Raw genomic sequence first — 72,089 nt, 5'->3', positions numbered from 1 at the left:
ACTCGAACTTGAGATTTAGCTTAAGCGATTTGAGGCTATTAACCACTCAAGTCCATCTTAATTGATAAATATTTATTTTGTTACTAACACAGTTCTAAATTAATCATAAAAAATTGCTTAAAATATTAATCACCTTATTTTGTACAAAATGCATTTCACTTTCGGTGCTTAATCTAATCTCAAGTAGGATATTACTGAGCCACGTTAGTTCACATAATGGCATGAGCCCTTTACCCTTTACTATCACCCTATACCTGTTCCTCAGACTGTAACTAGGGGTGCACATAAAAATCCGAAAAACCGAAAAATTAAGAAACCAAACCGAAAATACAGTTAATCGAAATCAATGGATTAACGTACGGTTTTTAATTTTAAAAATAGTGATTAATGGTTATGGTTACGGTTTTCCTTTTGTAAAAACTGCGGTTAACCAAAACCGACCGAAATCAATTAAATATATAAAAATATATTTATTTATATTTATATTTATATTTATACATATAACTGTTAAGCCCAAAATATACCTAAAATATCATTAATATTTACATCGGTTTTGTTATGAAATTGTGCTGTTTATAACTTTTACGTCCGAATATGTTTCTTTCATGCAAGGTACCTAAATATTTGGTAAAATCCAAATAGGAACGAAAAGAGGTCAAAAACGAAGGAAAAACACTAAGTTACGAACAAAAGACGAAGAAAATCAACACACTGATACGAGGAAGACGGGAACGGAGTCAGAACCGAGAAGAATATCCAGAATCTCGGCAGAGATTCTGGAATCTCGGTAGAGATTCCAGAATCTCGGTAGAGATTATGGGTCGCGACCGAGATTCCCAAATCTCGGTCGCGACACGCTGAAATCCAGCAACTTTTCCCTTCGTTTCGAAGATAAAATTTTACTCCCCTCATCTCGGCAGGGATTCCATGATCTCGGTAACATCAGAAATCTTTCCAGCATCAATTACACATGTTTTGAATCCAAGAAACGCGTCCGTTCGGATGGATAGAAATGTCTCTTCGCAGCGGACACGACCTTTCAACACAACTCTTGAACATGTATAAATGGAGAGTTGATTTTAGAGTTATGAAAGAGAGTTAGATTAATTAAGATTAGTGCAGAAGTTATACAGAAACTCTGACTCAGAAATGAGTCAGAGATTAGATTTCATTTCTATAAAAGCAATCTTGCCGTACACAAGTTGTTCTTAAATTAATTACAAACACAATAGCAATTAGATTTAGATTAAGATCTGTTCGAAGACTAGTTTACATTTTGGTAGTAGAAATACCATCTCTATTCAGCAAGAAGATTAAGTAGCGGATTCGACCCCGGAGCCTGACAAACTCTAACAAGGTTTGAGGAAAGGATTGACGACCCGGAACTCCAATGTCGTTTTGAATGCTTCCATGCTTTTTATTCTCTATAAACTTGTATCAAATTCACACTTCATCTAATAAAGTTCATGCAATTCAATATAATTTTATGTAACACTTTGGTAAAGGATCCGAAGTGAGTTCTGGTGTTTTCATTAAAACGTAGTTAAATTCAATATCTTTACAAGAGAACTTTGTTGAACACTTAGGCAAATTCATTCTTAAGGACGATATGATTGTTAAGTCGGCTTATCGAAAATAAGTATTAATTTGGTTAAGGTAGCAATCTTGCCCGACCGTAGGAGGATTGTCTGCAGTCCAAAGCCTTTTAATTGAACCAGTTACGTTATTACACATTTATAATTTTTATAAAGTTTAAAGTTGTTTTCTTTGCTTAATGCAAACGAATACAATTATTATCTTATTTTAAACACTAATCCTTTCTGTTTTGTAATTCATACTCAAAACAGAATTGATTTCTAACATTTTTCATACATTCTAATCTAATTCTTATTTAATCAATCTCAAACCCAAAATTCAATAAACGATTATCTATTAAATAAACCTTAAGACATATTTAAACCGCATTAATATAAGTTTTCGTTAAAAAGCGTTCCCTGTAGGTTCGATATCTTTTTATTACTATAAGCGAAACCGTGCACTTACGAAAATCGCTCAATAATAACTATATAGGGTTAATACACATATTTGCCTCTGTATTGTCACGGATAAACAGATATGCCCTTACATCAAATAAACCCACAAAACTATCCCTAAAATTTTCACAAACCTGCAATTATACCCTAATCTAACAGACCTGCTTATTTAGTATAAACCGCATTTGGTCTATTTTTAGATCTTTTCATCATCTGCTCTTTAGCTTCTTCAACCTCCTTATCACTTCCTTTATTAGCAACCTATCTATCTCTCAAAAATCATTTTTTTAGGCCTAATACACAAATAACCCCTTGAACTTGTCCAAATGTTGCAACTGCCCCCCTCAACTTTCAATTGTAACAACTTACCCCTCGAACTTATCTAATTGTAAAACATAACCCCAAATTGGAAATTTTTTTACCCCGTACTTGAAGCAATAGTAAAAGTCACATTTCACTCTCTTCTTTTTCTCCCCAAATCTCATAAGCAATCATAAACCGCGTTGGACATCATTCCGGTTAACTCTTCTCATGACGGGAAGCTCTCATTTTCCACCGCCCCTTTCTCCCTCTTCCCCCACTTACGCGATCGGTGATCTTTTTATCCTAATTTACATGAAATTGATTAATCAGTTAATTAGCTTTTGTACATTCTAGTAGCAACTTCATCTACTTTTTCGACCTCCTTCTTTGGATACAAACCACCTCTATAGTATGTGGTTGGTTAGTTATTAATGTAATTAATTAAGAAAAAATGAGGTATCTGATGGAAAAATTGAAGAAGCAACATGCAGAAGAGTTGTTGAAATTTTAATTAATTAAAGAATTACTCTTGTTTATAGATGTGTCGAAGTTGCTGAGGGAAGCTTTGAGTTTGAGTTTATGAGCAATTTCTAACAAAGGATTGTGAGCAATTTTGTTTTCATCAGCTTCCCACCAATTGCAGGAGTTGCTTCAAGTATTAATGTATTTTATTCCTGCTTCTTGGAGTGTTTTTGCTGATGCCATGATGATGACAGAGGAAGACGGTGATGGGACGACGAGGCTACGGTGGCTGCCAATATGAAATGCAGAAAAAGATGAGGAGCATTAGCAGAGACGAAATCTCGTTCATTTCTGTAATAGGAATCATACAAGGAATTAAGTATTACTTGTTTAGGTTCAAAAGAGGACATAAAAATGGAAATGATATTTAACACTGTTTATGCGAAATAAGCATGTCTGTTAGATTAGGGTATAATTGGAGGTTTGTGGAAAATTCACGGATAGTTTTGTGAGTTTATTTGATATAAGGGCATATATGTTTATCCGTGATAATACATGAGCAATAACGTGTATTAAGGGCATATGTAACGAGTCTTTCATTTGGCCCAGTTTTATAATTTTCCTTTGAAAGTTTATAGAAAATATAATGTAAGAAAATATAACACATAAAGACAAAACCTATGTTAAGCAAAAGGTTACGTGCCTTTCTCTTCGCAAAAATATAATTCATATTAAGAATTTTTATTTATTACAACAAGAAGTAAAAACACTCGACATTAGTCTCTATCATTTGCCATATTATTCATAATTTCTAGAAAAAGGTGAGGCGCCTTCATCTTCAGATATATTATGTATGATTTTAACTAAGGATGTCTCATTCCTTCCTAACTTCACCTTCTTAGCCTCTTCCTTGTTAATTTCAAATGCATTTGTAAGAACCTCCAACAGCAAGCAATTAATGATTGAGTTTCGACCAGTAAGCTCAGAGGTAATTGGGTTACCGTTGGTCTTGAAGGTAATGTATTCGACTATCTCACTCTTTGCTTGTTCTGCCATCAAAAAGCTATGCGGCACTAGGAGCAGTTGTCCTTCCTTTACAATGCCGTCGAACACATTCTTTCCATTGTCATCCACTACTTGAATATGACATTTACCCTTCACCACGTAAATTGCGCTATAGCCATTTTGCCAATGGGGTAATCTCATAACATCCTGCAAATTATCATATATAATTTTATAGTCAATTCAACTCTAATAATTAAAGGAAAAGACATCATGAATCCCTAGTATTTTAATTTTTTTTATAAGCTCTTTATTAACATAGTTAGAACTTCTTAGACCAAATGGTCGGAGGTTCAAATCCTTAAAACTCCATTTGTTAAAAGTATGACAAAATTTACTTCTTGGTAGAAGTATGTGACTCATTTTATCCACGCCTGAAATTTCATATTTTTTGAAATAAAATTGTACAGTTTTGCTAAAGTTGCATCATAAATATGAAATATTATTTTTAAACTGTTAAAATGTAATTTCAAATATACTAAATTTTGATGTTTACCGTTAACGTTTTTAATAAATAGAGACTTAATTTATGTAATTATATTTTATTGATAGTTAATCGTACTAAAATAAAAGAATAATAATTTTAAAACGTGAATCCTTAGATTTTGTTTTTTTCACCGGTTCCTCCTAAACTATGTCCTCAAATACATCAAAAATAGTCCATGAACAGTTAGGTCCAAAACCATAATAGAAATTTTCTCACCTTTAGAAGAAGGGTGTAGGTAACACTGAGTTGGCTCGACTCAAGAACAGGGAGTTGGTGGACGTCGATGGTTGTCAATTGCCCAACTCTTGGGATGAAAAGATCTGCCCTTGAAGGATCAGAGATTTTTGCTATCCTCGTATTAATGTTGCATAAAGACTCATCATTGACATTGTAGGAACCTTTTCGCTCTTGTTTTGGACATGGTGGAGTAGTTGGTGAACTGGATAAATGAAATCCACCACCAGTCATATATTCGGTGCTACCCCTAAGGTCAATCTGCCTTTGAAGTTTCGTAGCCAACTCATGAGTAACGTTGAAAGCTTTAGTGATAAACTTTGAAGAAAATCCGGCTAAGATATTTGTGAGACCTCCTAGGGAGAATATCTATAACACATGGAAAAAAAAAGTAAGTCAACCTTTTCTACTTTTAAGGAATATCATATAATAATTTTTGCTCGTAACTTATAAGATTCTTTAAATATATATCAGATTTTATATGTATTTTTTTTCTTCAGTATTTCACAATGTATAAACTAACTCTGTAACCAATTTTTTTTTATAAAAGTTGTGCACAATGCACTTACATTAAACAAAGGAAAATTACATCAAAGATAAAGAAAAACCCTTAACTCACCCCACCCGAATGTGATTCGAACCCATGACCTCTAGAGTCATAGGTAAGCTCCCAACCAACAAGCTAAGAGCTTCACCACAACTCTGTGACCAATTAAAATAAACATTTTTTAATAGATAAAATAATTCAAAAACAAAATATAAACTTATTATAAAACGATGAGAATCTTTATTTATATATGTGTTCTTTAAATTATTTATCTTAGTGATAATTTGTAAATTTTATATATTATCGTTTCTTACTCGGAAAGGGTCAGTGTTGGAGATGCGAGAGATACCAACGACAATCAAACTCTCATTTCCATCATTATTGATAAAAAAGGTTTCTCCAGCACGAGAAAAAAACACGTCACCACTGTGAACACGAAGAATCTGGTGACACTCATTTTTCTCACCATCTAATTCTTGAGAGCATTCGGAAATTATCAGACCAAATATCACATTGCCTGTATATCCAAAAATACAATATTGATGACAAGTAAGAGAAATTTATTAAATACTAAATTTTGTATTTAAATTTGACTCGTCAAAGTATATTGGATTTTACACATTAATATAGTTTACTCATAACGAGTAAATCACAAATTTGTAATTTAAATAATGGAGGGTCTACAATATTGAATAAAATAAAATTTAATAAGAACTTTATAATGTAGTATTTCAAATATTGAAACTAAATAATGTTTTTGAACCCAATGTACAAAATAACCCTATTGTCTTCAATGTTTATAAAATGGTACCAATTTAGTTTTGAATAACCGAACTTGGCGACTCAACGTTTGTTCAGGCTAAACTCAGACTTTTCCAAAAACGTTAAAACTAGTTTGATATATTAATTTAATAACCTTGAACGATGTAATCCAGTCGATCAACACTAGTGTGAATTGGGAATATTTGGCGTTTGGGTTGAAGGGTGTACCGAACAACCCGTACACCAGCACATTGAAAGTAGTCGGTGTTTGGATCCCAGATTTCGATAGAACCAGCTACTGTAGGATTATTCGTACTAGGTTCCCTCGCAAAGAGACGAGAGATCACTTCGCAATTAGTATTAGAACTAATAGCTACGCGGCTAAGGATGAGGAGAAGAAGAAGACTGAGAGAAGAAACATAATTAGCCATGAATGATTTTGGAACCTAGAACTGATAATTAAACGAGTATACTCATAATTAAGTATTTATACAACATCTCATAAAGCTATAATTAAATCATAATTAAGTATGTGGGACATTATAATTAAATTAGACTTTCTAAATTATTATTTGTTTGCAATAGGATGGAAGAGTTTCATGATAATTACTAAACCACAATGTTTAAAACAATTCGTATAAATAGCAACTTATTTATACACATCAAGACAATACTATACTCTCAGGGTCGTTTGTTCCTGTATGAATCTTACTCGGTAATTATTGTATTTGTGTCGTGTCATTTTTGGGTTAAAAAATATTAAACTCAAACCCAATCTAAAAACTTTACATCATAATCTTGTTAATTCGTTCGGATTAGTGTTAATCACACGTGTCCTGTTTTTGGGTTACATATAATTTTATTATGATACGTTACTATTTTTAAATATTTTTTAGGGTAAATAATTTTTTAGTCCCCACCTTTTTACATAACACACTGTTTAGTCTCCTTATTTTGAAAAACATATTATAAGGTCCCTATCTTTTATCAATATTAACCATTTGATTCATTTGTCTGTTTTTTTTAAAGATTTTTAACCGTTATATTTTGCATAAATATATAGACAGAAAATAACAGAGTAACATGGTCATTTTGTATCGTACTATGGATATTCTCAAACTAAGATATGTTCGATTAAAAATCTAAAAAAATAGACAAATAGACCAAAAGGGTTAATAATTACAAAAGATAGAGACCTTATAATATGTTTTTCAAAATAAGGGAACGAAACAGTGCGTTACGTAAAAATGTGGGGACTAATAAATTATTTAATTTTTTTTTTATCATTTTTAGATGGCTTAATACATCATTTCCCTCCATGAACTTGTCCAAAAAACATAAGTGGCCCCTGAATTTTCAAAGTGTCCTCGTAGCTCATTCAACTTGCATAAAATGTTTAGTTAGCCCACTTAACTTGCATAAAATGTAATCACTCGGTTGTAAAAAAATGCAAGTTGCATTCGGAAGATGGGTTACACAGGCCTTAGAATTTTATTACATGATTTACAAAATAGATTAAAACATATTAAAAATGAAGTTCTTACTTGTTCAACCTATAAAACTTGTCTTCTCTAATATTAGAATCACATACCTTGACCTTGGTCATTTTAATTTTTTTAAATGTGTGCAACACACCTTCCTGGGTTTACTTACTTTTTAACTGAGTGATTAATTGATTACATTTTATGCAAGTTAGGGGGCTAACTGAATATTCATGCAAGTTCAAGGGGCTATCATGATACTTTGAAAGTTCAGAGGGGCAATCAAGCTTTTTGGACAGTTCGGGAGGCAAATAATGTATTTAAACATTTTTAGATTAGCATGTTAACTCTAACCATCGAAAAATCTGTTAATATCATGTTAGAATGTCGTGTAATGTGTTTATAACAATTTAGAAGTTTCAAATCATATTTGCGTCATAATGATTTCATTATTTTTTATTAATAAAGTAACATATAAAAACACGAAAGAATATAATAATAATTTTAAATATTCGTGTCATCTCGTGTCATTTTTGGGTTTGTATATCAACTCTAACCCAACACAAAAATTTGCATGTCAATTTCATATTAACCCAAAAATGACATATACTAAGCTAACCTCAAACATTAAAATTGTGTTTCTTGTCATGTAATCGAGTCATGTATACTTTTACCACCTCTGTTTTGGATAAGGGAATGCAATCAAGAAAGGGTAACAATGAGAAATGAATAGAATGACATTGAATTCCATTATCCGTTTGTTTCAATTCTAGAAAGGGAATAATAAACATCGGATTCCCTTTGCGATTGTTTTGGTTCAAATGAGTTAATCAACCAGAGTTATGAATTGTTTTTAATACCGATTTTATACATATATGCGTCAGTATCAGGGCCAGTTTGGTTCAGCTGTTAGCTAATAGTCATTGTTATTGCAGTTAGTTGTTTTTTTTTTTTGGTAAGAAGGGAAGAAAAAAACAAACAAACAAAAACCTAACCCGGGATCAGTCTAGGAAGACTGACCCCAATCCTATCCTCAAGAAGAGAAGGTAACAGAAAAGAAGGAGGAACGGAAAGGGTAGAAACACCTAACATCCCCCCATGCCCAGCAGCTGCCAAGCGATCCGCCACGCGGTTTTGCTCCCTATAAATATGGGAGAATGTAAGAGAATCGAAGGCAGGACGAAGCCTCAAGATGACTTTAATGAGATTCTGACTCTTAAGACAAACAGCCTGTCTCTGAAATCCTGTTGATAGCCTCCAAATTATCAGACTCCACCGAAAGTCTTTTAACACCTATGCGAATGGCGAGTTTAATGCCAGACAAGATCCCCCAGAGCTCCGCAGTAAAGGAGGAGCCCGTACCTAAGTTATGGGTAAACCCAGCCAGCCAGGCGCCACCAGCATCCCGAAGAACTCCACCAGCAGCAATTCTGCCATTACTAAGGCAGGAGCCATCCGTATTCAACTTGACAACCCCTTCCCTAGGCTTCCTCCAAACAACTAACTGGACCTCTTTAACCGGGGAGGGGTGAACCAGTGGCTCTCCTTCAAAACTCTTTGTAATAACAAAGAGTTTTTTCGAGAAGTAAAACCGGAGGTCAGGAATAAAGACAGTCTTCTCAGCAAATAACTTTTCATTCCTCCATTTCCACATTTGGTGACAAATAATAGCGAAGAGAATAGCCCCGTGCTCCATACTGGCCAACAAATTCCCATTAACGCCTTCAGAGAACCAGTCAATATCAGAGAACCCCATAAAGGAAGGAAGGATGTGGTGAGGAAGGACCCCTTCCCAAACCTTTCTACTATTCGGGCAATCCCTCAAAGCATGGCACAAGGTTTCCACATGGCCGATGCATCTGCTACAGGCACCAGATACAGCCAAGTGCCTTCTGTGTCTATCTGCATTCGTGAGGAGCCTGTCTTTAACTCCCAACCATAGGAAACTCCTAATGCGGTAGGGGACTTTGAGGGCCCAAATGGACTTCCAAATTGCAGTTAGTTGTTTGATGTTGCAGTAAGCTGTTTACAGTTGCTGTTAGCTGTTTATTATTAGCTAATTGATTATTAGTTTTTGGTAAAATTGTGATTAGCTATTGCTGATAGTATGTACAAATATATAGGACAAATAATTTATTAGTCCATATATTTTATCTAACACATTGTTTAGTCCTCGTATATTAATAATACACTGTTTAGTTTTTAAGTTTTGTGCTATTCAATAGTTTAGTCTCTTAAAGATGAATTAAACTATTTAATAATTCAAATATATGAAGGATTAATTGTTGAATAGAACAAAAATTAAGAACTAAACAATGTATTATTAAAAATACGATGACTAAATAGCGTGTTAGGTAAATATGTCGGGACTAATAAATTATTTACCTAAATATTTAATATTTACATGTTTTAAATTAATAAAAAATTATAAAATAAAATTTATAATACATAAATTAATAAAAATAATCAAAATAACTAAATAAAAATTAAAAACAATTATTTATTGAATGAAATAAAAGCTTATTGTTTCGACAATAATATTATAGAAATAGAAATAAACATTAAAGAAGAAATGTGTTTTGTGGAAATAATTTTTTTTCGTCAATATCAAATAAATACAAATAGTTGTTCACGAAAAGCTCATTTTAAACCTTTTCGTGAAAAGCTCCAAAAAGCCGTTGTTTCCATAAAAAATGCTAAATATTGCTGTTGTATAAACCTAACCAAACGATATACTTTAATGTGGTTTGGAGTGAAACGCTAAACGCTTCTCTCGAAAAGTTAAAACAAGCATCCCTTAGAGCCCGTTTGGTTTAACTGTTGTTTGCTGTTGGAAAAATAAAGATTCATACTTTTGTAAAACGTCGGGCATGAAAATGCAAACATCAGATCTTAGTCAAACACAAAAATACTCCTTTTCAATATGAAAAGGCAAAATGGAAATGGAGGAAACAAATACCTTGTAATAGAGCTAGGTGGAACATTGTAATTGAATGAGACTTCTAAATTATTATGTGTTCTCAATACGAAGGCAAAGTTTCATTATCATTGGTAAACCATAATGTTTAAAAGAATTCTTATAAATAGCAACTTAATAAATTCTTTATCATAGTGTTTATAAATTCTTTCCATAATGTTTCATTATCAAGACAATACTACACTTCAGTGTTTATAAATTCTTTCCAAATTTAGATTTATTTATTTTGTTATAAGGTAGAAAAATACCCCTAATATTTCTAACCAGGAGCAATTTTATCTTTAACGTCTAAAATGTTGCAATGTTACCTCTAATGTTCGCAGCCAAGAGCAATTTTACCCATAACATTGACAAGTTGGATCAAGTTCAGACATTATTATAAAACACATATATTATGTTCTTTATTCTATATCAATTGCATATCAGTTGGTTTTTTTAAAAAAAATCCATATTTTTTTAAAGATTCAATAATAAAATTTTAAATCAATATTTATAAATTCGGCGAAATATTTTAAATTTTTTTGTCCAACTCGTACAATAGACAGTGTATTTTGTAATATTTTGTAATTTAAAAAAAATCACGTCTAATCATATGTTAATAATCTGTTACTAATGAGTGATAAAAATTATCCACATGTGAAGTGTAGATTACAAGATTCATTACCAAGTAGGCAATTTGATGAATTATTTCTCAAATTGACCCAACTTGACAACGTTACGGATAAAATTGCTATTGGTTTCCAACGTTGGGGATAAAATTACACAATTTTAAACGCTAGGAATAAAATTACTCATAGCTGTAAAAACTAGGAGTATTTTTACACCTCGTCTTTTTTTTAATAACTTGGGTATAGTAGGACTCCATCAGTTCTAATAATTAAATTGGTCTGACCAAACAATTAAGATTGGCCAGTTAAAAAAGTTTCAAAATCTTCTAAATTAAGAATTTTGAATTCGAGTGCAAGTGCTAATGTATATACTAAATTTTAAAGGGAATTTATTTAAACACTACTATTATAGATTTGACTAGTCAAAACCTTTAAAAGTAGTCCAAATCTCTAATTTTACTTTAAACCTCTGTTTCGTAAAGAAGCGTTTGGGGGATAGATATAGAGGTTTTGACTAGCAAATATTTAATAGTGGTATTTGGTGAATAGAAGTTTAAAAAAGCTTTTTAGGCTCAAATCTCTAATTTTGAAAATGTTAGTTTAGGAGAGTTTTTTGGGCTCAATATTTAAACATACTAATTTACTTATTTGATTCGTTATTTAGTTGTCACATTAGATCTTATAAATTGCAATTATTTCTATTATTTCTCAGTTCGACGCTTGTCAGGCACCCTTTAGGTGGATGCTCTCCCAATTAAAGCTTTCTGCTTATGCTAGTACTCGAACTTGAGATTTAGCTTAAGCGATTTGAGGCTATTAACCACTCAAGTCCATCTTAATTGATAAATATTTATTTTGTTACTAACACAGTTCTAAATTAATCATAAAAAATTGCTTAAGATATTAATCACCTTATTTTGTACAAAATGCATTTCACTTTCGGTGCTTAATCTAATCTCAAGTAGGATATTACTGAGCCACGTTAGTTCACATAATGGCATGAGCCCTTTACCCTTTACTATCACCCTATACCTGTTCCTCAGACTGTAACTAGGGGTGCACATAAAAATCCGAAAAACCGAAAAATTAAGAAACCAAACCGAAAATACAGTTAATCGAAATCAATGGATTAACGTACGGTTTTTAATTTTAAAAATAGTGATTAATGGTTATGGTTACGGTTTTCCTTTTGTAAAAACTGCGGTTAACCAAAACCGACCGAAATCAATTAAATATATAAAAATATATTTATTTATATTTATATTTATATTTATACATATAACTGTTAAGCCCAAAATATACCTAAAATATCATTAATATTTACATCGGTTTTGTTATGAAATTGTGCTGTTTATAACTTTTACGTCCGAATATGTTTCTTTCATGCAAGGTACCTAAATATTTGGTAAAATCCAAATAGGAACGAAAAGAGGTCAAAAACGAAGGAAAAACACTAAGTTACGAACAAAAGACGAAGAAAATCAACACACTGATACAAGGAAGACGGGAACGGAGTCAGAACCGAGAAGAATATCCAGAATCTCGGCAGAGATTCTGGAATCTCGGTAGAGATTCCAGAATCTCGGTAGAGATTATGGGTCGCGACCGAGATTCCCAAATCTCGGTCGCGACACGCTGAAATCCAGCAACTTTTCCCTTCGTTTCGAAGATAAAATTTTACTCCCCTCATCTCGGCAGGGATTCCATGATCTCGGTAACATCAGAAATCTTTCCAGCATCAATTACACATGTTTTAAATCCAAGAAACGCGTCCGTTCGGATGGATAGAAATGTCTCTTCGCAGCGGACACGACCTTTCAACACAACTCTTGAACATGTATAAATGGAGAGTTGATTTTAGAGTTATGAAAGAGAGTTAGATTAATTAAGATTAGTGCAGAAGTTATACAGAAACTCTGACTCAGAAATGAGTCAGAGATTAGATTTCATTTCTATAAAAGCAATCTTGCCGTACACAAGTTGTTCTTAAATTAATTACAAACACAATAGCAATTAGATTTAGATTAAGATCTGTTCGAAGACTAGTTTACATTTTGGTAGTAGAAATACCATCTCTATTCAGCAAGAAGATTAAGTAGCGGATTCGACCCCGGAGCCTGACAAACTCTAACAAGGTTTGAGGAAAGGATTGACGACCCGGAACTCCAATGTCGTTTTGAATGCTTCCATGCTTTTTATTCTCTATAAACTTGTATCAAATTCACACTTCATCTAATAAAGTTCATGCAATTCAATATAATTTTATGTAACACTTTGGTAAAGGATCCGAAGTGAGTTCTGGTGTTTTCATTAAAACGTAGTTAAATTCAATATCTTTACAAGGGAACTTTGTTGAACACTTAGGCAAATTCATTCTTAAGGACGATATGATTGTTAAGTCGGCTTATCGAAAATAAGTATTAATTTGGTTAAGGTAGCAATCTTGCCCGACCGTAGGAGGATTGTCTGCAGTCCAAAGCCTTTTAATTGAACCAGTTACGTTATTACACATTTATAATTTTTATAAAGTTTAAAGTTGTTTTCTTTGCTTAATGCAAACGAATACAATTATTATCTTATTTTAAACACTAATCCTTTCTGTTTTGTAATTCATACTCAAAACAGAATTGATTTCTAACATTTTTCATACATTCTAATCTAATTCTTATTTAATCAATCTCAAACCCAAAATTCAATAAACGATTATCTATTAAATAAACCTTAAGACATATTTAAACCGCATTAATATAAGTTTTCGTTAAAAAGCGTTCCCTGTAGGTTCGATATCTTTTTATTACTATAAGCGAAACCGTGCACTTACGAAAATCGCTCAATAATAACTATATAGGGTTAATACACATATTTGCCTCTGTATTGTCACAGATAAACAGATATGCCCTTACATCAAATAAACCCACAAAACTATCCCTAAATTTTTCACAAACCTGCAATTATACCCTAATCTAACAGACCTGCTTATTTAGTATAAACCGCATTTGGTCTATTTTTAGATCTTTTCATCATCTGCTCTTTAGCTTCTTCAACCTCCTTATCACTTCCTTTATTAGCAACCTATCTATCTCTCAAAAATCATTTTTTTAGGCCTAATACACAAATAACCCCTTGAACTTGTCCAAATGTTGCAACTGCCCCCCTCAACTTTCAATTGTAACAACTTACCCCTCGAACTTATCTAATTGTAAAACATAACCCCAAATTGGAAATTTTTTTACCCCGTATTTGAAGCAATAGTAAAAGTCACATTTCACTCTCTTCTTTTTCTCCCCAAATCTCATAAGCAATCATAAACCGCGTTGGACATCATTCCGGTTAACTCTTCTCATGACGGGAAGCTCTCATTTTCCACCGCCCCTTTCTCCCTCTTCCCCCACTTACGCGATCGGTGATCTTTTTATCCTAATTTACATGAAATTGATTAATCAGTTAATTAGCTTTTGTACATTCTAGTAGCAACTTCATCTACTTTTTCGACCTCCTTCTTTGGATACAAACCACCTCTATAGTATGTGGTTGGTTAGTTATTAATGTAATTAATTAAGAAAAAATGAGGTATCTGATGGAAAAATTGAAGAAGCAACATGCAGAAGAGTTGTTGAAATTTTAATTAATTAAAGAATTACTCTTGTTTATAGATGTGTCGAAGTTGCTGAGGGAAGCTTTGAGTTTGAGTTTATGAGCAATTTCTAACAAAGGATTGTGAGCAATTTTGTTTTCATCAGCTTCCCACCAATTGCAGGAGTTGCTTCAAGTATTAATGTCTTTTATTCCTGCTTCTTGGAGTGTTTTTGCTGATGCCATGATGATGACGGAGGAAGACGGCGATGGGACGACGAGGCTACGGTGGCTGCCAATATGAAATGCAGAAGAAGATGAGGAGCATTAGCAGAGGCGAAATCTCGTTCATTTCTTTAATAGGAATCATACAAGGAATTAAGTATTACTTGTTTAGGTTCAAAAGAGGACATAAAAATGGAAATGATATTTAACACTGTTTATGCGAAATAAGCATGTCTGTTAGATTAGGGTATAATTGGAGGTTTGTGGAAAATTCACGGATAGTTTTATGAGTTTATTTGATATAAGGGCATATCTGTTTATCCGTGATAATACATGAGCAATAACGTGTATTAAGGGCATATGTAACGAGTCTTTCATTTGGCCCAATTTTATAATTTTCCTTTGAAAGTTTATAGAAAATATAATGTAAGAAAATATAACACAGAAAGACAAAACCTATGTTAAGCAAAAGGTTACGTGCCTTTCTCTTTGCAAAAATATAATTCATATTAAGAATTTTTATTTATTACAACAAGAAGTAAAAACACTCGACATTAGTCTCTATCATTTGCCATATTATTCATAATTTCTAGAAAAAGGTGAGGCGCCTTCATCTTCAGATATATTATGGTATGATTTTAACTAAGGATGTCTCATTCCTTCCTAACTTCACCTTCTTAGCCTCTTCCTTGTTAATTTCAAATGCATTTGTAAGAACCTCCAATGGCAAGCAATTAATGACTGAGTTTCGACCAGTAAGCTCAGAGGTAATTGGGTTACCGTTGGTCTTGAAGGTAATGTATTCGACTATCTTACTCTTTGCTTGTTCCGCCATCAAAAAGCTATGCGGCACTAGGAGCAGTTGTCCTTCCTTTACAATGCCATCGAACACATTCTTTCCATTGTCATCCACTACTTGAATATGACCTTTACCCTTCACCACGTAAATTGCGCTATAGCCATTTTCCCAATGGGGTAATCTCATAACATCCTCCAAATTATCATATATAATTTTATAGTCAATTCAACTCTAATAATTAAAGGAAAAGACATCATGAATCCCTGGTATTTTAATTTTTTTTATAAGCTCTTTATTAACATAGTTAGAACCTCTTAGACCAAGTGGTCGAAGGTTCAAATCCTTGAAACTCCATTTGTTAAAAGTATGACAAAATTTACTTCTTGGTAGAAGTATGTGACTCAGTTTATCCACGCTTGAAATTTCATATTTTTTGAAATAAAATTGTACAGTTTTGCTAAAGTTGCATCATAAATATGAAATATTATTTTTAAACTGTTAAAAATGTAATTTCAAACATACTAAATTTTGATGTTTACCGTTAACGTTTTTAATAAATAGAGACTTAATTTATGTAATTATATTTTATTGATAGTTAATCGTACTAAAATAAAAGAATAATAATTTTAAAACGTGAATCCTTAGATTTTGTTTTTTTCACTTCCTCCTACACTATGTCCTCAAATACGCCAAAAATAGTCCATGAATAGTTAGGTCCAAAACCATAATAGAATTTTTCTCACCTTTAGAAGAAGGGTGTAGGTAACACTGAGTTGGCTTGACTCAAGAATAGGGAGTTGGTGGACATCGATGGTTGTCAATTGCCCAACTCCTGGGATGAAAAGATCTGCCCTTGAAGGATCAGAGATTTTTGCTATCCTCGTGTTAATGTCACATAAAGACTCATCATTGACATTGTAGGGACCTTTTCGCTCTTGTTTTGGAGATGATGGGGTAGTTGTTGAACTGGATAAATGAAATCCACCACTAGTCATATATTCGGTGCTACCCCTAAGGTCAATCTGCCTTTGAAGTTTCCTAGCCAACTCATGAGTAACGTTGAAAGCTTTAGTGATAAACTTTGAAGAAAATCCGGCTAAGATATTTGTGAGACCTCCTAGAGGGAACCTCTGTAACACATTAAATAGACAAAAAGGTAAATGTATTGAACTCGAAAGAAAAAAAAAATTAAGTCAACCTTTTCTACTTTTAAGGAATATCATATATTTAGATGTAATAATTTTTGTTCGTAACTTATAAGATTTTTTAAATATATATCAGATTTTATATGTATTTTTTTCCAGTATTTCACAATGTATAAACTAACCCTATGACCAATTAAAATAAACATTTTTAATAGATAAAATAATTCAAAAACAAAATATAAAAATATAAAGTTATTCTAAAACGATGAGAATCTTTGTTTATATATGTGTTCTTTAGAATATTTATCTTATAATTTGTAAATTATTATTGTTTCTTACTCGGAAGGGGTCAGTGTTGGAGATGCGAGAGATACCAATGACAATAAAACTCTCATTTCCATCATTATTGAACCAAAAGGTTTCTTCAGCGCGAAAAAAAGCACGTCACCACTATGAACACGAAGAATCTGGTGACACTCATTTTTCTCACGATCTAATTCTTCAGAGCATTCGGAAATTATCAGACCAAATGTCGTATTGCCTGTATATCCAAAAATACAATATTTATGACAAGTAAGGGACATTTATTAAATACTAAATTTGGTATTTAAATTTGACTTGTCCAAGTATATTGGATTTTACACATTAATATAGTTTACTCACAATGAGTAAATCACAAATTTGTAATTTAAATAACGGAGGGTCTACACTATTGAATAAAATAAAATTTAATAAAACCTTTATAATGTAGTATTTCAAATATTGAAACTAAACAATGTTTTTAAACCCAATTTATAAAATAACACTATTTTAGCTTAAATGTTTGTAAAATAATACGAATTTAGTCTTGAATAATCGAACTTGGCGACTCAATGTTTGTTCAGCCTAAACTCAGATTTTTCCAAAAATGTTAAACCTAATTTGATATATTAATTTAATAACCTTGAATGATGTAATACAGTAGATCAGTATTGAGGTAAAATGGGAACGATCGGCGATTGGGTTGAAGGGTGTACCGAATAACCTGTACACCAACACATTGAAAGTAGTCGGTGTTTGGATCCCAGATTTCGATAGAACCAGCTGCTGTAGGAGTATTCGTACTAGGTTCCCTCGCAAAAAGACGAGGGATCACTTGGCAATTAGTATTAGAACTAATAGCTACGCGGCTAAGGAGGAGGAGGAGGAGAAGAAGACCGAGAGAAGAAACATAATTTGCCATCGTTTTGGATCTTAGAACTGATAATTAAACAAGTATACTCATAATTAAGTATTTATACAACATTTCATAGAGCTATAATTAAATCATAATTAAGTATGTGGGATATTGTAATTAAATGAGACTTTCTAAATTATTATTTGTTTTCAATAGGATGGAAGAGTTTCATGATTATTAGTAAACCATAATGTTTAAAACAATTCGTATAAATAGCAACATATTTATACACATCACAATACTATATACTTTTAGGGGTCATTTGGTACCCGTATGAATCTTAAACCTGGTAATTATCGTATTCGTATTGTGTAGTGTAGTTTCCTTTTTGGGTCCGTGTTAACAAAATATTAAACCCAAACCCAATCTAAAAATTAAAAATAATTATTTATTGAACGAATTAAAACTTTATTGTTTCGACAATAATATTATAGAAATAGAAAAAAGCATTAAAGAAGAAATGTGTTTTGTGAAACTATTTTTTTTTCGATATTTTTGTTTTGTCAATATCAAATAATTTTTTTTTTCACGAAAAGCTCATTTTTATTATTTTTTTGTGAAAAGCTCTAAAAAGTTTCTGTTTCCAAAAAAAATACTAAATGTTGTTGTTGTATAACTCTAACCAAAAGCTATATTTTAATGTGGTTTGGAGTAAAACGCTAAACGCTCATCTCGAAAAGTTAAAACAAACACCCTTAGGAGCCTATTGGTTTAACTGCCGTTTGCTGTTGGAAAAACACGGATTCATGCTTTTGTAAAATGCTACTTTTTAGGTATGAAAAGGCAACAGGAGGCGGAAACAAATACCCTGTAATAAAGCTAGGTGGGACATTGTAATTGAATGAGACTTCTAAATTATTATGTGTTTTGAATATGAAGGAAAAGTTTCATTATCATTAGTAAACCATAAGATTTAAAAGAATTCTTATAAATAGCAACTTAATAAATTCTTTATCATAATGTTTATAAATTCAGTGTTTATAAATTCTTTCCATAATATTTCATTATCAAGACAATACTATACTTCAGTGTTTATAAATTCTTTCCATAAGAATATTTACGTTTTTTATAAGGTATAAAACTCTAACATTTACAGTTAGGAGTAATTTTACTTCTAACAATTTTACCCATAACGTTGGTAGTCAAAAGCAATTTTATTCCTAATATTGACAAGTTGGGTCAATTTCAAACATTATTATAAAACACAGATATTTTGTTCCTTATTCTACACTAATTGCATATCAGTTCGTTTTTTAAAAAAATCATATTTTTTGTGATTCAATAATAAAATTGGAGATCAATATTTATAAATTCAGTAAAATATTTTAATTTTTTTGTCCAACTCGTACAATAGACAATATATTTTTTATTTTTTTTAAATTCACGTCTAATCATATATTAATGATCTGTTACTAATGATTGATAAAAATAATTCACATGTGAAGTGTAGATAACAATATTTATGACTGAGGAGACAGTTCGATGAATTATTTCTCAAATCCACCCAACTTTATAACATTAGAGATAAAATTTCACTATTTTATATGTTAGGGGTAAAATTGCTCCTGACCATAAAAATTATGAGCATTTTTGTACCTTATTTTTTTTTAATAACTAGATACGCATTTGGATATAGATGATATAGGACTCTATCAGTTTTGATAATTAAACAATTAAGATTGGCCAGTTAAAAAAGTCTCAAATAGCTTAAATTAAGAATTTTGAATTCAAGTGTAAGTGCTAATATATATATATATATATATATATAGGGAAGGGATCAAGTGAGAACCCTCCCCTAAGTGAGAACTCACCTTAGGTGAGAACCACCCAAAACTACGTAGTTTTGAGTAGGAAAATTAAGAAAAAATGCTGCTACTTACTAAGGGTTTCGAACCTAAGACCTGTTCATCTACACTCCATGTTGTTTACCACTAAGCCAATTACTCTTTTTTTATATTATTTCGCGCGCTGATTAATATACCATCTCCCTTTTAGCTTCTATTGTTTTTTTTTTGTTTAATATTTGACGCATGCACTTATTAATATCGATTAAATATGCATAATAATGAATTATTAATAGAAAAAAGGAAATGTGCATAATAATGAATTATTAATAGAAAAAAAGAGAAATGTGCATAATAATGAATTATTAATAAAAAAAAATCCAAGAACATGCTCTAATTTCTTATTTATTTAATTCCTTTATATTTTTGTAATTTATGTTACATAGGAAAATATATTTTTTTAAACATACGTTAGGACATATATTTTAACTTTTAAAAAACGAACTATGAAGTTTAGAACGTACGACATATTTTTTAGAACATACGTTATGTTTTTTAGAACATGTGTTATGTTTTTTCGAACATGAGTTATAAATTATATTATAGAACAAATGAAAAAACGATCCAGATATCTACTGATTTTTTAGAACATTATACTATTAATTTTTAAAACACAAACTATATATTTTTTAAAACATACGTTATAACATATATTTTAACTTTTAAAACACGAACTATAAAGTTAGAACGTACGACATATTTTTTAGAACATACGTTATGTTTTTTAGAACATGTGTTATGTTTTTTCGAACATGAGTTATAAATTATATTATAGAACAAGTGAAAAAACGATCGAAATATCTACTGATTTTTTTAGAACATTATACTTAATTTTTGGAACACAAACTATATATTTTTTAAAACAAACGTTAGAACATATATTTTAACTTTTAAAACACGAACTATGAAGTTTAGAACGTACGACATATTTTTTAGAACATACGTTATGTTTTTTAGAACACGTGTTATGTTTTTTCGAACATGAGTTATAAATTATATTATAGAACAAATGAAAAACCGATCGAGATATCTACTGATTTTTTTAGAACATTATACTTAATTTTTGGAACACAAAATATAAACTTTAGAACATGCGTTATGTTTTTTAGAACATACATTATGTTATTTAGAATATGAGTGTTATAAATTATATTATAGAACAAATGTAAAAATGGTCCATATATTTACTATTTTTTTAAACATTATACTTAATTTTTAGAACACAAATTATAAAGTTTAGAATATATGTAACAATATTTAGAACATCGTCCTTAACATTTTAAAATATAAATTACAAAAATATAGAGGAATTAAATAAATAAGAAATTAGAGCATGTTTTTGCATTTTTTTCTATTAATAATTCATTATTATGCATATTTATTTTTTTATTAATAATTTATTATTATGCACATTTAATTGATATTAATAAGTGCATGCATCAAATATTAAACAATGGAAGCTAAAAGGGTCATAATATATTAAGCAGCACGACATATGATACACAAGAAAGATAATTGGCTTAGTGGTAAACAACATGGGGTATAGATGAACAGGTCCTAGGTTTGAACCTCCTAGTAAGCAATAGCATTTTTTTAAAATTTTCTTACCCAAAACTACGTAGTTTTGGGTGGTCTCACCTAGGAAAGGGTTATCACAAGAGCCCTCCCTCCTTTAGATGATGATACTTTGTTAGGTGAGAACAAGATGAAACGACGTAGTTTTGGTACCTGTAATTAAAGATTAAATAATAAAATGAGGATGGAGGGGTTCGAACTTAGGACTGGAGCATAGAATAAGTGATGCGCACGCCCTTTACCGCTAGGAAACTTGCTTTACTTTGTTTATTATACATTTCTTTCATTTATATATTACTAAGTGTCTTTGATGCTAAAAAAATCTAACATTATATTTTTTAAATAAAAATACACTTGCTTTAGTTTGTTTATTATACAATTCTTTTATTTTATATATTATTAAGGGCATTTGATGCTAAAAAAAATCCAACACTATATTTTTTTAAATAAAAATACACTTGCTTTAGTTTGTTCATTATACAATTTTTTTTATTATATATATTATTAAGTGTATATGATGCTAGAAAAAATCCAATACTATATTTTTTAAATAAAAATATATTACATATTTTAATAAAATTTCATATTAATATTTTGGGTAATTAATTTATTAGTCTCTATATTTTGACAAAACATACTGTTTAGTCCCTGTATTTTCAAAAACACATGGTAAGGTCCCTAATCTTTTTCTCAGTGAACTGTTTAGTCCCTAACGTTTTTCTCGATGAACTATTTAGTCCCTGCCATTAGACTCTCACGAAGATTTTGTTAGTCAATTTGGGTTTGCGTTCTTCTTTTCCTTTATTTTCCTTTTCTTTAAACTCTAATGCATCTGAAATCAACTTTGAGTGTTCTTCTTCTTGATTTTCTTCTTAATCGTTCGAATTCGTAAGCATTGGGTATGTTCTTTTTCTTGTTCTCCATACAAATAGCTTCTTCTTCTAAATTGGATTTCCTCTTCTAAAGTTTGAAGGTAAATAATAAAGGGTAATTTAGTCATTTCCGAAGTCATAAACGGTAAAAAATCTAACAAACAGACGGAAGGACTAAACAGTTCACTGAGAAAAAGGTTAGGGACCTTACCATGTTTTTTTGAAAATACAGGGACTAAACAGTGTGTTTTGTCAAAATATAGGGACTAATAAATTAATTACCCTAATATTTTATTTCTATAAGAAAATATATTTTTTAAAGCACACGTTAGAATATATATTTTAACTTTTAAAACACGATCTATGAAGTTTAGAACGTACAACATATTTTTTAGAACATACGTTGTTTTTTTAGAACATGCGTTATATTTTTTCGAACATGAGTTATTAATTATATTATAGAACAAATGCAAAAATGATCCAGATATCTACTTATTTTTTTAGAACATTATACTTAATTTTTAGAACACAAACTATAAACTTTAGAATATACGTTATGCTTTTCTTGTGCATTATGTCTCGCATTGCTTAATATATCACTGTCCTTGTAGCTTTTATTGTTTACTATTTGATACATGCACTTATTAATATCGATTAAATGTGCATAATAATGAATTATTAATAGAAAAAAAATCCAAAAACATGCTCCAATTTCTTATTTATTTAATTTCTCTATATTTTTTGTAATTTATGTTTTAAAATGTTAAGGACAATGTTCTAAATAATGTTACATATGTTCTAAACTTTATAATTTGTGTTCTAAAAATTAAGTATAATGTTTAAAAAAATCAGTAAATATCTCGATCATCTTTGCATTTGTTCTATAGTATAATTTATAACTCATGTTCGAAAAAACGTAACGCATGTTCTAAAAAACATAATGTATGTTCTAAACTTTTTAGTTTGTGTTCCAAAAATTAAAATATATAATTTAACGTATGTTCTAAAAAATATATCGTACGTTCTAAACTTCATAGTTCGTGTTCTAAAAGTTCAAATATATGTTCTAACGTATGTTTTAAAAAATATATCGTATGTTCTAAACTTTTTAGTTTGTGTTCTAAAAATTAAAACATATGTTCTAAATTTCATGTCATAAATTCTAAATATATCGTATGTTCTAAAAATATTTATATAATTTTATTAAAATATATAATATATTTTAATTTAAAAAATATAGTATTGAATTTTTTTTAGCATCAGATGCACTTAATAATATATAAATAAAAGAATTGTATAATAAACAAACTAAAGAAAGTGGATTTTTATTTAAAAAATATAGTATTGAATTTTTTTTAGTATCAGATGCACTTAAATAAAAGAAATTAAATGAATGGTATAATAAACAAATTAAAGCAAGTGTCCCAAATAAAAATATAGAAGAACTAAATAAATAAGAAATTGGAGCAAGTTCTTGGATTTATTTTTCTATTAATATTTGATTATTATGCACATTTCTTTTTTTTTTTCTATTAATAATTTATTATTATGCACATTTAATCGATATTAATAAGTGTATGCGTCAAATATTAAACAATAGAAGATACAAGGACAATAGTTTATTAAGCAGCACGCGACATAATGTACATGAAAAGTAATTGGCTTGGTGGTAAGTAGTGTAGGGTGGAGATGAAAGTGCTTGGGTTCAAATCCCACCAATAGCATTCCTTGTTTTATTTAATTTTTATACTCAAAACGGCGTAGTTTTGAGTGTTCTCACATAACAAAGTGTCCTTTCCTAAAAAAGCAGTGTTTTGAAAACCGGACCGGACCGGCCGGTCGAACCGCGAACCAGTCAAGTTTCCGGTCCGGTTTTAGCTATACAGGTTCAACTATATTAAACCGCATCAAATCGGGGTTGAACCGCGAACCGGTGTTGAACCGGATTGACCCTGGTTTTTTGCCATTTTTTGAAAAACATATTGAATTAAGGAAAAAATTTAAAAATTAGGTAGAGAACAACCTCTTTAATAATTGGTGTTAATTAATTTAATTTTAATTTTAATATTGTGTTAAACTATGGGTTTGATTTTAGATGTGTGAATTTTCAATTAATGTGTTAAATTAAGGATTGGTTACCGATGTGTGAATTTTTATATTATTTGTATGAATTTTTAATTTTTAATTAATATGTTAACTTAAGAATTGTTTATTATATGTATGAAATTTTTAATTTTATGTTCAATGAAACATCATTTTATTTTTTATATATATATTTACTTTTTTATCCGGTTGAACCTATTGAACCTTGAACCAGTTGTCTCACCGGTTATATATATATATATATATATATATATATATATATATAAAATTTTAAAGGGAAATTACTTAAACACTCTATTCACTACAAGAAATCAAATTGTTTATGACAACAAGTATTATCACAAACTCTAAAAAAGTTGTCACATAACAGTATATGTGACAATAAGCAGGTGTCACGGGAGTTGTCACGTAAAACTCCGTTGCTAATACTTTTTGATAAATGTGACATTCAAATATTGTCACAAAAATCATTATTTTTTGTGATAATTCGTTTGTTGTGACACTACTTTTAACAGTTACAATTTTTATTGTAACTAGAAAGTAAAAATATTGTCACAAACACAATCCGTTGTCACAAATTATATTTCAATTAAAACTAAAATCGTGTGACAACTTTATTTAGTTGTCACAAAAAATCATATTTATGACAACTAAAATTGTCACATATATAAATCTGTAACACTATTTTTTATTGTAACAATAACATATCAGTTATAACTTTTATTTGTTATCACAAAATATTAAAATGTAGTGACAAGTAATATATATGAGTGTCAATTTTATTGTCACATATTAGAATTTTATTTATATATTATTTTTTTATATTAGCTAGTTTAATTGTAAATGTGGTAAATATATACGTGTATAAAATAAGTAAATATTTTATTGATTAAAATTGAAATAATACAATAATTTTTTGTTACAAATTTGTAATTAAAACAAAAACATATTACTACAAAATGAAAACAAATTAAAACGTTGATGACATATTTGGTACCAAAACAACCTTTCCGCATCAGGCACAAGAATATCAATCTGTAGACCAAGCTTCTACTATGCACTCTTCTTTTGCTATACACTCTTCTTAGCTTTAACTCTTAGAAGTCCAGGAGGATAACACTCTTGAATGAGGCGACCATGTTCAAGATCAAATCTAATGACAGAAAGAAACCACCAATTTCTTCCAGGACTCCTAATCTATTTCTATATCAAGCTTTGACTTAACAAAAAAATGAAGGTGATTCAACACCCCTTCACATCGATAGAAAACAACAGATTCTTCTTAAAATACTCTTCTTGAAAGTACTCTTAGATCACAATCTTCTATATTATTTCCATGCCTGTCAATAATATATTGAATAACTCTTGCCCATTCGGCTACTTTATAGACAATTTTTGCTTGAAATATCCTTCTTAAGCAAATGTAAGGAAAAAACACCAATCCAGAAACAAAAGTTACAAGTGCTTTCTTCAACAGCAGTAACCCATTTTAAAAGTGCTAAAAAAGCACATAAAAAGCAAAAAATACATGGTTCAACATTGACTATCATAGTTAATCATGGAATGAAATTGAAAGAAATGAATAGTAGCAGACAACTCAACTCAGGATTCTCAAATTTTTATCAGTACAAACGAGAATTCAGAAGTGATGAACAATTAACCTATATGAAGGTTTCATATCAATCCTGGCTGAAACGGATAACAATGAGGCACTCTTCGTGGGTGAGGATGGTTTGATCGATGACCAATTCTGAGTACAACTGAGGAAGCAGGTAAGACATCTCCAAATCTTAAAATAGAATCTCTAATCTTCAAGTCTTTAGCGGCTAAAGTGCTCTCCTCTAGCAAGAACGACTGGTGATCCCGAATCGGGAAAGGAAATCGCCACGAAAGACGAGGGAATGTGCTGCTTGGGTCCTGATATGTTCGAAAATTATAACTAATTCGAGAAAATGGGGAGGTAGATGAGAGAGAGGGTGTTCTAATGGAGAAAAATAAGGGATGGTTGGTGTGTGGCAAAATGGATGTGCACTATATAAAAATATGCTTAAGATAATAAAAAGATAAAAGTTAACTCAAAAAGATAAAAATTAAATAAAAACTCTAGGCTGATTAAAAATTTATTTGATAATTTTTTTTACGTATACTCATTATTGGAATTAAAATATTAAATAGAGTAAAATATTTTTAAATATTTTAAATTTTTAGTTATAATTATTAAACATAATAAACATATTTTAATGTTCCACAAATTTAAAGTAACAAAATTTTGCAAAATTTAATTTTTTGATAGTTATAACTACACTGTGACAACAACTATTAATTATAATAAAAAAAAATATTTCGTTTACAAATAGAAATATTGTCATGAAATTAATAAATCATTTGTGACAATTATTTTATATTGTCGTACAAATAGATTTTATGACAACTATAAATATATTGTTACATATTCTAAATTTTTAATTACAACTATTAACTGTTACAAAAATATTTTAGTTATAAATAAAATTTATTGTCACAAAATTAATAAATAATTTGCGACAATTTATTTAAATTTGTCATAAGATAATATTTGTGACAATTATAAATATGTTGTAACATATTTTATATTTATTGTTAGAATTTAAATTGTCATGTAAAATTTTAGTTACAAGTAAACAACTGTTGTTACAAAATCATGAATCTATTTGTGATGATTAAACTTTTTTTGGGTTATAAATGTATTTTTGTGATAATAAAAAAATTATTGTAACAAATAATAAGTATTTTGTTACAATAATTTATATGACAATTATATTATTGTCACATATATTAGGATTTTTTGTAGTGATTATAGATTTGACTAGTCAAAACCTTTAAAAAGTAATGTAAATCTCTAATTTTACTTCAAACCTCTCTCTTGTAAGCAAATGTAATTAGCTATGATTGATTGATTAAACTCAGTATACTCATAATTAATTATTTATACAACAAACTTGTTAGTTGTCTCGTAAAGTTATGTGGGACATTGTAATTGAATTAGATTTCTAAATTATTATGTGTTTTCTATAGGAAGGAGGAGTTTCATCATCACTAGTAAACATAAATATTTTAAAGAATTCTTATAAATACCAACTTATTTATATGCATCAAGACAATACTATATTTTAGGTCTAGTTTGTTACATTGTATTACAATCGAACCTCATAACCATGTACATTGTAAAATCAATGGTTTAAAAAGTGATCACGAGTACTAAAAAATAGTCACTAATATTAAAAAGTGTAAAGTTCAGTGGTTATGCTGTTAAGAATTGAAGTTCAGTAAACACAATATTAAAATGGATAAATTCAGTGGTTATAAGTGTAATTTATCTAAAAGTAAACAACTTCAAAATGTAAAATCCAATAATTAAAGTTTTTTAGAAACACATTTTCGATAAACTACATTTTTAAAATTTCAAATTATACTATTTCTCCCTCTAAATAATAACCAAAACCCGCATAACTTAAAAACTAGCGATAATTACATAAAACTCACAATAGCTTTAAATAAATATACACTACTTAGATTAATTCTTATTATGTCAACACTCTTAAATTTACATTCAAAATGTCAAGTAAACGACACAAAAAAACTGCAACACTCAATGTTCTCATTCATATTCTTTCTTCCTTTAAATGAAGATTCTGGTTTGATTTCATCAAACTCCTTGCTAATAGCCCTAATAAATTTCAAATTCATAATTACAATTCCCAGATTTTCGTATATGTTGCTTTGGATTGCATGGAATCCCCAATACAATCATTTGTACTCAGTTTCTTAACCTTATCGAGAGAGTAATACTTACGACCAATGAAAATCGTTTTGAATACGACTGCATTGATATGATTGGTGGAAAAAAAACACATACATATATCGTGAATTGATTGGTGGAGAGTATAAATATTACCAGAGAATTATTCGAGCATAGCCTCTCTTTCTCCTATGGTCGATATGTTGGAACTTTATAAATATCAATTTTTTTTTAGAAATTTCTTAGACTTCCTTCATTATCCCTTCGTTTCTGACACACCCCTACACGCAAATGTCTTTTGTTGTATCCTCGCGGTACCCATATCGGTGCTTCGTAGGTGCTAACTGTCATGGAATAACCAACATGGTCCAATCATATATCTTGTATTAATCTCTGACACACCCCTACACGCAAATGTCCCTTGGGCTTGCAGGGTGCACAACACAGACTCATCCCGCCATGTGTTTTAATTCCACAAATTAATGAGGTTGCTAGGACTCGAACCCTCGACCGTTTGGTTCTAGAGGCTCTGATACCATGTCATGGAACCAATTTAACCAACAACTCAAGCTGATAGTCAATCATATATCTTGTATTAATCTCTGACACTAACCAAACAACACATAAATGATTTCAAAACGAAAAAGACAAAAACTGATAGAATATAATCAATCATTGAAAATTTCTATGTTAAAGTTATCAACGATCAAATTGGCAGTGTAAATCTAAAAATCATTAGCTTTGCAAATGGGTGTGGATCTTAATCCTCTTTTCGCAATAAAAAAACAAATGCGTTAATTTGCAAATCAACAAAAACACAAATATTATTTTTAGAATTATTCCTAAAATTAAAACTTAATCATGGATTTAATTTTAGAAATTTAGTTTGAAGCCATTAGTTGTTTTTTGGTTAGGACAGAAAAAGTTGTTGTTTACATAGAAAAATATGAAAATGGTACTTTTTAAATAAAAAATGTGGTTCTATGAGAAATTTTGTTCTAAACAACTTTAATCCTTAGACGTTTTCATTAGAGATCATCAACGATATTTTCTCATTGTTTACTTTCATAAAGGATTTTTATATTAGTAAAGGAAAAAGTTTATAGACTTTCATATCCATTTTTGAAGTTTAAGAATCACAAAAAATAAATCCAAAGTTTCGGATCATGGGCATACTTTGCCCGATCCTTAGTGTATTTTTAATGTCATGTTTTTTATTTGTACTATTCTAATTTTTTTTTTGGTAAAATTTGTACTATTTGTACTATTCTAATTGGCGCATTTTTATTGTGTTGGGGTCCAACTAATTAAATGAAGATTTAACATCATCTACTAAAGTAGAATTAGAACTTAACAAAGTGGCAACCATGTAGATTGAAGAGGGAGTTAGGAGAAAATACAAATATTTAACAATATATTCTCTCCGTTCCATAATACATGTCTTTCTAGAGATTTTTTTTATTTTATAATACATATCATTTTGATTCAATCCATGCACATTAATTGGTTTTTTTACCAAATATATCATCATTTAAGTTTCCTTTTTACTTTGAGAATAGATAAAAATAATAACTAACGGATGCAATTAATACAAAAGTAACAAAGTCTTTTAGTTAAAATTAATTATTTTTCATAATTCTTGTGCCTTAACATTAAAAGACATGTATTGTAAAACAGAATGAGTAATTGCTAAACTTGATGAATTATTTATCTCTGAGGAGGACTAAGTTTTAATTATATTGAAAGTTTATAGAATAAATATAGAATTATTTACAATCATGTGTTTGAAGTTTGGGAAAATATAATTTAAGAACATCTGACATAAGAAAAACAAAACTTACGTTAAGTAAAAGGTCACGTGCCTTTCTTTTCACAAAAATACATATTAAGAATTTTTATTTATTACAACATGAAGTAAACACTCGACATTAATCTATATCATTTGCAAAATTATTCATAATTTCAAGAAAAAGGTTACATGCCTTCCTCTTTGGGGTATATTATGGTATGATTTTAACTAAGGATGTCTCATTCCTTCCTAACTTCACCTTCTTAGCCTTTTCCTTGTTAATTTCGAATGCATTTACAAGAACCTCCAATGGCAAGCAATTAATGACTGAATTTCTGCCAGTAAGCTCAGACGTAATTGGGTTGCCGTTGGTCTTGAAGGTAGCGTATTCGAATCTCTCACTCTTTGCTTGTTCCGCCATCAAAAAGCTATGCGGCACTAGGAGCAGTTGTCCTTCCTTTGCAATGTCGTCGAACACATTCTTTCCATTGTCATCCACTACTTGAATATGACCTTTACCCTTCACCACGTAAATTGCGCTATAACCATTTTCCCAATGGGGTAATCTCATAACATCCTGCAAATTATCATATACAATTTTAGAGTCAATTCAACTCTAATAATTAAAGGAAAAGACATCATGAATCCCTGATATTTTAATTTTTTTTATAAGCTCTTTATTAACATAGTTAGAACCTCTTAGACCAAGTGGTCGAAGGTTCAAATCCTGGAAACTCCATTTGTTAAAAGTATGACAAATTTACTTATTGGTAGAAGTATGTGACTCATTTTATCCACGCCTGAAATTTCATTTTTTTGAAATGAAATTATACAGTTTTGCTAAAGTTGCATCATAAATATGAAATATTATTTTTAAACGGTTAAAAATGTAATTTCAAATATACTAAATTTTGATGTTTACCGTTAACGTTTTTAATAAATAGTGACTTAATTTATGCAATTATATTTTATTGATAGTTAATCGTACTAAAATAAAAGAATAAAAATTTTGATAAAAAAACGCGAATCCTTAGATTTTGTTTTTTCACCGGTTGCTCCTAAACTATGTCCTCAAATACGCCAAAAATAGTCCATGAACAGTTAGGTCCAAAACCATAATAGAAATTTTCTCACCTTTAGAAGAAGGGTGTAAGTAACACTGAGTTGGCTTGACTCAAGAATAGGGAGTTGGTGGACGTCGATGGTTGTCAATTGCCCAACTCCTGGGATGAAAAGATCTGCATTTGAAGGATCAGAGATTTTTGCTATCCTCGTGTTAATGTTGCATAAAGACTCATCATTGACATTGTAGGGACCTTTTCGCTCTTGTTTTGGAGATGATGGGGCAGTTGTTGAACTGGATAAATGAAATCCACCACTAGTCATATATTCGGTGCTACCCCTAAGGTCAATCTGCCTTTGAAGTTTCGTAGCCAACTCATGAGTAACGTTGAAAGCTTTAGTGATAAACTTTGAAGAAAATCCGGCTAAGATATTTCTGAGACCTCCTAGGGAGAACCTCTATAACACATCAAATAGACAAAAAGGTAAATGCATTGAACTGAAAAGAAAAAAAAGTAAGTCAACCTTTTCTACTTTTAAAGAATATTATATATTTAGATATAATAATTTTTTTTCGTAACTTATAAGATTTTTTGAATATATATCAGATTATATATATTTTTTTTTTTGAGTATTTCACAATGTATAAACTAACTCTGTGACCAATTAAATAAACATTTTTAATAGATAAAATAATTCAAAAACAAAATATTAAAATATAAAGTTATTCTAAAACGATGAGAATCTTTGTTTATATGTGTTCTTTAAATTATTTATCTTATAATTTGTAAATTATTATTGTTTCTTACTCGGAAGGGATCATTGTTGGAGATGCGAGAAATACCAATGACAATCAAACTCTCATTTCCATCATTATTGAACCAAACGGTTTCTCCAGCGCGAAAAAATAGCACATCACCACTATGAACACGAAGAATTTGGTGACACTCATTTTTCTCACCATCTAATTCTTGACTGCATTCGGGAATTATCAGACCAAATATCGTATTGCCTGTATATCCAAAAATACAATATTTCTGACAAGTAAGGGACATTTATTAAATACTAAATTTGGAATTTAAATTTGACTTGTCCAAGTATATTGGATTTTAGACATTAATATAGTTTACTCACAATGAGTAAATCACAAATTTGTAATTTAAATAACGGAGGGTTTACACTATTGAATAAAATAAAATTTAATAAAAACTTTATAACGTAGTATTTCAAATATTGAAACTAAACAATGTTTTTGAACCCAATATATAAAATAACACTATTTTAGCTTAAATGTTTGTAAAATAATACGAATTTAGTCTTGAATAACCGAACTTGGCGACTCAACGTTTGTTCAGCCTAAACTCAGACTTTTCCAAAAATGTTAAACCTAGTTTGATATATTAATTTAATAACCTGGAACGCAGGAATTTTCACATGCACCTTAATGAACAAGTGAATTTGCTCATTCACTGTTAGATATAAGTTTATTAAATCTAAAAGCCTTGGGATGCTTTGAATCTTCACCTTAGGATTCTAATAAGCCTAGATCTAACGGTGAATGAGCAAATTCTACATGCTCATTAAGGTGCATGTGATCAAGACTGACCTTGAACGATGTAATACAGTCGATCAGTATCGAGTTCAAATGGGAACGATTGGCGATTGGGTTGAAGGGTGTACCGAATAACCTGTACACCAACACATTGAAAGTAGTCGGTGTTTGGATCCTAGATTTCGATAGAACCAGCTCCTGTAGGAGTATTCGTGCTAGGTTCCCTCGCAAAAAGACGAGGGATCACTTGGCAATTAGTATTAGAACTAATAGCTACGCGGCTAAGGAGGAGGAGGAGGAGAAGAAGACCGAGAGAAGAAACATAATTAGCCATGATTTTGGAACTTGGATATGATAATTAAACCATAATTAAGTATTTATACAACATCTCATAAAGCTATAATTAAATCGTAATTAAGTATGTGGGACATTGTAATTAAATGAGACTTTCTAAATTATTATTTGTTTTCAATAGGATGGAAGAGTTTCATGATAATTAGTAAACCATAATGTTTAAAACAATTGTATAAATGGCAACTTTGGGGCGTATACTACGGTTTATGCCTGGCTTGGAAGAAGGGATGCAATAAGGTAATAGTGGAGGTTGATTCCTTGGTAGCCCTTCATTTGTTAAGTAGTGAGATTGAGCTTCACCACCCCTATGCTTGGTTAATCACTAGGTGCCAGAATATTCGTAGAGAGAATTGGACGCTATCTTTTGTTCATACTTATAGAGAAGGTAACAGAGCTGCAGATTGGTTGGCGAACTTCGCAGGAACTTATCCCCTGTGTCATCATGAAGTTGATGTGCCGCCTGTAGGCCTCCAAGATATCCTTGATGCAGATGCTAGAGGAATGCTGCTCAGTCGTATCGTTAGGTTATAAGTTTTACTGTCTTTTCGTTCTTTCCTTTCTCCCTTTCCTGTTCCCTCTCGGCCTTGAGCCTTCTTCGTTTACCAAAAAAAAGTAAACCATAATGTTTAAAACAATTCGTATAAATGGCAACTTATTTATACACATAACAATACTATTTTTAGGGGTCATTTGGTTCTCGTGTGAATCTTAAACCTGGTAATTATCGTATTCGTGTCGTGTAGTTTCATTTTCGGATTCGTGTTAACAAAATATTAAACCCAAAACCAATCTAAAAATTAAAAATAATTATTTATTGAACGAAGTAAAACCTTATTTTTTCGATAATAATAATACTATAGAAATAGAAAAAAGCATTAAAGAAAAAATGTATTTTGTGGAACTATTTGTTTTTCGACAATAATTTTTTTTTGTCAATATCAAATAATATTTTTTCACGAAAAACTCATTTGTAAAAAATTTCGTGAAAAGCTCCAAAAAGTCGATGTTTCCATAAAAAATGCTAAATGTTGTTGTATAACTCTAACCAAACGCTATATTTTAATGTGATTTGGAGTGAAACGATAAATGCTCCTCTCGAAAAGTTAAAACAAACACTCTTAGGACACATTTGGTTTAACTGCCGTTTTCTGTTGAAAAAACACGAATTCATACTTTTGTAAAATGCTACTTTTCATACCTGAAAAGGCAATAGGAGGCGGAAACAAATACCCTGTAATAAAGCTAGGTGGGACATTGTGATTGAATGAGACTTCTAAATTATTATGTGTTTTGAATATGAAGGAAAAGTTTCATTATCATTAGTAAACCATAAGATTTAAAAGAATTCTTATAAATAGCAACTTAATAAAGTCTTTATCATAATGTTTATAAATTCAGTGTTTATAAATTCTTTCCATAATGTTTCATTATCAAGACAATACTATACTTCAGTGTTTATAAATTCTTTCCAAATTAATATTTACGTTTTTTATAAGGTACAAAACCCTAACATTTAGGGTTAGGAGTAATTTTATCTCTAACAATTTTACCCATAACGTTGGAAGCCAAAAGCAATTTTATTCCTAATATTGATAAGTTAGGTCAATTTCAAACATTATTATAAAATACATATATTTTGTTCCTTATTCTACACCAACTGCATATCAGTTCGTTTTAAAAAAAAAAAGTCATTTTTTGTGATTCAATAATAAAATTGGAGATCAATATTTATAAATTCAGTGAAATATTTTAATTTTTTTGTCCAACTCGTACAATAGACAGTATATTTTTTATTTTTTTTTTAAATTCATGTCTAATCATATGTTGATGGTCTGTTACTAATAAATAATAAAAATGATTCCCATGTGAAGTGTAGATGACAAGATTTATGATCGAGTAGACAGTTTGATGAATTATTTCTCAGATTTACCCAACTTTATAATATTAGGGATAAAATTGTACCATTTTATATGTTAGAGGTAAAATTGCTCCTAACCATAAAAATTATGATCATTTTTGCACCTTATTATTTTTTAATAACTAGATACGCATATGGATATAGATGATATAGGACTCTATCAGTTCTGATAATTAAACAATTAAGATTGACCAGTTAAAAAAGTCTCAAATCGCTTAAATCAAGAATTTTGAATTCAAATGCAAGTGCTAATATATATATATATTAAATTTTAAAGGGAATTTACTTAAACACTCTATTATAGATTTCACTAGTCAAAACCTTTAAAATAATCTAAATCTCTAATTTTACTTCAAACCTTTCTCTTTGTAAGCAAATGTAATTAACCATGATTGATTGATTAAACTCAGTATACTCACAATTAATTATTTATACAACAAACTTGTTAGTTGTCTCATAAAGTTATGTGGGACATTAATTGAATGAGATTTTCTAAATTATTATGTGTTTTCTATAGGAAGGAGGAGTTTCATCATCATTAGTAAGCCGTAAATATTTTACAGAATTCTTATAAATACTAACTTATTTATATGCATCAAGACAATACTATATTTTAGGTCTAGTTTGTTACATTGTATTACAATCGAACCTCGTAACCACGTACATTGTAAAATCAATGGCTTAAAAAGTGATCACTGGTACTAAAAAATAGTTACTAATATTACAAAGGCTTAATAGACACCCAACCCTCTAAATTTGTAATTTTTTTTCACCTGGCTCCCTCAACTTAGGGGACAACCTCTCAAACCCCTCAATTTTCCAAAAACATCACATACAGCCCCTTACACTTCTATGTTCGGTCAAAATATTGACATGTGCAGAAAACGCGCTTGACTGTTGATCACACCAATGTCACGTGTCATTTTTTTATTAAATATTTCCAAGTGATTATTGTATCCGAGGTGTTGTCGCTGTTTGTCGTCGCAGCCTTATCGAGGTGCTGAGATTGGCGGTAGTGGTCGTCGAGGTGAAATCATTTGGAAAAATTTAATAAAAAAGTGACATGTGGCATTGGTGAGGTCAACAGAGCGCATTTTCTACACGGGTCAATATTTTGACCGAACATAGGGGTGTAAGGGGCTGTATGTGATGTTTTTAGAGAGTTGAGGGGGTTGAGAGGTTGTCCCCTAAGTTGAGGGGACCAGGTGAAAAAAGTTACAAGTTTAGGGGGTTGGGTGTTAAGCCTATTAAAAAATGTAAAGTTCAGCGGTTATACTGTTAAGAATTGAAGTTCAGTAAACACAATATTAAAATCAGTGGTTATAAGTGTAATTTATCTAAAAGTAAACAACTTCAAAATGTAAAATCCAATAATTAAAGTTTTTTAGAAACACATTTTCGATAAACTACATTTTTAAAATTTCAAATTATACTATTTCTGGATTTTTCTCCCTCTAAATAATAATAAATAATAACCAACACCCGCATAACTTAAAAACTAGCGATAGTTACATAAAACTCACAATAGCTTTAAATAAATATACACTACTTAGATTAATTCTTATTATGTCAACACTCGTAAATTTACATTCAAAATGTCAAGTAAACGACACAAAAAAACTGCAACACTCAATGTTCTCATTCATATTCTTTCTTCCTTTAAATGAAGATTCTCGTTTGATTTCATCAACCTCCTTGCTAATAGCCCTAATAAATTTCAAATTCATAATTACAATTCCCAGATTTTCGTATATGTTGTTGGAAAAATTGAATAAAATTATATATTAATTTATATACCAACAAACACATCCTTTTATGAATAGTCGTGTCCGTCGTGAACAGTCGTGTCTGTCCGTGTACAGTCGTGTTCGTTCGTGAAAAGACATATCCTTTCGAGTTCTATTTAAATAGAATGGATTGTTAAATTCACAGAAAGTTGAAAAAGTTGCTAAAAGTTGTTGAAGTTTTTCAAAATACTATCAGTCTGTTCATAATGTTCTTGTTTTCCTACTCCGGTGATAACTAGGCTACACACGGTTTGAGTTCGCTTGCGTAATCTGTTATATCCTGGGAGACGATCGTCAATAGAGACGACATCTGTCTTAACGAAACTGCTAATACAAGCCTCAGATTTGTCTATCTCTTTCCTTGTAATTTCTAGTTTTACTGTTTATATATTATTATGTGTTCGTTTTGTTTTTTGGTTAATCACATCTTACATTATTAAGACAGACGTAATCGTTTGTCTAACATTCTTAAGACAGATTTACGTTTGTCTAACATATGTTGCTTTGGATTGCATGGAATCCCCAATACAATCATTTGTACTCAGTTTCTTAACCTTATCGAGAGAGTAATACTTACGACCAATGAAAATCGTTTTGAATACGACTATATTGATATGATTGGTGGAAAAAAAAGACATATATAATATATCGTGAATTGAATGGTGGAGAGTATAAATATTACCGAAGAATTATTCGAGCATAGCCTCTCTTTCTCCTATGGTCGATATGTTGGAACTTTATAAATATCAATTTTTTTAATGACGAATATCAGTTTCATTTGATTAAATACATTATCCGTAAATCTAAATGCTATAGAAACAATAATCTAAAACAACGTGTTCATTATCTCTTCGTTTCTGACACACCCCTACACATAAATGTTTTTTGTTGTATCCTCGCGGTACCCATATCGGTGCTTCGTAGGTGCTAACTGTCATGGAACCAATTTAACCAACAGGCCCCAATCATATATCTTGTATTAATCTCTAACACACCCCTACACGTAAATGTCCCTTGAGCTTGCAGCGTGCACAACACAGACTCATCCTGCCATGTGTTTTAATTCCATGAATTAATGAGGTTGCCATGACTCGAACCCTCGACCGTTTGGTCCTAGAGACTCTGATACCATGTCATGGAACTAATTTAACCAACAGCTCAAGCTGATAGTCAATCATATATCTTGTATTAATCTCTGACACTAACCAAACAACACATAAATGATTTCAAAACGAAAAAGACAAAAACTGATAGAATATAATCAATTATTGAAAATTTCTATCTTAAAGTTATCGACGATCAAATTGGCAGTGTAAATCTAAAAATCATTAGCTTTGCAAATGGGTGTGGATCTTGATCCTCTTTTCGCAATAAAAAAACCAAATGCGTTAATTTGCAAATCAACGAAAACACAAATATTATTTTTAGAATTATTCCTAAAATTAAAACCTAATCGTGGATTTAATTTTAGAAATTTAGTTTGAAGCCGTTAGTTGTTGTTTGATTAGGAGAGAGAAATATATTGTTTACATAGAAATATATGGAAATGGTACTTTTTAAATAAAAAATGTGGTTCTATGAGAAATTTTGTTCTAAACAACTTTAATACTTGAAGTTTAAGAATCACAAAAAAATAAATCTAAAGTTTCGGATCATGGGCGTACTTTGCCCGATCCTTAGTGTATTTTTAATTTCATGTTTTTTATTTGTAGTATTCTTATTGGCGCATTTTTATTGTGTTGGGTCCAACTAATTAAATGAAGATTTAACATCATCTACTAAGGTAGAATTTTTTTTTTTTTTTTTTATGAAAATGTCTACATCTTTATTAGATACGAAAAGAACAAGTACAACAAGAAACGGTAAAGGTAAAAAACCTTACAAAATCCACAATGGGACGAAAACGACTACAAAGAGTAATAAAATCCATAAAAGGTAGAAAACATACAGAAAAACAATAACACATATACTTCATTGAAATCCTAATCCGTAGAAAAGCAACCGCAATCAAATCTTCATCATTTAGGCCCTTCCGAACATTCGGATCTGAGTCATTTCTTTTGTTGCAACCACGCAGATATATTGATCCATGTATAAAATAAATCGTTTCCGCTCTTGCTAAATCCGAAAAAGGTATAAATAGCAGAATAATAGAGAGTAGATACAATTCAAACGGATAATAAGATCTAACAAAATATATAAACACAGACTAAAAAAATACAAAGTGACAACCATGTAGATTGAAGAGGGAGTAAGGAGAAAATACAAATATTTAACAATATATTCTCTCCGTTTCATAATACATGTCTTTCTAGAGATTTTTTTATTTTATAATACATATCATTTTGATTCAATCCATGCACATTAATTGATTTTTTTACCAAATATATCATCATTTAAGTTTCCTTTTTACTTTGAGAATGATGCAGCGCGGAATCCACTGAGAGTTTTAAACCGTAAACTCACAAAGGCTAACAACTTATCTAGCTAAACTAGAAGGAGTGGATCCTAATTCATGGACTAAATCCATAGGAATAGTGAAATCCCCACATCTCAAAAACCTAATTGCCAAATTACAAAAGGGTAAACTATCTACTAATTACAATACAAATATAAAAGGGTAAAGTAGGGTTAATGGTAAAGGGGTGGCATGCTTGTAAATAAGGAGTGGTAGAGTTGTAAATAGGGAGTGGCAAAGGTGTAATTAAAAAGTGGTCCCAAGCATGAAGAACTTGATAAAGAAGTTTACTCCAGGCGGGACACGCCCCGCGTGGGTCTTGATACGCCCCGCGTGGAAGAGACACGCCCCGCGTATGAGGAGGCACGCCCCGCGTGTTCGAGCTCCTGGAACTAGTTCTCTTTGAAGGTTCGATCCACGCCCCGCGTGCTGGACAACACGCCCCGCGTGAAATGCCTAAGAGACCCCTCTTCCCACGTGCTTTCCTCCTTTCTCTTGGCTCCGGAGTCACGCCCCGCGTGTCCTCTCTCACACCCCGCGTCCAGGGACAACGTGTCCTCATCATTCTCCTCTTCTTCAAAAGAGTTGGCCCCCAACTCAACTATAGAATAAGAATTGTGCTCGGTAGGTATTAGCCACTCCATATATTGTCGTCTTCTCCTTCTCTTTATGCACTCTTCCCACACCTCAACTCGTGTATTGTTCCCGGTGCACATCCCCCATAAGACTCGCCTCCATATCCGACCGACATCAAACGGAATATCTCGACGAAGTTGATCAAACCAATCTGTCCCAATGTCTTGGAAGCTCCTCCACACTCCCACGACATGTCTAACCGACCAACCCCGGATCTCCTCTTTCTCCACTTCACGAACATGGACATTGATCACAACTTTATTCCGCTCACAGCCGACATCAAATGGGATGTCCCGACGACACTTGTCAACCCACTTCGTAGTGATCCCAAGAGTACTTGTATTGATCCCTCCTTTGTCTTGGGTTAACAATCTCGCGGCTTCTCGAGTCGCCTCTCCACCAACTTGGCCACTATCCCGCCATTCTTGAATCTCTTCCATTCTCTCTACCTCACCCGGACGGCCATTCCCATTCACCAAATACTCTTTGAAGCTCACTCTCTTCATCATCACATCACTCCTCATTGACTCCTCATAGGGTTGATGTCCCCTCAACAAACATAACATATATCCCAACACATGCACATCAATCAAGAACAAAATAACAAGTTCCGAATTTACCAAGTGAGAGGCTCGGTTCATTCCTAATGTGTGTGTGTTAAGAATCTCCTTTCTCCCTAGAGGCGTCACAACATACCCTTCATCTGTTTCCTTTAAGCTCAAGCAACTATGAGGAAGATATAGCATACGACCTCCCGGATCCCATACAATGTCACGTGGTATCTTCCCCAAAGGTAGAATGCCCCGTGGTTGTCCGTTGAGAGACACATACTCCCCGTCTTCGGACGTTGGTCCCACATCTCCACTTTCCTCCATTCCCTTCCGGAACTCTCGATCACAATAGTCAAGTTCATCATCATTGACGATTTCAATGTCGAAGTTTCCTTCTCCATCAATCTCCTTTCGTAGCTCATCTTCTTCTTGACCATACGGAATTTCACTTCCCTCTCCATCCTCATTCCGTCTCTTCCCACGACCTATCGTTTCCACGTGCTTCCCTCTATAGCTCAAGCCGACTATCCCACGTGCTAAGCCGCTTGACTCCAAAGACATACTACCATCCAACATGGTAGAACCACCAACATCTCTCCCATCTCCATAGCCATCAATCTCTACACATAATGTGATCTCATCATTCTCCACCAAGAGTTTAATAAGCCCAAGGTCACTCTCCCCTTCCTCTAGAATAACACCCCCACTTTCCTCACACACATAAGTAATGTTAGGTTCAAGGGGCATTTTATCAAATACATGAGGAGCATCCCTTGCAACATGGGTTTCCCCAACATCCTCACCTACAAACAACCTCTCCTCCTCATCCACAAATGAATCTAAATCCTCCTCCACAATTTTATTATCAATAATTTCATAAGAAGAATCTAAACCCACTTCAACATCACAAACATCCAACTCCTCCCTAGCAATAGGACTATCCATAACTTCAACTTTAGAGATTGGAAGTTTAGGATTTACCTTTACAATATGTGATGGAGAAAAGATTGGTGATGGATCTTTAGGAGGGACCTCCATGGTAGGTTGAGAAGGTTAATTCATGGACTAAATCCATAGGAATAGTGAAATCCCCATTGTTGAAGGATAAAACCTTAACAAACTTCACAAGGAAGAAGATGATAAATTGTATTTCATAAAAGTTAACATATTACAAAAAGAAAAAGATGAATTTATAGCATCTCAAAAACCTAATTGCCAAATTACAAAAGGGTAAACTATCTACTAATTACAATACAAATATAAAAGGGTAAAGTAGGGTTAATGGTAAAGGGGTGGCATGCTTGTAAATAAGGAGTGGTAGAGTTGTAAATAGGGAGTGGCAAAGGTGTAATTAAAGAGTGGTCCCAAGCATGAAGAACTTGATAAAGAAGTTTACTCCAGGCGGGACACGCCCCGCGTGGGTCTTGATACGTCCCGCGTGGAAGAGACACGCCCCGCGTATGAGGAGGCACGCCCCGCGTGTTCGAGCTCCTAGAACTGGTTCTCTTTGAAGGTTCAATCCACGCCCCGCGTGCTGGACAACACGCCCCGCGTGAAATGCCTAAGAGACCCCTCTTCCCACGTGCTTTCTTCCTTTCTCTTGGCTCCGGAGTCACGCCCTGCATGTCCTCTCTCACGCCCCGCGTCTAGGGACAACGTGTCCTCATCAGAGAATAGATAAAAAATAATTAACGGATGCAATTAATACAAAAGTAACAAAGTCTTTTAGTTAAAATTAATTATTTTTCTTAATTCTCGTGCCTTAACATTAAAAGATATGTATTGTGAAACAGAATGAGTAATTGCTAAACTTGATGAATTATTTATCTCTGGGGAGGACTAAGTTTTAATCATATTGAAAGTTTATAGAATAAATATAGAATTATTTACAATCATGTGTTTAAAGTTTGGGAAAATATAATTTAAGAAAATCTAACATAAAAAAACAAAACTTACGTTAAGTAGAAGGTCATGTGCCTTTCTTTTCACAAAAATACATATTAAGAATTTTTATTTATTACAACATGAAGTAAACACTCGACATTAATCTATATCATTTGCAAAATTATTCATAATTTCAAGAAAAAGGTTACATGCCTTCCTCTTTGGGGTATATTATGGTATGATTTTAACTAAGGATGTCTCATTCCTTCCTAACTTCACCTTCTTAGCCTCTTCCTTGTTAATTTCGAATGCATTTACAAGAACCTCCAATGGCAAGCAATTAATGACTGAATTTCTGCCGGTAAGCTCAGACGTAATTGGGTTGCCGCTGGTCTTGAAGGTAACGTATTCGAATCTCTCATTCTTTGCTTGTTCCGCCATCAAAAAGTTATGCGGCATTAGGAGGAGTTGTCCTTCCTTTACAATGTCGTCGAACACATTTTTTCCATTGTCATCCACTACTTGAATATGACCTTCACCCTTTACCACATAAATTATACTATGACAATTTTCCCAATGAGGCAATCTCATAACATCCTGTAGATTAATATATACAATTTTACAGTCAATTCAACCCTGGTATTTTAATTTTTTTTATAACCTCTTTATTTTACAATTTGACACATAAAATTCTTGGTAAAACTATATCTCCACACTGTTGGTGATACACTTTACCTATTAGCTTAGCCATTTAGGTCAACAGTTCATTAAAATGGTATAAGAACCTCTTAGACTAAGTGGTCGAGGGTTCAAATCCTCGAAACTCCATTTTTTAAAAGTATGACAATTACTTCTCGGTAGAAGTAGGTGATTTTATCTATACCTGAAATTTTATTTTTTACTATTTCGAAATGAAATTTTACAGTTTTGCTAAAGTTGCATCATTAATATGGAAATTTATTTTTAAACTGTTAAAATGTAATTTCAAATAAACTAAAATTTGATGTAATTTCATAAACAGGGACTTAATTTATGCAATTATATTTAATTGATAGTTAATTGTGCTAACATAAAAAAATCATAATCTTGATGAAAAAATGTGAATCCTCAGGTTTTGTTTTTTCACCACCTGGTCCTAAACTATGTACTCAAATGTCACGCTTAAATAGTTAATGACCAGTTTGGTCCAAAACCATAATAGAAATTTTCTTACCTTTAGAAGAAGGTTGTAGGTAACACTGAGTTGGCTCGACTCAATAATAGGGAGTTGGTGGACGTCGATTGTTGTCAAATACCCAAGTTCTGGGATGAAAAGATCTGCCCTTGAAGGATTAGAGGTTTTTGCAATCCTCGTGTTAATGTTGCAGAAAAACTCATCCTTGACATTGTAGGGACCTTTTCGCTCTTGTTTTGGACATGGTGGGGTAGTTGGTGAACTGGATAAATAAAGTCCACCATCAGTCATAGAGACGGTGCTATCCCTAAGGTCAATCTGCCTTTGAAGTTTTGTAGCCAACTCATGATTGATGTTGAAAGCTTTAGTGATAAACTTTGAAAAAAATCCGTCTAAAATATTTGTGAGACCCCTTAGATAGAATGTCTGTAACACATTAAATAGACAAAAAAGGTAAATGCATTGACTGGAAAGAAAAAAAAAAGTAATTCAACCTTTTTTTACTTTTAAGGAATATCATATATTTAGATATAATAATTTTTCTTCTTTTTTTTATATGTATTTTTTTCAGTATTTCACAATGTATAAACTAACTATGTGTAGGGATGGCAACGGGTAGGGTACCTGCGGGTAGTGTCAATCTCAAACCCTTATCCGTTTATTTTTTAATTACCCGTACCCGTCTCATTACCCTAACGGGTATATTTTTGCATCCCATACCCTTCCCATTTAATTCGCGGGTACCCACGGGTACCCTTACCCATTAAGAATCAATAAATAAATTAAAAAATATTACAAATTTAACAAAGTATAAATTTAATAAATCATTTATCTAAAAATTGAACAAATTGAACTTTAATCAATAAGAATAAGTAGCTTAGTGGTATCACTCAATGGTTGAAAAACAAAAAGTTGGGGTTTAATTAATCTCAAATATTATATCTAAAAAACAATAATTTTTTTAATATATAAAAGAGTTATGACGGGTAACGGGTGCCGGGTACCCTGGGGGGTATTCTCATACCCGTCCCATTATCCTAACGGGTAATTATTTTGATCACATACCCTTCCCATACCCTTTTATACAGGATACGGGTAATCCCATTAGGGTCGGATAGTGCCGGGTACCCGTGGGTACACTACCCGTTGCCATCCCTAACTATGTGACCATTTAAAATAAACATTATTTAATAGATAAAATAATTCAAAAACAAAATATAAAATTATAAAATTATTCTAAAGCAATGAGAATCTTTGTTTATATACGTGTTCTTTAATCTATTTATCCTAATGATAATTTGTAAATTTTATATATTATTGTTTCTTACTTGGATGGGGTCAGAGTTGGGGATGCGAGAGATAGCAATGATAATCAAAGTCTCATTTCCATCATTATTGACCAAAAAGGTTTCTCCAGCGCGAAAATAAAACACGTCACCACTGTGAACACGAAGAATCTTGTAACACTCATTTTTCTCACCATCTAATTCTTGATAGCATTCGGGAATTGTCAGACCAAATATCATATTGCCTGTATATTCAAAAATACAATATTTATGACAAGTAAGAGAAATTTAATAAATACTAAATTTGGTATTTAAACTTTACTTGGATTTTAGACATTAATATAGTTTACCCTTAACGAGTAAATCACAAATTTGTAATTTAAATACAATAAAATTTAATAATAACTTCATAATTTCAAATAATGAAACTAAACAATGTTTTACATAAAATTATAGGGATAACCGAACTTACGAATAAGGGCCCAATGGACAACGTAACACTATTTTAGCCTTGGATAACCGAACTTAGCCTCAATATTTATGAAATGGCATCAATTTTGTCTCAAGCTAAATTGGTATCATTATACAATCTTTAAGATTGAAATAGTGTTATCTTCTATGTTCTGGCTAAATTCAGACTTTTTCAAAAACGTTAAAACTAATTTGATATATTAATTGAAGTAACCTTGAATGATGTAATTCAGTCGATCAACATTGGTGTGAATTGGGAATGATCCGCGATAGGGTTGAACGGTGTACCGAGTAACCCGTACACCAGCACATTGAAAGTAGTCGGTGTTTGGATCTCAGATTTCAATAGAACCAGTTACTCTAGGAATATACGTACTAGGTTCCCTCACAAAGAGACGAGGGATCACTTCACAATTAGTATTAGAACTAATAGCTATGCCGCTAAGGAGGAGGAGGAGAAGAAGACCGGGAGAAGAAACATAATTAGCCATCATTATGGATCTTAGAACTGATAATTAAACAAGTATATTATTTATACAACATTTCATAGAGCTATAATTAAATCATAATTAAGTATGTGGGACATTGTAATTAAATGACACTTACTAAATTATTATTTGTTTTCAATAGGATGGAAGAGTTTCATGATTATTAGTAAACCATAATGTTTAAAATAATTCGTTTAAATAGCAACTTATTTATACACATCAAGACAATACTATACTCTCAGGGGTCATTTATTCCCGTATGAATCTTAAACTCGGTAATTATCGTATTCGTGTCGTGTCATTTTTGGGTTAAAAAATATTAAACTCAAATATAATCTAAAAACTTTTGCATCACAATCTTGTTAATTCGTTCGGGTTAGTGTTAATTACGTGTCCTGTTTTTGGGTTACATATAATTTTATTACGATATGTTACTATTTTTAAATATTTTTTAGGGATAAGGTACCAAAATAGACCTAAGGTTTTTGAGGAATACCAATTTAGGTTTAATATTCAAAATAGCACCAATATAGGTTTAACGTTTAAAACATAATATCAATTTAGGCTTGGCGTTTATAATATAGCATCAATTTAGGCCTCACGTACAAAATAACACGAATATAAGCTTAACATTTACAAAATAATACGAATTTAAGTTTAACGTTTACAAAATATAACCAATTTAAGCTAAATGTCACAATTAAATTAACCATATTATATTCTTTTCCAATTAACTTTATATGTTAACTTTTTATTTAGTTATATTTTCTTATTTATTATAATACAATTAATTAGTATCTTTGCCCATTAAAACCTTATATTTGTTTTCATCAACCATCCATTACTCTTAAATTTCATGGCTCATGTAATATATGCAAACTAAAAATAATTGAATATTTCGAAACTTTTAGTCTGCATATATTACATGAGCAATGAAATTTAGTAGTCATGGAATCATTGATGAAAAACAAATATAAGATCTTAAGGGGCAAGAATACTAATTAATTGTATTATAATAAATAAGAATATAGAACTAAATAAAAAGTAACATATAAAGTTAATAGGGAAAGAATACAATACGATTAATTTAATTATGACATTTAGCTTAAATTGGATATATTTTGTAAACGTAAAGCTTAAATTCGTATTATTTTGTAAACGTTAAGCCTATATTGGTGCTATTTTGTACTTGATGTCACACCCGACCCTACACGACCTCAATCGGCATCGGGCGTGAAAGTTTGGTATCGGAGCCTAGATTAAATTCTTCGGACCTAAGGTTGATAGTAATTGAGGAATATCGATATTTGATAATACCTAAGAAATAATTAATAGTAATTGAGGAATATGGATATTTGGTGAAAGCTAAGTGATAACATTGAGATATTATCCAAAGGACCAAAGGAGATATTTGCCCAAAACGGCCGTGTATTGATCACCTGACACCAGAATGCCATGGCGTATCAAGCAAGGGGATCCGATAGGCGGATCACCAAGACTCCGCCACATGAGATCCGTAGTCAAACCTATGTGGAGATCCGCCATAACCCCTCGATCCGCCAACTGAACAGCTGAGCCGATTCCGCAATAAAGGCCATTAATAAGCTATTAATGAGCTAACGGACATACTTAAAGGAAACCAGTAACCGCCATTAATGAAGCATTAATGGAGACTTTCTAGTTACTAAAGGTTACAACTTCATGACTATATATAGCTTGCATCTCAAGCTATCAAGTTACACATTCACACAATCTAAGTAACCCTACTTTGTCAATTCAGTTTATTCCTCCTTATTCTATACTGACTTTGGCATCGGAGCTTCCCCCCGTCGAACCCAACGATGCCCCCACAGGGACGGAAGCTAATCGGAAATTCTCCACAAGTCATCACTAAGAAATATTTGGAATTTTTCGAGGATTGAGTAACTAGCTAATGAGGGGTAGAAATGAGATTTGATGGTTAGTAAAATATTGGGTGTTTGAAAATTAGTAAATTATTTGATATTTGGCGATATTGGTTACATAAATGATATTAAGTATGACTTGGAGTTGATATTTGAGAGTTTAATAGTTAGCTTACAACCATATATATATATGAGATATGAGTAAATTATAACTTTGAGCTAGAGGTAATAGAGAATTGTCTATATAGGTGCTGCGGGAGAATCAGATTCGTATCTGAATCTTATGATGCATTTTTCGACCAGATATAGGCCGAATCTGTCATAGAATTGAAATTTTGTAGTACATATATTGTGAATAGAAGTTATTTTTAGTTGAAGTTTGTGTGATTATGGTTTAAGTTTATATAAGGATCAAATTGAGTGTTTATAGGTCAAATAAGAAAATCGAATGATATTATAGATTTACTGACTTTTATGGGTGTAAAGATATCATTTGGAGTTTAGAGGAAAAAAAAAGACATTGATTATCGTCAGTTAGGTACTCTATCTTCCTTGGTTATATGGTTTTATGGTTTGGAGAAAAGATTGAAGTTTCGAGGATTATAGTCTAAATTTACATAAAGATCAAATTGAGTGTTTATATATCAAATAAAAAAATTGAATGACATTGTAAAATTTTTAGGCTTTTATTGTGTTTAAGGATATTGCTTGGAGATTTCAAAAACTTTCACATTGCGATTTAAGTAAATCGTATTTGTTATCCATATAGTTTGATGAGAAACTTAAATTTATGTGGAGTTATTAATGGGATGTAGGATGATGAGTATAAGAATGATCTATCTTGAGTTTTCTTATTGTAAGGATTTGATTATAGAGGTTTTACGAAAATAAATAAGTCAATGTGCTATTCATGGAGGAAATATGTTATCGATATAAGGTTTATATTTGATTGATGATGATGACTTGGAGTTCATATTCATCATGATTGGAGTGAAAAATTAAAGATAGAAATATTGTTATTATGATGAAATAAGATTAGATATTGATGCAAATCATTATTCGAATTATTTGAAGTTTAAGAGAAATATAATATCATACATATTAGCGGTTTAAAAGTGATATTTTTTTTTGAAATCTATAGAACTTGAAGATAAGTGAAATATATTTGATATATATGCAATTGATGAAATCAATTATGATTTACATCTATTAAAGTGAGATTTGGTTTAATGATAGGAAGATATGAATAGAAAGTATATCATATGATATAAAATTGAATATATGATATTTGAAGTTTTATTATGGATTTATTAGTGATTGAATTGACTAGGTTGAAGTTTAGAGTTACTAAGAGTATATTTAAATGATTGTTACAAAGATGTCGATATTGATAAATGATGACGTTAATGAAAGGAAACATTAGAATTTGTGGTCTTTTGATGATTATGAGAAATCTTGATAATTGGAAATAATTTTGTGATCTTTGAGATTATTTGAGGAAGAAAATTTAGATTAGAGAACGTGAATTTCGAGGACGAAATTTCTTAAGGTGGGGAGAATTATCGCATCCGTGTCTAAATTTCTAGAATTTATACCTTGATAGTAATATATATTATAATTATTAGGTGTGTGATTTTTATTTGGTGCTATGGAAAAAATTTGGAGTTAATTTGAAAGTTTTAGATGTAAATTAAAAGTTTAGGGTAATTTTTAAAAGATTATATAAAGATGGAGGATTCAAATTAATATTTGCCAAATTTGGATATATATTCCAAATTCTTGAATATACTATCATCTTCTTTATCTTTCCTAATTTTTTTTTTTTTTAATTCTTTTAGATTTATCAGTTTTCTCTGAACCATTTCTCCACCGTTTCTTTGATTTATGGAGATTCGACCGTCCGAATCACTCGAAATTGGAACCATAGCATTCTTATGCATAGATCTAAGTTATAACCGAAAAGCTTTTAAGTTTCGGCAGTGTTTGGAAGGAAACGTCTTAGACATAATTTAGAGGAGAATTGAACGTGTGTGTTTTCTTCAATTAATAGCCAAGGTAAGTAACTATCAACTATATTTTGAGTTTTATGTATATAGATATATATATAATCAAAGAATTTTCAGAAATTGATATTTTAAGGTTATGCAAAAATTTGTAAAATTGGGATTTTTTACGATTTTGCTTTTTATTGTGAAATTATGGTTCAAATGAAGCTTTTGACTATGCTTCTATGTGAATTTCAGATTTTACTTGATTATATTGATTTAAAGCTTAATTTGATTGATTAACTTTGGAATTTTAATTGATTAAGGATTGATATTTTGAATAACTGTGGTTATTTTTACAAAAGAGCTAATTGAAGCCAAATGATTTATGGTTATGAAATAGTTTGGAATTTGATTGTGAAAGGAAATTTGAGCACATTATGATTTTATGATTTTATATCCATCGAGAGTTATCCGGATCGGTGGTTTTATATTTGAAGACCATGTTCAGTGAGGGACATGACTTGTGTACACAGTGTGAAAACCTATTGGGTATGGCAGCGAAGTGCTGGGTAAGACCATATGGGATAGGCAATGTTACGAGACGTCTCGATTATATATGTGGTTATGGATTGATACTTAAAGGGAGAAACTCGAGGATGGATACAATGTTTTAAGTTCATTTGGATTATGTTTTCGGTTATGATTGATTTTGATATAAGGTTTTACGTTTGATTGAATACGAGTTGGTTTGATAAAACATTTATTTGATTATGAATTGGTTTGATAAAACGTTTATTTGTTTTGATTCGTTTTGATAAGATGCATTATATATATAAAGTTATATGAACTTAAGTTTTGAGTATATTTTATAAGGTTTTGATTAAATCCCTTTATAAAAGTATATATGTAGCTATGTTAAGTAAAGTTAGTTTTTATAGCTGATAGTTCCTTACTGAGATTTTTGTCTCACGTTTTTAAATGTTTTAAATGTTTTTAGGTGTGAAAGTACAAGATATAGAGAAAGTTACCGCCGTTTAGGCGATGTTTGGAAGTTGGCTGCTTATTGTTAGAATTATGGTTAGAACTTTGGTATTTCAATTGTAATATAATATGATATTATGATATTGGGATAAATTGGAGACTCCTAAGTGTTCATTATAATCTTTCTATTTCACGCCCGATGCCGATTGAGGTCGTCTAGGGTCGGGTGTGACACGTGAGGTCTAAATTGATGCTATATTATAAATGTTAAGCCTAAATTGATATTATGTTATAAACGTTAAGCCTATATTGGTGCTATTTTGAACGTTAAGCCTAAATTGATACTTTCCCAAAAACCTTAGGCCTATTTTGATACCTTATCCCTATTTTTTAGGATAAATAATTTATTGGTCCTCACCTTTTTACATAACAATGTTTAGTCTCCTTATTTTGAAAAACATATTAGGGGTGGAAACCATCCATGGTAGGAGTGGTTTTGACGGCCGAGGGCCTGACCCTCGAGACCCCCCTTCTGTCTCTGTCCTTGATTACCTATTAAACTAAACTCAATCACTACATTTACATGTTAATTTTGTCATGTAATCGATTGTGTGTAAATTTGTTATCCCTAAGCTGCCACCATTCAAATGTAAAGGAATGGATAAAATTATGGTTTAAAGATGATTTTTAATATTAATTTTTAAATGAATCGCTAGTTGCATAAAGTTGAGCTCCGACTCATTTTGAATCTTGGTCCCATGACTGGATGTTATGTAAAAATATAGGAGGTTAGAATCGTGTTTGTATGCGATAATTATAATTCTACTACGTTTCTTAACCAATGAGATATTAAAAAATATGAAAAAATACGATAATAATTTTAAATATTAGTATCATTTCATATCATTTTCATATAATTTTTGTTTGAATCCAAAATTACCCATTATCTATAAAGCTAATCCAAATTATACTTATATGTTTATTTCGTGTCGTATAACCGGATCGTGTATAACTTGTCACCTTTAAGTGCATATATCTTTAACTACGTATTATATCTTTAAATATATCCGCAAAAAGGGATAAAAAAAGATTTAATTGAAGATACCTCAACGAAAATAAGTGTGGTTTAGAAAGAAAAAACAGTGACTATATATTTTTGGGTTGCATATGTGTGGTGACACAAATTTACAGATGGATACTTATAATATTTTTTTACGTCTGTATTTTGTAAAATTTTGTATTTTTTTACTTTATCAAATTTGGCCGATAATAATGACCTCAAAATAAAAAATTTTAAGAATTAAAGTTGTTTAGTATCATATTTACTAGGGAATCATATTTTTAATTTTTCAAATTATTATTTTTGAAATTTTCTCTCTCTAAACATTAACTTTCTATCATAAAAAAAACAATACCTAAATAACCTCAAACCTAAAAAGTTGAACAATTAAAGTTGTTTAAAATATTATTTAACTCTTCAAAAAATTTCATTTCGAGGTCGTAATCTGTCAAATTCTGACAAAGTGAACTCAAATGCAAAATTTTACAAACCAAAAAATTGTGTTTGAAAAAAAAACCCACAAATATCATTCTGTAAATTGGTGAAACCACGTGATATTTATATATAATTAACCCTATATTTTATACTGTTTATTTTTACAACATTCATTTATTTATTTTTGTTGCAACTGTGAGTGTGTGTGTTTTTTTTTTTTGATCGGCTTGTATGTTTGTGTTTTATTCTTTATTTTTATTTTTATTTTTTTTTTTTTTTTTGTTTTTGTTTTTGGGGATTTTTTTTAAGGAAATGGGTTTTTTTTTTTTTGAATGAAAGAATTAATTGAATAAATTAATCGCTTGCCAAAAGGCTTACAAAAGAATGAGAGATAGAAGAGGCTACAACTAAAGATGAGGAGAGTAGTCCTAATTTAGCAGCCGCATCAACCGCTTTATTGGCCTCCCTACGAACGAAGTGGAAACTACATTTGGGGATGCTACTCGTAATGGCGCGGCAATCAGATAGAATGGCACCTAGTCCTGAATAATCCTCATCCTCCTCTAGCTGTAACGCATTTATAACGATTTGTGAATCGCCCTCAACACAAACTTCCTGATCTCCCCTTTGTTTGATCCAACTGAGCGCTTCTCTACACGAGATTGCTTCCGCAATCGCTGGAGTGACTGCTCCTAAGACCGCCGAATATCGAACAGAAACAAATACACCCCGGGAATCTCTGATAATTGCACCAACTCCGAATCTGTTCCCATTTCCTGGAATAGCAGCATCAAAATTCACTTTAATACCAGAAACAGGGGGCCGCCACTGATATACTACCGGTGCCACTGAAACTGGGCTGCTGCAAACTTGTTGCCCATGCCGCCAAGAAAGCAGAAACGACTTCGCTCGATCTGTAATATCGGTCGGATTAAAAGCCCGCTGCTCCCAAATCCATTGATTTCGCCCGTGCCAGATGAACCATAACAGAATTCCTCGAGCTGTCATTACTTCCTGGGACGATGAATTTAACTATGTCTGCCACCAGGAGCTAAAATCCACCCCCGACCTTGGACGAATACCTGAAAACACTGGAGAATCCCAGGCCTTGAGAGTTGCGGGGCAGGTGAAGAGAATATGGGACACAGACTCCTCTTCTCGTGAACACAGCGGACAAATGGCATTCTTAGTAACGTGTCTAGTTCGAAGATTGAGGTTTGTCGGAATAATATTCCAGGCACAACGCCATAGGAAATTTTTAATTTTTGGCGGGCAAGGAAGACGTCATAGCTTATTCCAAGGAGCGTCACAAATCTCCTGAGTCGGGCTCGGGTAAGCTGATACCAGAGCGTAATAAGCCGATTTTACACTGAAGTTTCCTTTCCTCTCCCACCTCCAACATAACCCATCTTCAGACTGACCCGTAGGAATTGGGATCTACAGAATCCGCTGACAGTCTTCGACTGCGAATTGTTCTGTGATTAGATCCAAGTTCCACTGGTTGTTGTATATTAATTTATCCACTGTCCATTCTTCCTTTGGGACGGTCACCCGAGCTAGTACTCCTGTATCAGAATCGAGCCAACGGTCTCCCCAAATCCTCGTCTTACACCCATTACCGATTCGGTTTCTGACGCCACTCGTTATCAGATCTCTGCTTTTGTAGATACTTGACCAAATTGCGCTTGGGTTGTAACCCAAAGTTGCCTGTCTGAAATCAGAGTGAGGGAAGTATCTGGCCTTGTATAACCTGGACACAAATATCATGAATCGCCAAGCCTCCTTTCCTAAGAATGCCGTGTTAAACTCCTGGAACCGCCTGAAGCCTAAGCCACCCCATTCTTTACGAACACATAAATACTTCCACGCTTTCCATTTAACCCCCCGCCCCCACCAGTAGCCATTCAGAAGTATCTCCATTTTATCACAAACAGCTTTGGGAGAGAAAATACCTGCATAGCATACGATGGCAGCGACTGTGCTACTGCCTTAATTAGAGTCTCCTTTCCGCCTTGGGAGATTCTCTTTCCTTGCTAACCACGGACCTTTTTCCTCAACCTGTCTAGTATATAGGAAAAAGTCGATATTCTGCTACTGCCTACCGCCGAAGGTAAACCCAAAAACAAATCATGTCTATCCACGATTTGGACCCCGAGGAAATTAGCCAATTCTGTCGTGCGCTCAGTTGGGACTTTGGAACTGAACATGATTTTTTATTTCTCCAGATTGATCTTTTGGCCTGATGCGCGCTCATATACTTGAAAGATGTGCTGGATAGATGCTCCTTCTTCGATTGTAGCCCTGAAGAAAAAGTAACTGTCATCTGCAAATAACAGATGAGAAATAGAAGGCGCTCCTCGGTAAATATAACAACCATGAATAGTACCCTACTCCTCAGCTTTTCTCAATAAGGCTGTAAGTACCTCCGTGCAAATGATGAATAAATACGGTGACAGCGGATCTCCCTGGCGGAGTCCACGCGACGGAGAGAACGAAGGAAAGGAAGCATTTCTGTTTGTAATCTGGTAGTTGACAGATGTAACACATTTCATAATCAGGGTCACCAAATGCTGGGGGAACTCCATATGAACCAATACTGCTTTTAGAAAATCCCATTCAATACGGTCATACGCCTTTGACATGTCTATCTTTAGTGCAGCGTAGCCCTTCCGGCCTCCTTTTCCCAGTCGGAGAGCATGACCAACTTCATATGCCACCATGATATTATCTGTGATGGCCCGCTTAGGCACGAACACACTCTAGGTGTCTGAGATCACTGTGTCAAGAACTACTTTAACCCTGTTGGCGATAACCTTTGTCATTACTTTCATAAGCACATTACAGAGAGCAATAGGGCGTAAATCTGACAAGGTTGTAGGCGGGTACTTTTTTGGGATGAGAACAATATTTGTGAGGTAGAGGCTGTTGGGGATATTACCCGTATTTAATCATGAAGTGCAGAAGTCGGTGATCGCAGGGCCTAACGATTGCCAGTGCTGTTGAAAGAATCCTGGGTTTAGCCCGTCTGGTCCTGGAGCTTTGTCAGGGTGCATGGAGAATATTGCTACTCTAACTTCTTCCCCCACAAAAGGCCGAGACATCCACTGTTTCTGTGTTGAATTGAGCTTACTGTGTACTGAATTAACTATCTCAAGTCCGTCTGTACCCGTCGAAGAAAACAAGCTCACGAAGTGGTCTTGAATTGCTGCTGAAAGTCCCGTTGACCATGTCAATTGCTGCCCCGATGAAACTAACAGATTATTGAAGTCGTTTTTCTTGTGTCGAGCTCTTACCGAGGCGTGAAAGAATCTGGAATTGTTATCTCCCTCTTGAATCCACTTTAATTTAGCTCGCTGTTTCCAATACTTTTCTTGGGCGAGGCGAACTTCATCTAATTCACGTCTTGCCTATTGAAACCGTACATCATCCCCCTCCCTTTTTGATTGTTCAATTACGGTTCTAAGTGATTTAGCTTTCCCACGAAACTGATGTTTGTAGTTCCGCCCCCATCCCTGAAGCTTGCTTCTGCACTGTCCGAGCCTTACCAGAAATTCCGAATCTGTCTGCTCCTGCCAATGCTGCTGTACCATGAATTTACATTCCTCATTCGAGCCCCAGGCATTGTCATACCGAAATTGCATCACATGTCTCGGTTGATCCTCCGTAATTGATAAGACGAGCAGGGAATGATCTGATTGTGTGGTGATCACGTTACTAATATAGGCATGTGGGAATAGTTCGAGCCAGGATCTTGAGGCTAGGCCTCTATCTAGTTTCTCTTCAATTTGTAATCGCCCTTGTCTATAACGAGCCCACGTAAAAGGGTAATCGTGCCAATGAATTTCTGATAGATTACAAAACTCCATTGTATCCGCAAAGCCCGTCAATAGGGCGTCAGGGTAATTTCGGCCTCCCCGTTTCTCTGATGTTAGATGCATATCATTGAAGTCACCGACCATGACCCATGGAAGGTTAGATATCCGGTATAGATCCTTCATACATTGCCACGAGGCGCTACGTCTATTGCGTTCAGGGAAACAGTAGAAGCCCGTGAGTCTCCACCTCGGCTGGTCACTGCAAGAGATCAGAACATCGATGAAATTTATTCCGTATTTTACCAGCTGAACCGCCACTTCCTCTTTCCACAGAAGCGCAACCCCTCCACCTCCTCTCACACTGTCCATAGCAAACATTTTATCGAACCCCAGAGAGATTTTGACACGCTCCATTGATGCTTTACTAATCATTGTCTCCATCAAGAAGATGATGGATGGTTTGTGGGTAAAGATGAGCTCCCGGAGCTCACTGACTGTCTCGAGGTTACCCACTCCTCGGCAGTTCCAGCTAAAGGTTTTCATGGCTCCCGGCTGACCCCAACATTGGAGTCTGCCGATATCTCTTTTTCCTCAGAAACTACTTCCATGTTACAATCACTTTCTTCTTCTTCCCCCCTTTTACGTTTTGGGTCTGAAACCACTTGAACATCATCCTCCTTCTCTACTAGCTCCTTCAGTTTAGCCTATGTCTGTGTTAACAAATTTATTGTTGTCTGGCTATTGATGAGATTGCGGGTTTGGGAGGCCAGGATGGGGGCATTGTGTAACCATGGCGAGTGGTTCTGCGTGAATCGTCGAGGTGCTGCGCGTAGAAATGGGTCATAGACTGTTGGTAGGTCTGGGTCATTCAGCGCTCGAAACGGAGCACAGTCACGAGCATTATGTCCTAATAGACCATAGAAGAAGCAAAAATGGGGAAGCCTTTCGTACTGAAAGTTGATCCATATCCAATCTTTTGTCGACTTGCCTAGTTTGGTTCTGCGTTTAAGGGGCAAACGGATGTCTAGCTGGACTTGCAGTCGGAGATAGCTATGGAAGGTCTCGACATAATCCTGGGGATCTGTTTTAATCACAGGACCCACAAAGCTTCCACAAGCGACCGTGATTTTCTCCGTGCGATACCCTGTTGGGAGGCCGTGTAATTGAATCCAGAAAGCAACAGTGTTTAATTCTAGCTGTCGAAGGTCTGCAATATCAGAGACTCTTTTGATGACGAGTAGCTTATTCTCGAACGACCAAGGGTCGCCGTTCAGGACTCCATTCATGTCAAAGATGTGGTTGAATTGAAACAATAGTCTACCTTCCTCCAGTTCAACTATCGACATACCACCTGTAGGTTTCCACAATCTGGACAGTGTAACTTTCATACCTTCCAGATTGACTGGTTTATCTGATATGAATCTGCCCACGCAGCTCCATCTAAGATCAAAGTTTGGGAGAGGAACTTCTTCTGGGATAACTACTGGTGCTGTATCCTCGTCTGCCAAATTGAGTTGAATATAGGACAACGTAAGGTCCTCCATAGTGATTTCGGGTTCGCCGAGGTCAGGAGAAGGCAATTATGCAAGGCGATCGTTGCTGTGAGGCAGTGGCGAGGATGGTTAAGATGCTGGGAAGATTGAGGGGGGTCGGGGATGGGATACTTTGTGCGCAAGGAACGCAAGAAACAGCAGGAAAAAAACCCTAGACAAAAACGGGGTAAGCCAGCAAAAACCCTAGAGACGGGGTAGGGAGAGCATTAAAAGAGATGGAAATGGGTTAGGCATGTGATTTAGGTATGTGATCTATAGTAAATGGAATATTATTTTCATTTCATTTTTATAATAGGCGCGCGTTAGCGGTATTTTCGTAATATTGTTAATGTCAATATTGACTCGTGTGAATTTGATGTAGGTGTGTCAGGAAAATTAATTCTCAATTACTTTTATTAGTTTTGGTTTGTAAAATTTGTTTTAAACTTAACTTATAGAAAACAAAACGATTGAACGAAAAAATCAAGGATTGAAAAATAAAAATCTTCTTGGGTTCCTAGTTCAACGGTAAAAAAAACTATAAAAAAAACTTTACTAGCTCAGCTAATTACACTGCGAAAAGAACTAAATCAACACAAGGATTTGAATTTTTTTCCCTTTTACTGATTTTGTAAAGATGGTTTTGATTACAAATGATGAAATCGAAAAAAAAATGATACTTACAACTGAAAAAACCATGTTAATTTCGTGGATAAATTACGTTTTAAGAACAATTAGTCGTAATTGAAATGAACAAGAATGAAATTATTGATAAAACTGAAATTGAAAATAACAAACTTGAAACTGGAAATGAATTGGTGACTCGTCAGTATCCAGAGCTAAAATTAATCTCGTATTTGTGGATGACAACTGTTGTGATTAATCAAACAGGAAATTAAACGAATATATAGACAGAAGGCTAGAGAAGTATTTGAGTGAAGCAAATGTGTAGATAGGAACTTAATTTCAAACAAATTGGAGGGTTGGGGAATAAAGTTAACGACTTAAAGACGAATATTAAAACTTTGAAACGAATCTTGATTGTTTGGAAAAAAAGGAATTTTGAAAATCAATTTCAGAGAAATACTTGAGTTTTTGTTGCAGGAGTTAATTGAGTTTTTGGTTGGGAGTTGGAATGGTGATTTGAGGTCTAAATAGCTAAAATCTTCAATCTTCATGTCTCATGACTTTCTACATTTACTCCCACTATCTCCACTAAGTAATTTTGCAAAGATGAAGCCAAAAAACGTGGGTAGTGGATGCATAAAAGCGTGCCACGAAAGTAGCATAAGGACCTTGTCTTCCCGAGACTAGGACCTCGCTCGCCGAGACGGGGTGAAGTTTTTTTTGTTTTGGCGAGACATAGATATGTCTCCCTGAGACCAGGTCTCGTCTTGTCGAGACCAAAAAAATATTCTTTTTATTTGATATTCTTATAGAATGAAACGATTTTTTATTTTCACCCCAACAGTGTGGAATAAACATCTTTCTAAGTAAAAACTGGACATAGAAAGTCCTTTCTAATATATCTAATCGTTTTGGTTGAGGATAACAATCAAATTTGACCCAAACATTTTTTAGAAGTATAAATTTAGACTTAACATATGAAATAGTGTAAATTTAACCTCAATGTTTCAAAGCAATATCAATTTTAGCAATACGTTACCAAAATTTTAAAAAAACTAGTTTGACTGTTATTCAACTGTCACATTAATTTTCTAGCATTGTATGTGGCATAACATTCATGCACGACCACTGAGACCTATAAATTTCATCGTTTGTGATTTTGAATGTAGTAACGGCTATTGTAACTACACATGTACAATTTTTCTAACATGCTACATGCTTCTTATTTACTGCATGTGATTGTTTATTGACAACTATTGAACCTATAGTAAACTTCTAGAATTGTGTGAAAAGTGACTAGACACCCGCAATCTTTGCTTCCAATAATAGGACTTTCACAAGGAGATTTATCCTCAACAGAAAACTGAAGAGTAGGTTTACTCTATGCCATTTTCCCTTTCACATGACACAAGAAACATGACAGACATTTGTTTTCGTATCGTCTGAATATGTTTCGTGACAGTATTTTAATTCTATGTCATCAGAAGGCGAAATAAAAATGCGCTCGTGTCTCAGATGACGTTACGGTTACAATATGCTGTCATCCCAAAAGAACGCGATTTTGATGGAAAAGTCACTTAAGCATCAGACGACACTTCGAATAAATGATTGTCATTGTTGTACGAAAAAAAGAGCGGCAACCAAAAACTTTAGAAAAGCGGGGGAGCAAAAACTCTTAACTTTTATTTTGCGCGCTTAAAAAAGAACGGGGTATATAAGGCCAATTTAGCCTAAACCCAGTCTTTCGAACTCCTCCCCTCCTTCGATCTCCACATATGCAAAAGCCCTAAACACAATTCATCTTCTCCTGCTTGGTTTATCTCTCTCAATCGGGTGAATCGTCTTCTAACTCGTTAATTCTTCATCTCGGTAAGGTTTGTTTTAGGGTTTATTTAACACATTACGCTATGTTCATGACGATTGTTCTTGAAATTATTATACTATCTGCATGTTAGTTTTGACTTAATCTACTGCATATTCTTTCTATAATTCAAAGTTTGTTTGCTTAAAATTAGATATTGACATTCTAAAATAAGGGTTTTATGTGGTTTTACTATATCTATTTATTTTTTATGTTTATCTGGTTTTTTGGCAATGCTGTTCTATTTGGATGATTCTTTCATGTACTTTTGATGATGGGTTTACTTTGGATGATTCTTTCAACTAGAGGGGTGAAAGTAGACGATCTAGGCTTTACTTTGGTCAAACTAGATAGAATTGGTCATTTGAACGATCCATTCGTGCTGGCTACCCATGTAAAGCAAATATTTTACATTGAGGACCCCTTGGATCATGAATGGTCGGTTGTCGTGACGTGCCCGGATCAATATTTCAAATGTGATGATGAAGATGAAGCTGATGTGGTTGATGATGATTATTATGATGATGATAACAGCAGGATATTCGATGAACATCCACTGAATATGTGCCTACCTTTGATGATGTTGACGCCGATTGTACAGTTTCATATGCTAGACTAGAAGAAGAAGCAATCTGGATTTACTTGTACACTTTGGAATAATTGATGATGATGAAATTGTTTGTGTGCTTATTCTTATACCATGTATGTCAATCTGGATTTACTTGTACACTTTGGAATAATTGATGTTTGATGAAATCAATGTGATTTGCTTGAGTTATTGTGTGTGAACTTGCTTTGGTTATAATGTGATTGATTGTGAGTTATTGTGCATAATCCTAATGTCATGTACCTACAAGTTTCCTTCATGTATGTTTTGATTGATGCAACTTTAGGAATATCATCATGGCACCCAGCTCTAATACGAGAGGAGCACCAGAAAAAATGTGTGTGCAGCATTTTGCAAAAAAATAAAATAAAGCAAGCTGCTAAGAAGTCATTAGAACGAAAGAGGGTCAATCAGACTGAGAGAAAACGTAAAGTGTCACCCAACAATGATGAGACAGCGATCACAACCCTCAGTAAATGTCAATCAAGTTCACCTCCCTCTGAATCGCCACCTGTTGTCGACGAACCTGAAGTCACAAATGTGACTGGTGGGTTAAAACTGCTAAAACGTGAGACCGTGACTATGGCGTGGCTGACCCAAGCTATGATTCGGATGAAGAAGATGAACATTACGTATAATCGCCATGGAGATCCTATTGGCAAGGAGTTTGGGTGGATGCAATCTTATATAGGAGTGTTGGCATGCACGAGGATATCCATCGTGTACAAACACTGGAGACAAGTGCCAGCTGATGCAAACGAACAACTTTGGGAATCTGTTACGGTATACACATATTTGTATGCTGTTTTTTAGATGTTATTTGTATGATATTCTTTAAATGTTATTTGTATACTGTTTTGTAGACGTTATTTGTATGCTGTTCTTTAGACCGTACTTGTATGTTGTTCTTTAGTCGTTATTTGTGTTATCACCGAGTCAAAAGAAGGAAGTCCTGGTATCTGCTGCAACCAAATGGAGGAACTTCAAGTCTTTACTTACGTCCAAGTATATCATGCCCCACAAGGATGATGTTGAAGTCTTGCAAAAGGTTCCTGATGACTACCGATTCATGAATAAGGACGACTGGCATCAGTTTGTATCCGATCGGCTTACAAATCAGAACATGGTTTGCCATTTGATTTACGTATATGCTTTACTCGTAATTTGTTAGTTTGTATGTGTCGTGCTAACAAATACACATATATGTATATATGGCTTTATTGTTTAGGAAATCCGCCAAGCGCAGATATCCAAGCGGTAAAAGAACAAGTACAACCACCGGATGTCTCGCAAGGGGTACAGAGGAATCCGGGTTGAAATGGTATGGTCATTTATTGTCTATTTTCAGACTTCAGATTTGTATGATTTTTTATATTATTTGTACTGTGTGGCAGACGTCAGAGCTATCAAAAGAGGAAGTTGAAAAAAATCAGCAGGCACACATATTCGATAAAGGGAAGGCAAGACAAACTGGAAAATTTTAAGGACACTGAAGTAGAGGAGGCGGTTAAAAAAATTGTAAGTAGCATTTATTCAAATACACAATGTAATTCAAAAAATGTATATGTATAACTGATTTATGTATGTTTATTTCCATAGTTGAAACTGGAAAAGGAGGAGGCTGAAGGTGTGTTTAAAGCCAAGGGTAGTAATAATGTGCTAACTGGGGTATTATGGAATCTAGAACACAGTGGCAGGGTTAGAGGAGTGGGTGCTGTGAAGCCGGTAGTATTCTTCAAGCTACCAGGTCAGAAGAGGGGAAGAAAGAAGCGAGCTGAGGAGTTGCAAGCATTGCTTGAAACAGAAAGGGCAAAGTGGGCAGAGAGGAGATATTAGGGAAATATGAAGCTGTGGCAAAGAAGAAGTTAGTATTAGAGGTCTCTAATACCATAGAAGAGGAAGTTGTTGGTGAAGGCGCACGATATGAGATTCCAACGATCTCAGAGGTAAACAGTTATTATGATTGTCAGCTTGTTGAATTTATCACTTATATATACTTAGTTAATTAGTTGTATTTGAAATTGTTGAATCAGGACAATGTATTTGACATTGAGGTTGCACTATTAGTGGAAGAGAGTGGGAAGATTGTTGCCCATGGCAGATCGATACAATCAGACATTGACCAAGAAGAGCAGACAATATATGGGCGACCACTGGGAAAGGACAATTATAGAGTGGAGATTGTGTCATTTGATGATGGAGCTGCATGTCTGCCATACCCGATAAAAGGTGAATGGAAGTTGTTAGGGAGGCAACGGGGTCTATTGTAGCATGGCCAAAGGTGCTATGTAGTGTCAAATCTGTTGAGGTAATATTCATTTATGTCGTTGGTTGTATTATGTGTTTCGATTATTTCGCAGCAAAAGTTTTTGCGAAGGCCTTGAAGAAAGTTAATAGTGAAGCTGAGGCGATTGATTTCGTTAAGCTGCCAACAAATTTTCCACGCCCATTGCAGAAGTTGTGCAACTGGGAGAGAACCAATATGATGGATGGAATCAAATGTATAACCAAAACTTTTGGACCTGAGTTATTCGGAGCAGAACGAATGCAAGTATTGATGCCTAGCGATTTATATGCAATGGTACACTTTCATGAGATGACCGCAGGCACAATTACATTTTACATGAGGTACATGAATGCAATACACAAATTTATTAATTTTGATATCTATTTCATCAACACTTATATATGTATTTGCCCAGTCATCTATACCATGTATTGAAAAAAGCACGAATGGAAGAAAGGGTGTTATTTGTTGATCCATGTACCACTCTTGCTCTTGGAACTAAGAAAACTCAACGGACCGCTCGAAGGAGTTGATGGATCGGTTTAAACAGGGTGGTGCTAATTCTATATTCCTTATTCCTTACAACTTAGGGTAACTATGAATCCTTTGTACTATGTGTTTATCAATTGATTATCTGATATTGATACTGCTGAAATGGCTAATGTTTGCAAATCACATTGGACTCTCACTGTTGTTGACATTGAGAAGAAAAAATCATACTGGTTAGATCCATTGAAAAGGAGATTACCAAATTCCACATAATGGACGGATGTTGTGAGCAAGTAAGTTACAAAATGCCTCTAATGTGTACGCATTCAAATAGTTACTCACATACGCATACATGTTGTTACACTTGTTGCAGTGCGATAAAGTTCTACTATGCTCAGAAAGACCCAAAGAAGGTGACGAAGACCAAGCTGAAGATGACACCGCTTCTAGTGAGTTTTACAGTTACACAAGCAAGTGTATATTGTCTTTTTTGGGGTCTAACCATTATATTCCGTGCCACAGGGGATAGCTGAGCAACGAGATGATAAAACATGTGGTTTTTGGATAATGTTGTACATGCGGGAGATCGCCATGGATAAGGAATTAAACTTTGTTGCAAAGGTACCATAATTCATTACCATAATATTATGTTCAGATATATGCAGTTGTTATCAGTGATATAGAGCAAATTCCTAATAGTAAAACATTTATGTTTTGTAGTGGATAAACAAGTGTGGATTGAGTTACAGCCATTCAGATTTGGATCATCTCCGCACAGAATGGGCAGATCATGTGCTTTACTTGAAGTGACAATGGATTGTGTATGTAATCTTGTTTTCGTGCAATATGATTATCGGTTTGTGGTACACTTGTTGTTGTGCATATTTTGGGTCTTTTTTTGTTGCATATTTTCATACAATGATATCCCACTCGTTCTATGTGTATATATTGTGCACAACTAGTGTACATATTATGTAAATAATGGATAGTTAAGTTATATATGAAGTTTATAGCTTGGTTGTAATTGGAGTAGTAGTATCATGTAATTTCAATTGCAGTATGTACAGGTGCATTAAAGGGTTACAGGTTATGCGACACAGTTGGGATAAAAAATCTGGCGCCTAATGCATTAATGAATGAGCGCAAAATTAAACAAATTATCATATTATGACATGTGACACGATACCAGGTTAATGAAATAATGTCATGACTAAAACGCTAAGATGACATAAATAAAAAATAGGACTGTCGTCTTACAATTAACATAGTCAAATTTGATTGACTTTTATGACATTTGATTAAATGAAAAATGTAATGTGAAATCCACGCACAAGACAAAAAATTTAAAGACAACGTCAACTGAAACATCTTGAAACGACAGCAATAAAGAGGAAAACTATCGTTGTAACTTATCTACAATGACACAAACAATAATAAAAAATGTCGTATGACAAGAAAAAGGTCTATGGTTTTACATACTACAATGACGGTATATATAAAAAAGTTGTCATTAGAAATTATCCAATACTACGGTTTGAACAAAGTCGAACGTCGATGTAACATGGAAAAGATGACAGACACTTAGGAAGCGCGTGTCGTCTGTCGCTTCGAAAGATGACAGAACTCAACCGTCGTCTGATGCCTTATCAGACGGCAGCGAGTCCTGTGACAGATTTATATCGTGTGGGACGACGGTTTTTAACCGTCGTCTAAAGAGGGTTTTGGCGTAGTGTTATCTAAAAGATTGGCGATATAACTAGGAAGACGAGTTGCTTAGTCTTCTATTTTGTCTTTAAAATCTAATCCCCATTCTGAAATGCTAAAATATCCTAACAATAAAAAGTAAAGATTTCTGGTAAATCACTCATTGATTTGATTTTCCGATCGCATGGAAGGGACAAAAGAGTTATCTTCACTCGCAAATCAGTTCTATTTTTAAGTGGTTGAAGCATATACTCAGGGATGGTTGTAGGACGGGCGCTTTCATGATCAATTCTTTTTTCAAATCCTGCTGCAGCTGCACGTTTTATTTTAATTTGAATTAGAGATTGCCATCGAATTAAATCACATGCTCCACCGCTTGTACGAGCCCAAATTTTTTTTCCCCGAGAGGAAAAAGTCTCGGGCTTAGAGGTATGGATGGTCCCCACGGGATGCTTGCCTACTGCTTTGTTATCAGAGCTAGATCGATTGAATCTTTTCCCAATGCTCATGCTCTCGATAATTATGCTTCCGATAGCGGAGAACTTTAGCAGTTCTTGGCTCGATATCGGTTCATCCGGAACCAGAAACTGGAAGAAGGCTTGATAAAAGGAAGAAATTTTCCTTCCCCCTTCTTAGTCCAATATGTATACATGCATAACCGCTTGTGTAGCTAGCATATATTAGTGTGTTTGCACCTAGGTAGACTCTAAAAAGACCAACCATATCCAATATTTTTGCAATTTTTGCTTAAAACCTTCTAGGATGCTCGAAATTCTCCGAGTATGCTCTGAGCTTCTGGAGATTACTTGTTGGAACTTCAAAGAATTCTCTGTGCATAATTAGAGCACCCTTTGAATTCTCCTAGAGCTTCCTTTAGAATTAACCTATTGCGCCTCCAATTAACTTGTGGCGTTTGTAAAAATAATACCATAAGTATCCATATACAAATCAGTGAAACCACATGGCATCTATATGTAATTAAATCTGTTATAAAACATACTAAGGGAAAAAGGAAAAGAAAAAGAAAATTAAAATTTGAAAGTGATTTATGATTGGATAAGTTATGGTCTTGAAAACAGATTTTGGATGTCTTCAGCAGTTTTTTTTTTTCAATGCCTTTATGAGTTATAAGCACCAATGACTAATCACAATCTCAACCACTCATTTATTGATAATATAATAATAACAATAATATAATACTACTGATAATAATGGCAAACATAATAAAAACTGATAGAAAAATGAAAACTAAAAGGGAATTTAACCAAAAAAAAATTTGCCCCTTAATTTTTTAAAGTATCTCGATAGCCCTTTTAATTTACTTAAAATATCTTGATAGCCTTTTCAACTTATTAAACCAGTCGGTTACAAAAAAAAGTAAGATACATGCAGAATGTATATTAAGCCAAAATATTTAAAAGCGAAATAGTATATTAAGCCAAAATAAAAAAAAGGACTAATTACTAATCTAGCCCATTTGAAGGAGTCTATTAACATATTTGATACACTTCCTTTTCATCTTATCAAATTAGAGATCCATTTTGAATAAGAATACTCTTATTTCAATTCACCTTCTTCCTCAGACACTCAAACGTTTTCTTCGACATCCCAAACCAGAATAGAAAAAAAGTCAAAGAGAGCCATAGTCAAAACCAAAAGTAGAGATGAAATATTTGTATGAATGTCCTTCGAATTTGGTGGTCTCAGGAATATGTGTGATGAGTTCGGGTTTGTTAACGATTTTGAGATTAGCAGAGATCAGAGGAAAGCATTTATAGTATTCTAAATTTTAGAAAGGAAACACAAAACAAATTAAGCTTTAAGTAGAAACGGTATCCTTTTAGCTTATATGCATGCTTTTCTCGCTGGTCTTGCCTCTTTCTTCATCTACAACAGTATTGTTGCAATTTCCTCCATTTTTGTCGCATTTGCGACGAATTTTGTCGTATCTGCGACATGAGAAATTTTGTCACAGATGCAACAACTTTCGTCGCAGATTCGATAAATTTCGTCACAAATGCGACAGGAGCAACTATCGATGCGATAAAAATGGAGGAAATCAGAAATGACGGGTTTAACGATAAAACATTCAACTAACCAACTGCGTACTTAAATAATGTGTATATAAAATGAAGAAAGAATACTTATATGAACTTGAATAATGTATGAATAATCTTACATCTTGGGTTGAATTATTGAATTTTGTTGTAAGAATTTGAAAGAAATGAAAAGGAGAAGGTTGGGGGAGGTTAGAGTATTTTTGTGCAAAATGGATTAAAGTGTAATTTAATAAAATGAACGAAAAAATGTGTCAAATATGTTAATGGATCCCTCAAATGGGCTAGATTAGTAATTAGCCCAAAATAAAAACATATTAGCTTTTAACATTAATTAATTAATTATGAGTTAAGAGAAACAGAGCCGCTGCATCCACTAGTTGACTCGACTCCTTCCACCATCTTCCAAAAATATTTCATTAAAAATAAGTTTTCCATTTTAAATTACTATATCATATAGTGTAATTTACAATAAAATGCTAGGATATGCAGTGAATTTTAATTGGAAAAAAAAAACAGATTTAAAAGTATCTAAGAATTCAAGAATTAATTAATCAGATAAATCACTAAAAAATTATAACCATATCAACCAAAATTTAACGTATTTTGTAAATATATGTATATATTTTTTTTTTTTGAGAAAAAAAATTTATATGTTTTTTTTTATAATTTTTATATTTATGAAGTCGAATATTTATTTTATAGAGACTCATTTTAAAACTCCTTAATAAGAAAAAAAAAAGGGGTAAAACTTAGCTTCATGTGCTTTCAAGTGAGAATTAAAGAAGAGAAAAAGAGAGAATTAATTTGAGGTACGAAGCATGAAGATGAGAGAAAAATTAAGGAATGCCCAATAGAGAAAAATATGAGTTAAACAATGTTAGTTAAAAAGGAAAGTTGGAGTTATTTCATTTTCACTGTTGTTCAACGGATATGAGTCTTGTTATCTGTCAAGTTTTGTTTTGTTTTGTCCTTTGACAAGTTTCTTCTTTTCTTTTCAATTTTTACATCAAATTTTTTTTCCATCTATGACATCATCAAGTAATCACTCTGGAGAATGCATTCTAGCTAAAATATGGGCTTTTTAAGGAAATCTCAGTTCTCAGCTAGTCGATGCTATGACTATCAAATAAGCTTTAAGTTGGATTAAGATGCATCGCCCTAATGAAAAAATTCAAATTCAGTCGGGTTGTCGCGTCATAGTCAAGGCAATTCAAATGGGTTTAGAAAGTCATTCCTATTTAGTTGAAGTTATTTCTGATTGTATTCATTTATTACGAGATTTAGAGATGTGTTCTATTTCCTTTATTAAGCGTTCAACGAATTCGGCTGCCCATGCTCTAGCAAAAGAGGTCAATTCTAGGCATATCCACCGCTATTTCTTAGCAATATTTTTTCATCTGATTTAAGTTAATAAAACTTGACATTATTTCAAAAAAAAAATATACCTTATAAAAAAAGTGAATTAAAATGCAATACATAATTAAAATTAAAAAGGCCTAATATATCATTCTTGAACAAATTCATAAAAGTAGATTGACTCTCTGAACTTTATTAGTATCTCACCAGTTTCCTAAACTTGCTTATTTCATATCGTCATTTCCCTAAAGTTGTCTATAAAATTATATTAGTTCTCTAAACTTTGCAAGTATCTTACCAGAATCCTAAATTTGCTCATATTCCATAACAACTAAATACAAAAGCTCATTAAACCAAAATTTTATAAATACATCTTCATCTATTCGAGAGGTAATTTTTTTTTCTCTTCTCCTACCTTTCAACCTATTATAAGAGTTAGTCTTACAAGTTTGAGAGATCGAATGGATGAGAATCGAGAGTTAGTATTATGGTATTTGTATTTAGTTGTTACGGAATAAGCAAATTTAGGGAGCTGGTAAGACACTTGCAAATTTCAGAGAGCTAATATATTTTTATGGAAAAATTTAGGAAACTGATGATACGAAATAAACAAGTTTAAAGAGCTGATGAGATACTAACAAAGTTCAGGGAACCAATCTATTTTTATGGACATGCAAATTAAAAATAAAAAAACAGTATAATATGATATACCATGGTCATATATGATATATTGTATATAAATTGAAAAAATATTATTTTGTTAAATATTTCGTTATTTTATTCAATTATTTATTTTGAGAGATGAATTTTATTTATTTATTTATTTATAACCTTTTCTCTTTAATAAAGCTTATGAAAGATTTTTGTCAGATATTGGAAAATAATAATAGTTGACATTCAGATTTTGGATCATATATAGTATGGGACATCACATAACGTGGCAAGTATAAATAATATTATATATCATTGTCCATATAATCATATATCATATAGCATATGATAGTGATAATTGAATTGGCTGAGATTTTAAATGAACAACCTAACAATCAATTATACAATTCTATATAAAAAAAAATCAATTTATCAGACAATCAATTTATAGAAAAATTAAGGGCCTGTTGGTAAATAGTTTTGGGCTTTTTACATCAATATCTTACCAAAAAAAAAAATACAATTAAATCATATGATCTAAATTAATTTTTAATATATCATTATTTTTCATATATAATAAATAAAATATGATTTTAGTTTTAATTTAAAAAATTTACATCCCAATTCATAATTCTAAATCTTAATTAATTTATAAACCTCAATTCTTAAAATATATTAAAAATAATAATTTTATTAGTTTGACATAATGTAAAATCTTGACATTATTGTAAATAAGATTTTAAAGTGAATTTTTATATAAATTTTCCAAAAACTTTTTAGGGTAAAATTAGAGATTTGGTTCGTTTTAAAGATTTTGACTAGTCAAATCTCTGATAGTTGTATTTCGTGAATAGAGATTTGAAAAAACTTATTGTGTTCAAAAAGCTAGTTTTATGAGCTTTATTAGCAATCCGCTAAGTTTTACCAAACAAGTTTATACAATCAACTAGTTAAATCAGCTAATTAAAAAGATAATCAACTAACCGTTAATATATTAGTTAACCGCTAGCAGCTATTTGCCAAACGGAGCTTAAATATAAAAAAATTAGATTTAATGCGTGATTTTTCGCTTCAGTTGTACATTCCAGAAAATAGCAATATTTAGAAATTGAATATAAGTTCACCAAAAAAAAATAAAAAATTTAATATAAGAAATTGATTAACTCATGAAATTACTTATACTTTTAAATTAATAAAGATAAACTACACACATCTACTGAAACTTTGCTCCTAGTAATACTATAGGCATTAAGCCCGTTTGGTTTACCTCATGCTTGTTGTTACTGTTCGATGTTTGATGTTGCGGTTTGTTATTTGTTGTTGTTGTTGTTGGAAAAAGATGTTTTTTTTTTCCAAAATACAGAGAATCTCTTCTTTTGTAAAAAACTACTTTTTAGCAATAAAAGTCAATCATGAGATATGTAATCAAACATCTAAAATCCTAATGTTAAAGAAAAAAAAAAGGCAAGCATAAGGTAAAGAATGAGTAACCAAACACCCCTTAAACTTCAAAACATGTCGTAAAAGTCACTCGATTTTATAGTCTCTTATTATAACCATTAAACTTCAATTAACGCTCCCAAAGACCGATGATGACTTCAAAATGTAAAAAAATCCAAGAATTAAAGTTGGTTAGAACCACATTTACCATGAAACTACTTTTTTTTCTAATATCACAATTTTAAGAGCTTTCCATCTTTATACATTTATTTTATCTCTCCTAACCAAACAACACTTAAATGACGTCAAAAAAAAATTAAAGAATTAAAGTTGCTTAGAATCAAATCTTGAAATTTTTTTATTTTGAGGTCATCAACGATAATTTTAAGGCATTAATTAGTGAACATAATATTAGAAAGTATAGAGTTGAGTAATTTTTTTATTTTGTTTTGAAATTTATAGGTCATAATGTTAGTTAGAGTAAAGTTTAGCAACCATAACGGGGTGTTTGTTAGATGGGATAAAAACACGAGGATAGGGATAAAAAAATTAAAATGAGTTATCCTATGTTTGTTTTAGAGATAGGTTAGAGAGATAAGAGAAGGATATGAGTCTTATCTAAGGATATAACTGGGGCGGGGATGGGGACCAATATGGTCCCCGTAGGTGGGACCGGGAAATGATATCCCCGCTCCGTGGGGATCCCCGTACCCGTACCCGAGAAGTCCCGCTGAGGATCCCCGATTAATCTCCGTGAAATGCAAAAACATTTATTACTTAAAATGTACATATGGAGGATCAAACCTTTAACCAATTGAAATATCATCAAACGTCTTTGCCATCCGGATACATTCCACTTTTTATTAACCATTCACTAATTATGTAAAATATATTATAACATTGAAATATTAGAATTTTCAAATAATTGATAAAATATTCTTTTCGAGATACGCACAACTCAACTCCTCCACTTCATTCTTCTCTTCTTCCTTTATAGGGTTCTATCTCCACACTCAACTCCATCGCCGCCGCCACCTCCATCTCGCACCACCACCTCGCACCACCACCATCTCCACCTCGCACACGACGTCGGAAACAGGGAGCGGCTTCGCTTCTCCTACTCGCTGTCTCCACTCCACCGCCGCCTCCACCTCTTCTCTTCCGCTTTATGTTAATTTTTATCTTTTGATTTGATGTTTTTTGAAATATTTTTGGAATATTATGGATTTTTGGAGGTTGCGATGAGGATTACAGCTCCCTCTTCTGAGTTAAGTTGAGGAAATTCGCTGGCAGAATCGAACCTATAATTTTTTAGCCACCACTGAGCAATCTCCTTCCCCATTTCCGAATTATAATTTACTTTATAGTCTCACTCATTGGAAATTGATTCGTTCGAATAACTAGTTAGATTGTTAGGTGAAACCTTGTTTCTTTTGTTTTGATATGTGGTGAAATTGGGGGTTTCTATGAGGATTAACACATCCTACGTTCCCTTTGTTAATATTTTTTTTCCTGTTCTGATTATATTCAAGTATTATGGATGAGGATGAAGCAAACAAAATATAATCCAACACTTGATCTGAGACTTAATTGTCAAGTGTGTTCGGTATGTCTTGCATAGTAAATAACTGGGTAAATGGGGATTCCCCCTACCCGCGGGGATCCCCGTAGGGCGGAAATGGGGACAGTTTTTGTCTTCATTTAGCTGGCGGGGACGGGGACGGGGAATCCCCGTTTAGGTGGGGACGGGATGGGAAACCAAATCCCCGCCCTGTCCCGTTTACATCTCTAGTCTT

The 72,089-nt window shown here is 32.6% G+C and overlaps 4 protein-coding genes and 2 non-coding genes across 6 annotated transcripts; 2 read left to right on the top strand and 4 right to left on the bottom strand.

The window, feature by feature from the left end:
• Positions 1 to 3,573: 3,573 nt before the first annotated feature.
• Positions 3,574 to 6,326, bottom strand: LOC136203627 (prunin 1 Pru du 6.0101-like). Its single transcript, XM_065994825.1, has 4 exons — positions 6,045 to 6,326; positions 5,443 to 5,645; positions 4,564 to 4,950; positions 3,574 to 4,010 (listed from the first exon to the last, which is right to left on the bottom strand). Exons 1-4 carry the CDS (start codon positions 6,319 to 6,321, stop codon positions 3,597 to 3,599), a joined length of 1,281 nt encoding a protein of 426 aa, XP_065850897.1. The 5' UTR covers positions 6,322 to 6,326; the 3' UTR covers positions 3,574 to 3,596.
• Positions 6,327 to 15,236: 8,910 nt separating this feature from the next.
• Positions 15,237 to 17,923, bottom strand: LOC136203526 (11S globulin seed storage protein Jug r 4-like). The gene is made up of 4 exons (XM_065994693.1): positions 17,641 to 17,923; positions 17,073 to 17,239; positions 16,297 to 16,683; positions 15,237 to 15,688 (listed from the first exon to the last, which is right to left on the bottom strand). Exons 1-4 carry the CDS (start codon positions 17,918 to 17,920, stop codon positions 15,380 to 15,382), a joined length of 1,143 nt encoding a protein of 380 aa, XP_065850765.1. The 5' UTR covers positions 17,921 to 17,923; the 3' UTR covers positions 15,237 to 15,379.
• A 12,028-nt stretch (positions 17,924 to 29,951) lies between these two features.
• LOC136203671 (13S globulin basic chain-like) lies at positions 29,952 to 32,363 on the bottom strand. The gene is made up of 3 exons (XM_065994871.1): positions 31,747 to 32,363; positions 31,010 to 31,396; positions 29,952 to 30,452 (listed from the first exon to the last, which is right to left on the bottom strand). The coding sequence occupies exons 1-3, from the start codon at positions 31,990 to 31,992 to the stop codon at positions 30,087 to 30,089; spliced, it is 999 nt and encodes a 332-aa protein (XP_065850943.1). The 5' UTR covers positions 31,993 to 32,363; the 3' UTR covers positions 29,952 to 30,086.
• A 9,802-nt stretch (positions 32,364 to 42,165) lies between these two features.
• LOC136204064 (13S globulin basic chain-like) lies at positions 42,166 to 45,022 on the bottom strand. The gene is made up of 4 exons (XM_065995248.1): positions 45,010 to 45,022; positions 44,580 to 44,782; positions 43,291 to 43,677; positions 42,166 to 42,674 (listed from the first exon to the last, which is right to left on the bottom strand). Exons 2-4 carry the CDS (start codon positions 44,775 to 44,777, stop codon positions 42,309 to 42,311), a joined length of 951 nt encoding a protein of 316 aa, XP_065851320.1. The 5' UTR covers positions 44,778 to 44,782; positions 45,010 to 45,022; the 3' UTR covers positions 42,166 to 42,308.
• A 26,502-nt stretch (positions 45,023 to 71,524) lies between these two features.
• Positions 71,525 to 71,622, top strand: LOC136204912 (small nucleolar RNA R30/Z108). The gene has a single exon (XR_010675724.1). It is a non-coding gene; the product is annotated as a small nucleolar RNA R30/Z108 (small nucleolar RNA).
• A 208-nt stretch (positions 71,623 to 71,830) lies between these two features.
• LOC136204480 (small nucleolar RNA snoR31) lies at positions 71,831 to 71,909 on the top strand. The gene has a single exon (XR_010675322.1). It is a non-coding gene; the product is annotated as a small nucleolar RNA snoR31 (small nucleolar RNA).
• The last annotated feature ends 180 nt before the right edge of the window (positions 71,910 to 72,089 follow it).

The sequence above is a fragment of the Euphorbia lathyris genome, chromosome 8 (assembly GCF_963576675.1).
Source record: "Euphorbia lathyris chromosome 8, ddEupLath1.1, whole genome shotgun sequence".
NCBI lineage: Eukaryota > Viridiplantae > Streptophyta > Magnoliopsida > Malpighiales > Euphorbiaceae > Euphorbia > Euphorbia lathyris.
This window is presented reverse-complemented; position numbering and strand designations above follow the sequence as displayed.

What these genes read in the sequence shown, in the direction of transcription:
- LOC136204064 (XM_065995248.1), bottom strand. Translation starts at nt 44,777, where the DNA reads ATGATATTTGGTCTGACAATTCCCGAATGCTATCAAGAATTAGATGGT. An exon ending in CCAACTCTGACCCCATCCAA is followed by an intron (nt 43,678 to 44,579) that starts GTAAGAAACAAT and finishes AATGTGTTACAG; the next exon opens with ACATTCTATCTAAGGGGTCT. An exon ending in CCTACAACCTTCTTCTAAAG is followed by an intron (nt 42,675 to 43,290) that starts GTAAGAAAATTT and finishes ATTAATCTACAG; the next exon opens with GATGTTATGAGATTGCCTCA.
- LOC136203627 (XM_065994825.1), bottom strand. Translation starts at nt 6,321, where the DNA reads ATGGCTAATTATGTTTCTTCTCTCAGTCTTCTTCTTCTCCTCATCCTT. An exon ending in ACTGGATTACATCGTTCAAG is followed by an intron (nt 5,646 to 6,044) that starts GTTATTAAATTA and finishes TTGGATATACAG; the next exon opens with GCAATGTGATATTTGGTCTG. An exon ending in CCTACACCCTTCTTCTAAAG is followed by an intron (nt 4,011 to 4,563) that starts GTGAGAAAATTT and finishes GATAATTTGCAG; the next exon opens with GATGTTATGAGATTACCCCA.
- LOC136203526 (XM_065994693.1), bottom strand. Translation starts at nt 17,920, where the DNA reads ATGGCAAATTATGTTTCTTCTCTCGGTCTTCTTCTCCTCCTCCTCCTC. An exon ending in ACTGTATTACATCATTCAAG is followed by an intron (nt 17,240 to 17,640) that starts GTTATTAAATTA and finishes TTGGATATACAG; the next exon opens with GCAATACGACATTTGGTCTG. An exon ending in CCTACACCCTTCTTCTAAAG is followed by an intron (nt 15,689 to 16,296) that starts GTGAGAAAAATT and finishes TACGTGGTGAAG; the next exon opens with GGTAAAGGTCATATTCAAGT.
- LOC136203671 (XM_065994871.1), bottom strand. Translation starts at nt 31,992, where the DNA reads ATGTCCCTTACTTGTCAGAAATATTGTATTTTTGGATATACAGGCAAT. An exon ending in CCAACAATGATCCCTTCCGA is followed by an intron (nt 31,397 to 31,746) that starts GTAAGAAACAAT and finishes GATGTGTTATAG; the next exon opens with AGGTTCTCCCTAGGAGGTCT. An exon ending in CTTACACCCTTCTTCTAAAG is followed by an intron (nt 30,453 to 31,009) that starts GTGAGAAAATTT and finishes GATAATTTGCAG; the next exon opens with GATGTTATGAGATTACCCCA.